The following is a 72,089-nucleotide window of genomic DNA, read 5'->3' on the forward strand; positions in this document are numbered from 1 at the left end:
GCTCGATTACCTAAGCAATTAAAGTGCGATGATCAGCCATCGGGGTGGAAAGCCAGGGTACAGTCCCCAGAGGGCCAAGTTTCCAGGGGAAGAATCTGAACCCAAACACAGAGCCAAGATATTGTCCATAATGAAAGATAAAGGTGGTAGAACTGAGAAGAGGTGCATAAAATGGAATCTGATTTCTAGCAGAGATTACTGAGTAGATCATGTGCCTTCCACAGCTTGCTCTTTTTAAAGACTTATTCTTAGCCTCTTCCCTATCGGAGCTAATAAGAAAAAAATATCAAATTATTTGCTCATCTCCTGAAGAGTAAATAAGAACGCTGTTGTACATTTAGTATGTGAAGGATATATTTTATTCTGCAACTATAATAGTAAAAAATTACAGATTTCGAGCCAGACCACTGGGGTTCAAATTCTACTCCTACTCCTTGTTGGCTCTGTGAACATGGTCAAAGTTAATCAACCTCTCTGTGCTTCATTTTCCCACCTGGAAACTAGACATAATAATGGTAACTATATCTCTGGATTGTTGTGAGAATAAAATGAGTAAATGTATTTAAGTACTTAGAATAGTCCCGTGCAAAGGATAAATGCTATAAGCCTTTGCTTTCATCATTATTATTACTATTATCATTATATTTCAACACGTTTCTTTTCTCAAAGGAATTGTCCTGCTGATGACAGCAGAAAACAATTTAAATATCAATGATGGAGTCAAAAGCAATCCCCTGCCTGTTGGGATTCTTTATCAGAGGGGGAAGCTTGCTCTTTTCAGCTATATGTATATCAGCTGTACGTACGCGTTTGTGTACAGAAGATGAAGCTGATGGGCAGCCAAATTTAGGCCATAAAAGGTGACATTCATAACCAAAGTCCACTGCATCTATCTTCGCTCTAAATTAACTTATTAAGCATGTGCTATAAAGCATTTTAAACCACATTGACTAATAGTGTGCACCTGAGTCACGACACTCTTCTCACTACTGACGCATAGGCAGAAATCCCGTCGCAAAGAGTAGGCTGGAATAACCTAAGAGCTCACCATTGTTCCAACAATGCAAAAGTACAAAAATTTCACCGGCTTCGTGTTTTATCATCCTTTCCTTTGTATGTATACTGCACGAACTGTTCTACAGACAATGCCACACGATACCAAAGGAGGTTGTTAATCAGGCCTTAAACAGAACTCTTAATGGTATTCTTAGCTTGGAACATGGCACAGAGAGGGTATATATGCATCTGTATCTATCGTTACTCTTTGACAGAAAATAAATTTATTTTTTGTTTGTTGGTCAATAAACTTTTTTTTTTAATTGAAGGTATAACACGGATACAACGACCAGGGCTACTTTCGCTACATCCTCAGTGCCTACCCCAATGCATGATGGGTAGAAGCGCAATAAATATTCGTTGAACAAATAAACGAATGTAGAAATATTCCTCACGTGGGGAGGGGCGTCATAAAATTCATTTCAGGGAGGCAAAGTGTGGACTTTGGGGTCCACATCCCCAAAACAGCCCAACATATTGGGCTACTACGTATTGGGCAGACTTAGGTGCTAGATCTTATGCCACGTCCTTTACGCGAATTACTGGCTCACTAACTCTTCACCGAAACCGAAAAGGTAGATTAATTTTCCTGCCAGGTGAGAAAACGGAGGCGCAGTTAGAAATTGGGATTCCCGAGGTCGGACAGCGAGACCAGCGTCGCCGCCACTCCGGAGCCCAGACGGCGCTGGATCCTCGAGGCTCGGGGGAACCGGGAAGGAGCTTACAGAGGCGCCAGGCCTGCAGGGATGGAGACCCGCCCGGGCCGCCCCGGGAGGAGGGGGCTCGGCGGGGGGCGCGGGGGCGGTTGGGGGAGCAGGACGCTGAGGCCCCGCAGCCGTCATGGGCTCCTCGCCTTACTTCCTACCTCATTTGGTGGTGCCTGGCGACGCGCTCCCGGTGCTGAGAGTCGTGCCATCTGTGAGGCCGCTCGCGGGCCTGCGCGAGACGCCCGCCATTGTTGCCGCCGAGAGCCCCAAGGACCCCTCAGAGCGACCGGCTGCCACGCCTCCCACGCCCTCCGCGCGGAGCCGTCCGCCCGTCAGCCCGCGCAATTCCCGCCGCCTCTGCTCCGCCCCGCCCACCCAGCAGCCCGCGATCCTGAGAGGACGACTTCCGGCCTCTTTCAGAACCGGAATTCGAATGAGCAGGTAGCCATGTTTGAACATTTTCAGGGGTGCTTATTAAGTGTCATAAGGAAAACAGTGCAGGGAATTCCCTGGCGGTCCAGTGGTTAGGACTCTGCGTTGTCACTGCGGAGGGCCGGGGTTCAGTCTCTAGTCGGGGAACCAAGATCCCGCAAGCCCTGGAGCGGGGCCAAAGAAAAAAAGAAAAAGAATGCAGGCCCTTTTAATTTATTTTCCAAAAGCTAGAAGGACTTTTTATTCGCTTTTAATTCCCGCGGACGGTGATTTAAGAGTCCGTACCATACGCCCCAAGAAACACAAGTCTGAGAAGATGCATGGAGATAAGGAAGCCACTCCTGCCTTCGGTTAACAATGTCGTACCGAACACTAAATATCTGTTCAGACAGTAGATCTCATGTGTTCTTAGCACAATAAAATAAATAGGGAAAGAAAAAAAAGTTTTTACAAGGGATCTTTTTATAAGATAATGCATGGTAACTTTTAATTTAACCACTTAGAAAATATAAAGCATGGTTTTACTACAAAGAAAAAAAGAGGGAAATATAAAAAAGAAGAAAGAGAGACAGAGAAAGAAAGGAGGGAATGAAGGAAAGCAGGCAAGAAGGAAGACAGGAAGGAGGGAGGCAGGCCTTTGTCTCCAGGGCATTCCCTAAAACACAGAGGACCTACCTGTTGTCTCCATGGCATTCCCTAAAACACAGAGGACCTGACAAACTCCCACTCAGCATCTGCTCGTGCTCCTGGGAACCCAGCCTGCAATAAGAGGCAGCCACTTTATCGAAAGTTTTTATTGAAGTACAATTTACATACAGAAATTGAATATATAAATTTCCAGCTCGATGTATTTTCACAAACGGAATACGAGGTGTAATCAGATAAGCACAGAACATTTCCAGCACCACCAAAGAGACAATACTTCTAAAACTTCTAGACAATACTTCTAATAAATACTTTTTTAAATGTCTAATAAAATGTTCACTGAGTGTAACACTCCTTTAGATGTATGCCAAGGGAAGAAAGAAAGGAGCAATCTGACATTATTTCCTAAGATGGTGTGCAGAGATCAAACAAACAACAAAAGATTTAGACTTTAAATACAAAATCTAGAATATTGTATAGCATGGTTTTCAATATGTATATTGCTTAAAACTGATTTTGAAAGATGCTCATTAACACAAAAAGACTAGTTGTAAAATAACTACAATGTATATAAAAGTGGCATGACTCCTTCCAGATTAGCCTTGAGAGGGTCTCCCGGATTCTTCTGTAGGAAAATGATGTGTGTTGGGACAGTATCACTGCACATCAGTCTGGTCCTGCTTTGTGTGTTTTCCAAGCTCTTCTCGCATCCTTTACCTCAGGGCCATTTCCCTCCCTGGCAGAAACAGAGTCCAATAGACCCCCGGTGAGATTCTCTTCTCAAAGCAGGTTTACAGAGCCTGCTTTTCATTTCTGAGAAACTAGATAATTGGAAGACAAGGAGAATTGAGAGAAGGTAGAGCTACTTGAAAGGGGGGGCACAATGTGAAGGGTCAAGAAGAGACTCTGAAGACAAACTAAGCTCCTTCCAGGGCTCTTCCTACACCACACCCTCCTCACCACACATCACGCACATACACACACATTCCACCACACATACCACGTGCCACACACACATCACACAAAACACATACTACGTATCACATATCACACACACTACCACAACACACCGCATACACACACACACCCCACACACATTCATACTCCTCACCTAGTGGATAATGTGCCTTGGCCCGACACCCTGGACATTTGTTTCCCATCTGGATGGAGGGCAGGAGACTCAGATGCTGTGTGAAGAGAGGCTGTCTCCCACCAAAATGAAATCTGATTAAATTGGTGGAGGAAAAATTTCCTTTTGAACCAAGAAGTTGTGGATCCACCATCACTGTTAAAAACACAGCCCAGAAAAAAAATACCAGTTTTGAATGTTGCTACTTATAATTTATGAGTTTACTATTTGAATCATGAACTGGAAGAAAAAGAATCAAGGAGGCTAATAAAAGGCAATATGTAAAATACTCAAGACTTAAAAAAAAAAATCTTCCTAACAGATGAAGAATGAGGATTAGAATTAGGAACTCAAAAGGATGAACATTAATGCTTTGAGGCCATCACAGAACTAGACATAGAGGTTCCATCAAGGATGGAAACCAGGACCGTGAAGGCAGGAATGAGAGTAGGAGAAGGCATATTCTGAATTCAGATATAAGTTCATGGTCAGAACTGTGAGAAACAGAACCACAGATCTCAGTATTCAAACATGCAAAGAGTCCGGCTAACACAGATGCCAAAGCTTAGTAAGGAACTGTTGGTAATTCACATGGATTGAGTAGTTATACCTTAAAGTAGGTAGTGTTCTAAGTAGGTAGTAAGGCACTAGGATATTGATTATCTTGCCATGAGCAGTGCAGTTAGTAAGTAGTAGAGCCAGGATTTGAACCCAGGAGATCTGGCTTTACTGCCTTTGCACTTCATCTTGCATCTGGCTAACCCAGAGGCAGATATACTATGAAACTAGTCAAACTTAAGTTTCAAGATCCTTATTTGTTTGAGACCCTCTAAGATCCTGGACCTAATGTTTTACTTTGTAATTTTTTATTCTTTTTCTTGACGAGGACTCTCCTCATTTGTATAAGCTTCAGGCCTCACAAAACCTGGTTCCTTCCTACTGGCTATCAATAAGAAAGCTATCACAGGATATCCCGGATAAGTAATATGTCTCCTTATATGTCTGATCTCCTATGGTGGGGTGAGGGGGGCAGTGCTTTCCTACCTTTCTCACGCCGGGATGCACATCTAACATGTTTTTATAAGGCAGTAGAAGGAGGAAGAGGTTAACGAAAATTTCAGAAGTGGAGACCAATTAAAATAAAGAGGTTTATTTGGGGTATGTTCAAGAAGCACCTGAATTGTGTTTCATCTGACTATGAAATGGGGGGAGCTTATAAAGGCAAAAAACTGCAAGGTTACATATTGTTTGTCAAGAATTAAGATTGGGGACTTCCCTGGTGGTGCAGTGGTTGAGAATCCACCTGCCAATGCAGGGGACATGGGTTCGAGCCCTGGTCCAGGAAGATCCCACATGCCACGGAGCAACTAAGCCCGTGAGCCACAACTACTGAGCCTGTACTTTAGAGCCCGCGAGCCACAACTACTGAGCCCACGCGCCTGGAGCCTGTGCTCTGCAACAAGGGAAGCCACTGCAATGAGAAGCCCGCGCACCGCAACGAAGAGCAGCCCCCGCTCACCACAACTAGAGAAAAGCCCGTGCGCAACAACGAAGACCCAAAGCAGCCAAAAATAAATAAATAAATTTATTTTTTTAAAAAAAAGAATTAAGATTGGAGCTGGCAAGAAGTAAGGGTGCTTGTTTAGCAGGATTGGTTGAGGTTCCAAATGATTAGCTGGGAGCGAGGGACTTTGAAACTACCAGGTTGCAGCTGGCAGCTGCTAGCAGATTTTGTTTTAAAAATGGCTGGTGGTGTTCTTTGATACAGTTGAGAAAATTCAAGTTCTCAGCAATGCAGGAAAGTGTGTGAACCATATCCACGTGGCCACCTGGCTCCATTTTGGATGCCTAAACCAAGGTTGCTACAATTTGATTTTTAAATGATCTTAAATATGTCATCAGGTTCACAGCTGGTGGTGACCACCCTAAGTCCCAGCCAGAGGCTAATAGGACCAAGATTTCAGGGGACCTCTAAGCCCTTGAGTACCACTGAATGAGGTGCCGTGGTTGAATAAGCGCCTGGTTGCTCACGCCTCTAGGTTCAGTACTTCAAGTGCTAGCAGAGCTAATGATAGGAATGTTCATACCATGTCCTGGGAGCCCAGAGCAAAGGTGTGAGATTGTCAGGTCTGGAGGCATGAGAATGAGATTACCACTTTATAATATTTTTTATTTTTATTTATCTCCTATTTATTATAGTAATTTTTAATTGGGTAATGAGATGCTCACAAGTGTGAAGAGCAAAAGGACTTCCATGAATGATAACAAAATGATCCACAGGGTTTTGTTTTGTTTTTTTTCTCCAACTGAATTTTATGTTAATACTTTTCCCCCTTAAATAGTAACACCTACCTTGGAAGTATCTCAGAGATTTTGGTGCCAGTGTTATCCATATTCCACACAAGCATGCTATGGCTTTTCTGTCCCCTTTCTGACAAATTGCAAAATGGAGTCTCTAAAGGGACAGGGGTGAGGCTGACAAAAATTCATCATGCACCATGGATTATTTGTTTCTCGCTGTTCTCACCTAATTATCACAATGAGTGGTATTTCCCAAATTTTTGAGAAGAGGAAAAGTAAGGCTATGAGAGTTAAAGCAACTTGCAGAAGTTGAAACATTACTTTGTGGTGAAGTTCAGTGCTCCAGCCAAGGGCTGCCTGATTTCAAAGCCCAAGCACTGTTCCCCGATTCCTCCCAGGATTGGGTTTTTTTGGCATACATACAGTGCTTCTGGCAAGACCATAGGGCAGAGGAAAACATGTTCACTTGTCTTAAAGCTGTGTGTCTGCAACTTCAGTGTGGAAATGCCAGTGAGTAAGACATCCTGGACTCCCTGTAGTACACATTAAACTTTTGTAGCAGGATGTATGACCTTCAGACACGTGCCCGCAGGATCCACAGGCAGCTTTCCCACCTGCAGAGAGATACTTGGGGAATAATTAGAAATGTACCCAAAGGTTTATGTACATATACGTTCATCACAGTGTCGTTTATAATAACTACAAATGGAAAACAATCTAAAATGTCCCACAGTAGGGGAATTATTAAGTAAATTAGGGACACTCATATGGTAAAATATTACTCCCATTAGGAATTATATTTTCCAAAACAATTACTTTTAATACACAATCCTATATTATTTCTGGATGCTGGAAGATGGAAAAACAGCTGTAAAGAACATTACAAGACTAATTGGGGAATTCTTTAATTAGATTATTTATTAGATATCATTAAATAATATTTATTGACTATATATATATATATATATATATTTTTTTTTTTTTTTTTTTTTTTTTGCGGTACACGGGCCTGTCACTGTTGTGGCCTCTCCCGTTGCGGAGCACAGGCTCCGGACGCGCAGGCTCAGTGGCCATGGCTCACGGGCCCAGCCGCTCCACGGCATGTGGGATCTTCCAGGACCGGGGCACGAACCCACGTCCCCTGCATCGGCAGGCGGACTCTCAACCACTGCGCCACCAGGGCAAGCCCTGAATGTATATTTTTATATAATAAATGTAATTTAACAAAATGTACTAATTCTTAGAAGATACGTATATATTTAAAGATAAAAAAGCTGTATTTTCAAGAAATATCTAATGATGAGAAGTTCACAATATATATAATTTAAGGTAATTAATTTTCATTTTGCTTAAAATATACATAGAAAAAGAATTAGAAAGATACACACCAAAACATAACATTGGTTATCTGTGTAAGTGAGATTACATCCAACTTTTACTTTATTTTTTGTACATTTCCACATTTTTCTTTTTTCCTACTGTGACCTATTATATTTTGTTCCCACTCCTCCAAGGTATAAGCACAGGGAGAAATCCAAGACTAGGGAGAGGCTGATTGGGCACATCATTGAGTTAAATTAGTGTAGGAGGTCCTTGTAAAGTAGTCCAAAGTAAGATAAGGTACCAATAAGCTCAAAGAATAACAGGTCAAAATTATGTCATGGGAGGGGGAGGGAATAACTAGAGCAGGAGGATCGATAAAGACCTGATTTGAAGAATGGAGTTTCATTGGTAAATCAGATTTCAGGGCAAGATATGTATAATATTTTATTTTTAAGGTACTCTAAGGCAAACAAAGAAAAAATTTTTAAAGGTAATCAAACTGCAGTCCTGCCTGGAATCCTATGTGATATCCTCCAACCTCAAGACCAGACTGTCCCCTGTCCTCCAGCCAGATGTGGAGAGGTTGGGAAGGAAATGGCAATGATTCTGGATTCCATTTGGTAATGTTCACTACAAGAGGCTACCAGTGACTTGCTATCTCCTGGGGAAGTTGTCCATTCAGGAAAGGGTGGAAGAGAGAGACTTGGGAAGGAGAGGGGGAGTTAATGGGGGGATAAAAGGGATAGCTTGAGGGATGGTAGCAGGTTCCTTGTGGGACGCCATTCATGTTGAAGGAAATGTCTTTGTCAAATGTTCTGTCTGAGGCAGTGAGACCCACACCCTTGAACAGTGCAAGGGGATGCATTTGCCAAGCAAGGGAGCACTTCTTTTCATTTTTCATTCTGGCCACTCTTGCTCCCATCCTTACCACCACGTCTGCTTGGCTTGAAATTTGTATCTAGGAACCCTGGGAGAACATCTTCTTGCACCTTTTACATAGTTATTTATGCAAACCCAGAAGAGTAAGAATAATATAGATTTAATCTTCCCCCCACACTCAATCAGTGGCAGTCCCAGTGTAGATAATCATGCAGCCAAGATCCACTCAGGATGACTTTCCCAGAGGGGAAAAAATATGCTGGTTTCCTTGGCAATACCAACCCCTCTGGGACAAAGAGAATTAATAAATAAATAAATAAATAAATAAAAGGGCTATCACCAGGATTATACTACAATTAAATGTACTCTAAATTAAAATGTATTACTTTTTATATTCATTTATCAAAATTTTTAAAAATTCAATTTTTTTATAATTGACAATATATTCAAATATGCTTGGTGTTTGCTATTTATAATTTACTTCTTAGCTTTTTGAGATGATAAATCAAGAAATAAAATTTAGTAAAATGAAAAATGGGAAGCAGCCACAAATTATCTGAAAAGGATGTGATTGGCTCACCTCCTCCACAATTCTCTGAGTATATGTGATGTCAGGGTGAAAATGCAAGTAGGGAACTCAAAGAACAGAAGATGGCATTATCTGGGATTTAAAGTCTAGTTTATGTCTGCTCCCCACCTTTGAGGGCACAAGATTAAAAGGTATAAGATTGAAAGACAAAGCAGATCTAGATTAATGAGAACGGTGAACAGAGACGCTAAAGTAAACCCAGTTACTGACCTCCTTCTATGATTTTCTATGCTGATTAAGAGGTTCAGTTATCAACTTTTCCTCACTTATTCTCTAATGTACAAAGTAGAACCTGTGATCAATTTTTTCTTAATAATTTTGCAGTCACGCATGGGTTAAATCCATCAGTTTTCTTGTCAGAGACTGAAAATACACTAACTTATCTGAGTAGGAAAAGGAGGGGAAGAGGTGCCCTCTGTGACTGGTGACATCCTGCAAATGAGAGCAAGAAGGAAGAAATTAAAGGAAAAAAAAAAAAAAAAAAAAAAGAAGCCTGTAAGGACAGAACACTAAGAACGGGGAGCCTGAGTAAGACCAGCCAAAAGAAGCATCTTCGCTCAGTCACTACCCCCTTCCTAAACCCTGGCATGTTAGGATAAAGAGTAGGCTTGATTTGGTCTTGCAGAGATAAAAAGCCTTCTGCTCATAGCAAATAGCAAAAGCTCAGAAAATAACCTTATATAAAACTCAAAAAGCCACTCGGCATCCACAGCCTTGATAACATTTATTGGCTAGGGACTTTGCTCTGTCATCTTTGAACATATTAACAAACAACAAAAGGTGCCATCCTCTTGTGAATACGGTAACACGAATGCCTCGATGATATTCACACATATCTTCGTAGTGTCTGAACACATAAGTCTTCCTGAGTACAAATACTCCAGGCCCCACAGGATGGGAAGAAAATCGACTTTTCAGAGGAGGCTGAGTCATGAGTGAAAAGGAGAACACATACCTCCAGCCCCCTGGAGGAGTTGGGATTGCCCCGGCACACAGAGCTTTGCACGTAGGACAAAGATACATGGAAATAGTAAAGTTTTTAGAGTCAAATAAATAAATACACTTGAAAAAAAATACATATATTTATAAAACTGGCCTATGACAATGGGATTCTGGTCAATAGGAACTAGTTCGATCTCTCCATTTTCAGTGATCAGCACATACAGGGGGTAGTCTAGATAATGAATTTGGTTAAAGACACAGGATATGATCAGCTTTCTCCTATTGGTATTAGAAGTTGATTGTCCAATTTGGCTGTTCATTGGGGGCTCAAGTTAATGGAAATTCTTGGGGGTTGGGGGTAATCTTTCCTTTCAGATCACCTGATGTTAATACTGTCAATGCATTAATCATCCTAATTAATAGTCACCTGTTGGTCTTAGACCTCATTCTCAGAAAAGGCTGAGGGAGCCTCCCTCAGACATGGTTATTCAGTGAGCAGATGGTAAGAGGGCCTGTGTTTGTCCCTTCATTTGGGAGACAAGGGGAGAAGATGGGCCTGAGAGCCTCTTGGAAAAAGGCTGGAGGGAAACTGTAGATAAGGGACTCATCTGTCACACTGTAGAATGCTATGTGTCCGGACTCATAGTCTAAGAAAACACCAACCTTATGCACTGGCTCTCTAACAGGTAGGCCTTTCAAAGGTGATGAGACCCAAAGACTATAATCATCTCCAATTTTTAAGCCTATAAGTGAGAAGAGGTCCCCTGGAGGCTTGGGGAGATTCCCCTTTCTGCTCACTGAGTCCTTGCAGATGCCCACCTCCCACTCAGTCTTGTTGCCCACTTCCACCTCCCAGTAGTGTCTCCCGCAGGTGAAGATCTGAGCGCCCAGCACCGTTGCACACTGGTCAAATCTTTCGGGGTTGTCAGGCAACTGCTGTCGGAATCCTCCACATTTCACACTTTTCAGATCCTCAGACAAGACAAGATAGGCGTTGGCCGTGGCTGGATCTAGGGTTATATCCGCTGCAAGAAGGAAAAAGAATGAATCCTCATTTGCATTGTAGAAAATCCTCTTATGTATGTGGAATTGAAATTAAGGTCTTAGTATCTAGTCCTATTTTTTAAAACTTAATTTAGGTGAATGTGGTGGGCAGTGTCTCTGAGCCCCTTCTTTTAGTGTTTTACAAAACACAAGAGAGTGTATCTCTAAAAGGAAACCAAAGAGAGTCATGTCAAGAGTGATATTGGATCTCTGATAATGGAATGGAGGTAGTTCTGTTTATAAGACAGTTTTAGAACTAGGAGCTATTTATCCACACAGGTCATATCTTTTGTCATTTGTATTTGCTTTAGCCAAGGTTGGTTATGGTTCTTCAGTTGGGGTGGGAGAGAAATATAGTTATCACTTACTGAACTTCTACTTAGGTGCCAGGCATTTTCTGTACATTATCCCATTTAATTATGGCAAGTATTGTTATCTTTTTTCCATTTTCATAAAAGAAAAAACTGAGGCTCATAAAGGTTAGGAAACGGGGCCAAGATTACAAAGTTACTGAGTGTTTGAATAGCAGCTCCTAATCAGCATTTTTCATTACGTCATGCTTAAGTGCAACTTCTTATGAGTTAGTGCAACCACCAGTGACCATTTGATGAAACGCATTTTGAACCACTGAGAGAGCTCCTCTCCCAGACTCCTGGGAGGAACTTTCATTGATTATCCAGATAAGATTAGGCACCCCATCATACCATTTCATACTTTTATTTATAGATCAAATCCCAATCACTAATTCTCTGTTTAATATCATTCTCCTCAATCTCCCTAAGTTCTACAGAAGCAAAGGCAAGTCTGTCTTATTCATCATTGTAAGTACACTCAGAGACTGAAAACACAGTACCTACTAAAGCACATAGTAGGCACTTCTCAAATATCTGTTGAGTCCAAAGTCCATTAGGCCTTCTTCTGAAGGTCAGATGGTCCACAAGATAAAAGGTGAAAACTAATGCTGACCTCTGTAGACGTTAGCCAGCCTAAATATTTAGAGCATTTTAAAAGGACATTCCTTGAATGTTCCCTCACTGAGATTTAAGAGTTTAAATCAGCTTTTATCCTGACAAGAACAAAGGTAGAAATGCAGAAACCCCTGAGGAGGTATGTGTATGTGTGCATGTGCAAGGCAATGGGATGAACAAAACAACAATGAAAACAAAGGAAGGAGCAGAACTCAGAAAACAAAGCCAGATCAAACATCAGTCAAGTCCCAGTGCTTCTGTCTGTTCCAGCAGGGATGGCCTATGGCCCCCATTAACTCTGAAAACCCCTGGAGGTTCAAAAAATCAGGCTGACTTACTGCTAAACTTTCTTAGCATCTCCCTCATTCCAGTGATGTGGCACAGAGTCAATTCCGTGGTGATGGCCTCTGGACACTGAAGCAAGAGTGGTTTACTCCTACAGGAGGGCAGAGACAGTCACTCAGTCTCCTCCGCGCAGACTGCGTGACCTGCTCCAACTTGAGAATCCAGCTCATTTTGCCCCAGCAGCATGGACTCTCTCTCATCCCCACTCTGATAACCTATTGCATCAACACCACACCCCAATGACTGAACACAGAATTGAAACCTACCTTTCCAGTATTCCTCTCACATCCTAAGGGTATAAAAGAAAGAAGGTTAGTATTTGTGCACTTTGATCACTAGCAAAGACTGAATCCCTTTTGGATACAGTCCTTTGGAAATTTCACAGAATCCCCTTCTCGTGGCTCTAGAACACCTTGAGTGGGAGAGCATATGGTAGAAAAAAACCCAAACTTCTTCTAGGGGTGAGTTCTTTTGAACATGAGATGGTTCTCCCAATGACTAGAGATCTCTTTTTCTCATATTGTCACTTTGTTGAGAGAATCTATTGCTGAGAAAGGAGCCAAACTATTAGCCTCCTTATCCAATGCCTCCAGGAGGTAGAGCTAAGAAAGGAAAGTAACCCAGTGAGAGCTGAGACTACACCTGTGTGCAGTTGGACTGGGTTGTTGGGAAGGCACCAAATTAAATAGCATTCTGTGGAGCCAGTCTAGGAAAGAGACATGAAGCTGGAGACTGGAAGCTGGAACATAGCTTAGTTTAAGAAGGTCCCAGGGCTTCCCTGGTGGCACAGTGGTTGAGAGTCCGCCTGCCGATGCAGGGGACATGGGTTCGTGCCCCGGTCTGGGAGGATCCCACATGCCGTGGAGCGGCTGGGCCCATGAGCCATGGACGCTGAGCCTGCGCGTCCGGAGCCTGTGCTCCGCAGCGGGAGAGGCCACAACAGTGAGAGGCCCGCGTACAGAAAAAAAAAAAAAAAAAAGAAGGTCCCAAAGAATGCAGTAGTAGCCTAGGAAGGCAGTAGAGCAAAGATGGTGAGGATTTGGGGCTCAGTACACAGAATACCTGGGTTCTGTCACCTACTAGCTATTTGACAGGCAAACTATCTAACTGCCATAGGTCTGAATTATTAATCAATTGCTACTATTAACCCATTTTGTAGATAACAATCACTTGTTGTAAATATCATAATAGTATTTAACTTTATCAGGTCTTTTTGAGGATGTAATTTAATGTGCCCAACACCTAGTAAATGTTCATTAAACTTAAATTTTTTATTTGGCAAAGCTGAGGTTGCAGCGAGGCAGGCACACAAAAAAAATTGAAGTCATCATTTGACTTGGTTCGGATGTATATTCCTCTGTGTTTTTCTTCCTCTTCAAGACTTTATTTATACTATATAGAACCACTCATTCTTTAGGAAAACTTTTTTGGGGGCCAGAACTTAATTTTTCAGGTAAATAAGGAAAAGTTTATTTTGTATGACTTGAAATATGATAGGGGACTACGTGTGTTTTTTTCCATGAATTTCTCCAATATTCTTACCTCAAATGACTCTATGGTCGAGTTCTGACACATAGACTCTATCTGTCCAATCATTTTTCTCAGGCTTCGAATTTGCTGGGTCAGCTTGATCTCACTGTACCTCAGTCTCTTCAGGTTCTCTCTTTCCTCCATTTCCAGTAACTGGAGCTGCAGCTGCTCCTCCTCCTTCAGGAACTGGCGCATTTTTGCATATTCTGACACAACAACCTGTTTACAGGTCTTTGTCTCTTCCTGCCATCATGCGTGTGTGTACACACACACACACACACACACACACGAACAATATAATAAAGTTAGTAACAGAAACACTTATGTAGATTTTTAATCCTTACAAAGTTCAAGAGTTCCATTGTGACAGTTCTTGAAACCTGACACATAAGACATACAGTCTATTGACTAGCTGGGTGGATAGTTTGATATTTTAGAAGATGTTGTACTGTAGCTATAGTAGCAAAGAAAACCAAAATTTCTACTCCTAGGAGGCTGTCATTCTATTGGGAACAATGAAAAGTAAACAGTCAAGTAAAAATATAATAGATGGTGATCAGTACCATTATTTTTTAAAAAGTAAAGCAAAATAAAGTAAGAAAAAAATTAGGGGAGGGACTTCCCTGGTGGCGTAGCACTTAAGACTTTGCGCTCCCAATGCAGGGGGCCCAGGTTTGATCCCTCATCAGGGAACTAGATCCCACATGCATGCCGCAGCTAAGAGTTTGCATGCCACAACTAAGGAGACTGAGAGCTGCAACTAAGGAGCCCGCTGGCTGCAACTAAGGAGCACACGTGCCTCAATTAAGACCCAGTGCAACCAAAGAAATAAAACTTTTTAAAATAAATAAATAAATAATAAATAAATAGATAAATAAATAAACAGGGTAACTGCTTAGTTCTTTAAAAAAAATAGGGGAAAAAGCATGCATTCATTTATTCAACAAATATTTATTCAATGAAGTAGGCAATGGATCACATACTAGGACTAGAAATGATCATCACAAATACTCCCATGTAAGAACTCAAAGATTATTGGAATAATCAGATACACGCTTATTTTTTTAATATTTTATAAAATATTTAATTCTGTGCTTTGCTAGACAGCTCAAATTCTGATCTGTGACTAACCTCAAGCTTTTGTTCAGGTGTTCTAATCCACACTACTATTTTGCTTTAATTTCCCTTTCTGTTTATTTCTTTTTTATCTGCCCCTTTTCCCCCAAAGGATTTGAGATGTACCTTTTTCTGTCAACTTCCATTCTATGTTATATGTCTATAACTTGTATATTTAATAATTATAATCAGAGCAGAAATAAAGGTAGCCACCATGTGGTATAGGTACACCAAGAAGGGAGAAATAAGCCAGCCTGGGGATGGGAGAATTTGAGATGAGTCTTGAGATTCCCAGATGGACAAGCAGAGGTGGGCAGCCCAAAGCAAGGATACTGCATGTTATAGGACTGGGACTGGAAAATGTTGTCATTTTCCCCTTGGTATTTCATGACATGTCCCTTTAGTCCTCATAGAATCACATACAAGATGCAAAAGTGAACAAGATACTGACCTTACACAATATCACTCTCTCCTTCTCATGGGTTACTATAACCTGAGTTTCATTTTTCTTTTTACGCAAAATATTTAGGGTTTCCTGGAGTTTCTCCTGCAATAGAAACAAACTCTGTGGCAAATGAGCAGAGCACCGGGTCATGAAGGCGTCTTGAGGACCAGTAACCAGATGACTGAGACTCTAGACCAAAGGGTGAGGCAGGACCCACACCAAATTTGTGGTCTGGTGCCTGGAGATTAGCACCAGGAATGTCACCCATAGAAAATATTATGGGAATTAAGCGATGGAGCCTGATTTGTGTTCTGAAATTTATATCAAGCAGCCAATCTTACTTTGTGATGCTTCTCAGCCTCATTCAAGAGATTCCTTCTGTTTATTCCATGACCTTGGGTTGAGAAATCGTTTACACCCTGCTCATCATCAGACAACATCTTAGTGGCAGCTAGCCTTCTCTCATAGCTGCCTTGGTTGCCCTCACTCTGCAGCATCTGGGATCTGAGCTGCTTGCCGATGCCAGCCACCCTCCCCAGACGCTCATTGAGCTGGAAATATGGGATCTCCAAGGTCCTCCAGCACTCAGGACAAGATAAAGGAGTGGTATGTTCCTCCCAGCTTCTCAGGAGACACACCAGACAAAAGCTGTGCCCACACTCAGTGGTCACTGGGCTGGTGAAATAGTCCAAGCAGATCAAACAGGTCAGTTCCTCCCTGAGATTCTCCATCAAATATGCTGTAGACATTTTCTCAAAGGACATCAGAGCAAGGTCACGCCTTTATTCTGGGATTAGAAAATCCTCCCTGAGAGTCTACTGTTTTGAGTAACTAGTGGGTAATCAGTTGCTATGGTGTTATTACATGAAATTCTTATTCTCCTCTGTGACTGATTTCACAAAGCCAATTATGACTTAATGTGGAACCTCTGTATACTGGGTTCATCATCAACCCCAAACTTTTAAGGAATCTCATCGTACAAGCAAGCCACACGCTGGATACTGAGGATACTTGCTCCCAACAGTTGTCATTTCAAGAGTCGCTTACTGTATATGAATAACACCTTGAAACCGTTGAAACACTTTGGTTTTACGCTGGAGGTGTGGGTAATTTGGTGTAAGCCAGTACAGAGATTTAAATTATGATGATCTCTGATAATATCTGAATTGGAATCTCCTCCAAATCTTTTAGAAAACTCCACTAATGGAATCTAGTTGAGAAACTGAAGGAAGAAAACTATAATATATATTTCTTCACTCATTAGGCCCTTTTCTTTCTTTGACCAAAGCCTACAAACTTTTTGCTCCTTTATCAGGTACTGTGTCCTTTGATTTAATTTTATTCATCCCCCAAAATGAGAATAATTCCAATGAAGTATTCCCTGACTTTCAATGTACAATGGATTACTAGAGTTATATTTATTGCTCTGCCCTGCAGACCATGATACTCACCTCTCTGCTACCATAGAAAGCATCAAAAACATCATTGTTGTTGGAAGTTGCCTCAAGGAGCCATTACACTATGGAGTGGATGGAAAGACATATTTGGGGATAAATATAATTTTGCTCACTTATTTTCATTCTTTGAAAATGTTTAAACTAGGCCTTCTTAAACCTCTTATCACTGCTTACTGGACAGAAATTAAATGTGTAGACATTATTTTTAGACTGACGAAAAAATAAATATATAGTATGCAAACCATGTGCAATGACCTCTGAGATTAGTGCCAAATCCTATAAATTTGCTGTCTTATGCTCAGGAGTCCTTTCTTGCCATGGCCCGTTCTCCACTCACTACATGCCAGGAAGTGGAATCTTAAAAGCTTCCTCAGAGTCTAACCAGTTCTGTCCTCCCATTAAGTTCATACCTTATTTCTATCTTTCTCCTGTCACTCTCCAGCTTGGCAACCTTCTATGGGTCTCCATTACCTGTGTTATTCCATTAATTCCTTTCTGACTTTCATGGTTCCAACTGATGCTTCTTTCCCACTCATCTCCAGCAGGATGTTGAGTGTTTCCTTACCTTGAACTTTTGTTCAAAAAGGAGTTTTCTAGCCCGAAATAGTTCTTCCTCCACCTTCCTTCCTCCTAGTCAAAACTCATTTTTCTGAAGTCATTAATGTTTTAATCATACATCCTTTGTGAATGAGTGGGATGAGGTTTTTTGCTAGCAAAAGGAAAAACTAGAGCAAAGAGTTATACTAGCTTAAATAGGAAGAGTGGTAGCATCAGTTTGGGGTCATGAAATCTCTACTGTTCAGATTGCTTCTACGCTAGTAACTGGGGGCTTCAAAATATTGTTAGGAGTTAGTCTCAAGTAAGGGTCTTGCAAAACACACACACACACACAAAACCAAAAAACGACACTAACATGAATTGCCATCTCTGGAAAAGGATTTATGAATTACCACCTACATTCAGTGTGTTATTCACACACAAACTCAGGAATCTTTAACGTTGACCAGAATCATTAGAATAAGCCCTACCATAGAGTTATGGTACATCACAGAGCCTGTATTCCAATTTGGAATGGGGAGACTGGCATGTTCTAAGTTCAAGTCACACTGATCTGTTCCATCCCACTTCCCTCTTCCAAATAAACTTTCATAAACTCAACACAATAACCATATCTTATTCATTGCTGACTAGAAGAATTCTTTTGCATGTAGCAAAGGCTCAATTTGTCTGTAAATAAGTTTTAAATGAACAACTAGGGGAACCATATTGTTGTAGAATCACAGTCTTTTATCTAACTGGAAGCCAAGAGATCATATAATCCAACTATCTTCTAAAGATGATGAAGAAACTAAGACAAATAAATTGAGTTGGTTCCCTGAATACTTACTCTGAGTCAGGCCAGGGCTAGGAAGCTGGGTCTCCTACCTCCTGTCATTCTCTTCTGTCAAGAGTACACTGCATCTCACTTGTTGTCTTGTGAGTGGGTGAAAATTTCCAGTTATGTCAATGAAATGAATATGGCTCAAGTGCTTTCAGAAGGAAATTAGAGAGCTATCATTATGGAGTGATCATGTGACAAGCATCTGAAATCACTGGCTACACTCACTATTGGGAATGCAGACTTTTTCTTTACCTTCTCTCTGAACACAGTGATTAGGCTTAATTCACAGATGACGACGTTTATAGAGTGGGCCAGACTTCCCAGAATACATTACACCAACCCTCGGGTACTGTACTGCCAGACGTGATTTCTGAGATCAGCAACTCAAATAGCTTTTTCTCTGGCCTGTCTCCTCCTACGGAGGTGACAGTAAGGATACCCCAAGAGGTCCACAGTCACAACTGTCACCAACATGTAATTAGGGTTGGAACACACAGAAAAGAGGAACCTTAAGGATACAGTGAGGGCTGGGAGTTCCCTGGCAGTCCAATGGTTAGGACTCAGTGCTTTCATTCCAGTAGCCCAGGTTAATCCCTGATCGGGGAAGATCCCACAAGTCATGCAGTGCAGGCAAAAAAAAAAAAAAAATATATATATATATATATATATATATATATATATATATATAAATATATATAGTGAGTGCTTATTCATTGATATACATATACATATGTATATTTATACAGTGAGAGCTTATTCATTGGTGAAGGCAGTGGATTAGATAGGGACATAATTTGAAAAATATCTTGCTTGAAAGCCTGGTTTTAAAAAATATGTCTGTCATTTCATATCAGTGTGGAAAAGATAGATTATCCAACAAACGGTTTAGGACAGGTAGGGGTAGCCATCTGGGGGAAAAAAAAAAAAAGTTGGATCTCTACCTAACAGTTTACACCAATGTGTATTCCAGATGTGTGTGTGTGTGTGTGTGTGTGTGTATTTTCCTCATTCTAGTCATGAATTTCTACTCATATTACTTCCCTTTGTATTGCTTTTTTCACCTTATTATTTTAGTTTTGTATGTGTTTTTGTTCTAGATTACCCCACATCTATTTAACAAGTGAAAAGCATATTTGTTAAACATATGGCCAATTATTGCATCCAAAGGATGAAGCACATTGTAGAAGGAGATAATTGGTAACTTAGTAGAAATTTAAAACGGAAGACTTAAAGAAGGCTTTTTAAAGTGTGCTTTGGAGTTAGCCACCACTAAGGAAAAAATGAAGCTAAAATAACTAAAAATTAAATATTTCTATACAGCAAAGTAATAAAATAACGAAATAAATGTTTGAAAATTACAATCTAGGAAAGAGACTTTGGAACACGTGTGTCAAATACCTTACCTTAAATTATGAAGAGGTCATCAAAAAAGTATACTTAAAAATAATAGCTCTTCTTATTACTATATAGCCATTTAAAAATAACAGATCTGGGGGCTTCCCTTCCCTTCCCTGGTGGCGCAGTGGTTGAGAGTCCGCCTGCCGATGCAGGGGACACGGGTTCGTGCCCCGGTCCGGGAAGATCCCACATGCCGCGGAGCGGCTAGGCCTGTAAGCCATGGCCGCTGAGCCTGCGCGTCTGGACCCTGTGCTCCGCAACGGGAGAGGCCGCAACAGTGAGAGGCCCGTGTACGGCCAAAAAATAATAATAATAATTAAAAAATAACAGATCTATTTATATACACTGACATGACATGACATCCATTAAATGATATTAAGGGGGGAATACATTTTTACTCCCCCAAATAGTTTAAGTATAAACAATAAAAATTAGGTTATATATGTATTTTTTCCTACAAAAATGAGGCCATGCTATAGAGGTTGATAGTGTATCTGTATACACAAAGGCATAGAAAAAATATGGAATTTCATGGATATGACACCAAAAGCACAGACAACAAAAGCAAAAATAGACAAGTGGGACTACATTAAACTAAGAAGCTTCTATACCACAAAGGGAACAATTAACAGAGTAAAAAGGCAATCAACAGGAGAAAATATTTGCAAACCATGTATCAGATAAGAGGTTAATTTCCAAAATATATAAGGAAATCTTACAACTCAACAGCAGAAAAACAACAACAAAATAACACAAAACTAATAACCCAATTAAAATATGGGCTAAAGGGACTTCCCTGGTGGCACAGTGGTTGAGAGTCCACTGAGTGGTAGAATTTTTTAAAAAAGAGTGGTAGAATTTAAATTCATTGGCTGCTTTGGCATTTTCATAGAGGAAATGTTTCATTCTGGCTGGAAAATCAGGGAAAAATTCATTTGATCTGTACCTTTAAACTAAAGGCTAAGTACATTTCAAACAAAGGAATAAGCTACTATTTAGAAGTGAGAAAACTCTGAGGATATTTGAAGAATAAAATACAGGATCTGACAGTGGGTCAAAATATTACAATAACAAAAAATCTAGATTGTAACATTCTGTTTATCCAAGAAATATTAAAAGACCCAATTCAGCTTAGAATAACCTTTGTTATTCTTTCTAGGTAGCACGGACAACACCTGGAGGGCAGATCAGAGGGGAGGGTCCTGGTGTTATAAATTCATACTCAGTTAAAAGTTGTAACCCAGCGACTCCTGCTGAGTTGCCAAGGTCGGTGGTTGAGAGTTGCCTTCCAGAGCTTTGACAATTTACACATCTTATATGAGAATTTAAGGTGAGGTGTTTTTGTTTGTTTTTCTGGAGAATAAACCCTTTATTTGTTCATCCCTTTGCATTAAGGAAAGTTAATTGTTGAAAATGTATTTGTTCCATGCTTCATGCTGGATGCTTTATGTACTTTATCTTCTAAAGAGATAAAAAGGGAAGCCGAGGAAAAGAAAAAAAATGTATGAGTTGGGAAGCCTGACCAGGAAAATTTTTAAAGCAGTTCAAACAAATAGTGAAATATAAGAATAAAAAGACATGGTCTAAATTTAGGATGGACTATTAAGAAAAAGGAGTTATAGTGTAACTTTCCCCTTTTTAATAGGGAGTATGGGACTTGAGATTATTACAAATAATTTTGAGTTACTACCCGTGTAAACAGTATTTAATATCAGTAAAGGATAATGCTAGATTAAAAAAAAAAACAAACCTCGAGTGCAAGGGTCACTTGTGTCTTGCTTCTATCATATGACACCCTTTATGAGATGCCTATCACTTAATTCCGCAGGAATTATTAAATATCTTCACGTTCCAGGTGGTGTACCATACCCAGTAAATTAGAAAAATAATTATCCCACAGTACACAAATATTTTATAGGTAAAGAAACAGATGCTTATGTGTATACATGGTGCTTCCTCATCTTTAATGGGAAAGTCTGCTTTTTGCTTTTCTCAAGGAAATCTTTTTTTTTTTTTTTAATATTTATTTATTTATTTATTTATAGCTGTGTTGGGTCTTCGTTTCTGCGTGAGGGCTTTCTCCAGTTGCAGCAAGTGAGGGCCACTCTTCATCGCGGTGCGTGGGGCCTCTCACTATCGCGGCCTCTCTTGTTGTGGAGCACAGGCTCCAGACACGCAGGCTCAGTAATTGTGGCTCACGGGCCTACCTGCTCTGCGGCATGCGGGGTCCTCCCAGACCAGGGCTCGAACCCGTGTTCCCTGCATTGGCAGGCAGATTCTCAACCACTGCGCCACCCGAAGGGAAGCCCTCTCAAGGAAATCTTAACATTTATTCCTAAGATTCTCTCACCATAAAACAGTATCTTTAGAGGAACAAAAGCATGAGACTAGCTAGTACAAAAAGAGAACTCTGGCACTGTACCAAGCACCATTCTCAACACTTCTATATATTTACTTACTTAATCCTCTCAACGGCCCTAGAAGATAGATATGAGTTCTATCCTCACAGGTGAGAAAACAAGCCCTAGTTATGAACCTTGCCCTAGATCCACAGAGGTGGCCTAACTTCAGTGTCCATGCTATTACCCACAGAGCTATACTGCCATTTCCACAGGACTGAATGAGTCACAAACATTAAACTCAAGGGGTTTACAATTGTGACCAAAAACAGGTTTGCTGGTTATGCAAGGATCCAGTCAAATCAAGCCCTGAAGGTCGATGGTAAGTGTCTCCCCCTCCAACTATCCAGTGGTAATTGGTGCCAGATACTGCAGGTGGCGCTCCTCCCGTGTTTATGTATTGTTTGCAGCCAAAGATGTCAAGGTCTTAAGAGAGCACTTCTAGGTAAGTTTGTGACACAGCTTCTTAAGAGAGCCCATGGAATCTCTTGAGAAAAAACAAATTGTCACTTTCTTCACCACCCTTGCCCTTTCTTGGACATTGAGGTACAAAAGGTCTAAGAAAATACCTGTTGGGCTAGGGTGCCAATTATAGTTGGAGAGAACCCTAGAGAAGAACGGGGGTCTTAGGCATAGCTGGGAATTCATGAATTGTAGCAATTCATGCCAGTAATCAGGTACTGTATGAGTGTGCTTGGGGAAAGTTGCTGCAAGTATAAGAACTAAATGCTAAGTGCCTTTAAGGAGCTGTGACACGAGGGACCAGGCAATATTGTTCTGATTACGATTGAAACTAAGGGAAGTTTAAACAAACAAGCAAACAAAAAAGACTTTTAGGAATACTCAGGGAAGAGCACCCCCAAAAGGTTGAACTCTGTTGGCAGAGCAACTGGGGATGCAAAGCACGTTTTATGGTCACAAGGTAGGCTAGGACATTGAGGTTTCGTCTATGCCACCTTCTAGGTGCCCCAAAATGCCTCTTTTTTAAACCCTTTCAGTCTTTTAGAGTTGTAGTTCTCAAACTTAGTTGTATGTGTTCACCTGATAAGTTAACTTATACCTGAAGTTAATAAGTTAAATAATACCTGAAGCCTATGGCCTACCTCCAGAGGTTCTGATTAGATTGGTTTAGTGCCCTAATTGGAAGAGTATGTCTCAGCATCACCTGGAACTTTTTGGAAGTGTAAACTTTTGAGCCCCGCCCCAGACCTACTGAATCAAAACCTCTGGGGTGGGGCCCAGCAATCTGTGCTTTAACCAGATCTCCTGGTGACTCTGATGTACTCTAAAGCTTGGAGGCCACTGATTTAGGCATCGCGATTGTTAGAGCTCTTCAGAAAACTCTAATATGCAATGAAATTTGAGGGCCAGGAATTCAATGAACAAAACTACTTTGTAAGACTAGGTTCCGCCGCAGTGCAGGCTGGTCCCTTGGTCATGTTTTCATCCTGTCTTTACCAAAGCCATCTGTCTCCCTCCTCCTCTTAGAAACAAGAGTTTGCAGCAGGAATGTGGATGGAGAATAACATTCTGAGAGAGGTCTAAGGTAGAGGAATTAAAGTCCCACACAGGGGGCCTCCCTGGTGGCGCAGTGGTTGAGAGTCCGCCTGCCGATGCAGGGGATACGGGTTCGTGCCCCGGTCTGGGAGGATCCCATATGCCGCGGAGCGGCTGGGCCCGTGAGCCATGGCCGCTGAGCCTGTGCGTCCGGAGCCTGTGCTCCGCAACGGGAGAGGCCACAACAGTGAGAGGCCCGCGTACAGCAAAAAAAAAAAAAAACAAAAAAAAAACAAACAAAAAACAAACAAAAAAAAAAAATAAAGTCCCACACAACTTCTCAATGGGGTAAGAATGGCAATTAAAGCCAATATTTTATAATAACTATAAATGGAGTATAACCTTTAAAAATTGTGAATCATTATATTGTACACCTATAACTTACATAATATTGTACCTCAACTATACTTCAATTTTTAAAAGTGAAAAAAAGTGGGGGAAAAAGATAGCATTACGTGACTGAGAAGATGAAGAATGTGATTGTGAGCTGATTCTGAAGACAAATCTCTGATCTTGCAAAAGACCAGGTTAAAATGAAATTCTTTTTCTTCTTGATCCTTCTCTGCCTCTCTGAAAAGGACAATGGCTGCCTCAGATGTACCAGATCTCATGGAAGAGCTTACTTGTTCTATCTGTTTATACTTTTTTTTTTTTTTTTTTTGCGGTACGCGGGCCTCTCACTGTTGTGGCCTCTCCCGTTGCGGAGCACAGGCTCCAGACGTGCAGGCTCAGCGGCCATGGCTCACGGGCCCAGCCGCTCCGCGGCATGTGGGATCCTCCCAGACCGGGGCACGAACCCACGTGCCCTGCATCGGCAGGCAGACTCCCAACCACTGCGCCACCAGGTAAGCCTGTTTGTACTCTTTGAACAAACCACTTGCAGTTGAACATGGACACGAGTCTTGCTGTGATTGCCTCTTAAGAAATTGGAAGGGAAGCCCTGGTAACAGCACCTGCCTTAAGTGTAAAGAAATTTACAAGGTGAGAGATCCAGGGTGTAACCTGGATGATGGCTGAGGTAGCAAAGTCTTCACATGATGGACTTAAAGACTAGCATATGTGAGATATACCAAGAAAAACTGAAGAGGTTCTGTGAGATAGATCAGATGCCCTTTTGTGAGACTGTAATAAGGAAGAACCTTTGTATTCTATTAGAAGTTAATCACTAAAGGGATGTTGCCTATAAGCTTAAATTATACATAATGGCCCATCTCTGGGAACCCTGCTTCCCAGGTAATAATGAGTATTAAGCTAAGACACCTTTGTTTAGCTCACAGGAAACATCCTGAGCAGGCCCACCTGTGAATGACTTCAGGGAGGAAGAAATTAACACATCCCCTCTGAAGGCTGATGGGAACCAGAAGTGTTTGACGTTACTCCCTCCCCTTTTAGTATAACAGGAACCTGAATTCTAATTCAGGCAGGATGGTTCTCTGGGGCATGAGCCCACCATTTTCTCGGTCTGCTGGCTTTCCAAATAAGGTTGTTATTCCTTACCCCAACAACTCATCTCTCAATTATTGGCCTGTCGTGCAGCGAGCAGTACACGAGCTTAGGCTCGGTAACAAGATCTGTTTTCTTTCTTGAGAAAACAAGCCTCACAATGTTTACCATTAAGAAGGCAAAAATCGGGCTTCCCTGGTGGCGCAGTGGTTGAGAGTCCGCCTGCCGATGCAGGGGACGCGGGTTCGTGCCCCGGTCTGGGAAGATCCCACATGCCGCGGAGCGGCTGGGCCCGTGAGCCATGGCCGCTGAGCCTGCGCGTCCGGAGCCTGTGCTCCGCAACGGGAGAGGCCACAACGGTGAGAGGCCCGCGTACTGCAAAAAAAAAAAAAAAAAAAAAAGAAGGCAAAAATTTTCAAGGCAAAATTGTCTTCCAGACTTTAGGGATTCATTCTCAATCATTCTTTCCTCTTTAAATACCTTGGGTCTTCAAAGTGATACATATTTAAATCATTTTTTCATCCCTGACCTGTCAATTCTGGAGATTTGGGAGCCCCAAAGACCCCATTTTGAATGGGAATAATTAATTTTCACTTTATAACTCAGGCCTAGGTTTGTGTTATAACTTCTATCTTATAGATCTAGCATAACAACCTCCAAGAGGAGTTAATAGTGATCTTTCCTTTTCAGAATGAGGTCCAAGAAATCCTGGATTTTCTACGCAAGGCGTTAGAGTCTCATGAGAGGGACCTTCCTTAGAAGAGAAAAATGAATACGTACGTGTACCTGGCAGTCTGCTGAATAAGGGTGACCACGAGATCAGAGTCTTTGGTGAGTCCAGGCTCGTAGGTTTTAGCTCCACGTTTTACCCCAGCATACAAACACCAGTTTGTTCAAATGTGAGGACCTAGAGTGTACCACAAGGCTGAAAAATAAGTTATCCCCGCAAAGAAGCTAGCACATGAAGAAACCAGAAAAGTATCAATAATTGGACAGTCATGATCTAGAACCTATTGTGCAGTGGCTGTAGTGGTTGTATAAAGAAAACAAACTCGGACACAGTTTCTAGGAAATATATAAGGATTGTGCCCAAAGACCCCTTCTTCAACTCTAATAGGGCGTGGGGAGCACAGGGAGGTCTAGAAGACACAATTATTACGTACAAAGACCTGGAAATAGGAACAAGTCAAACTCATCAGTAAACTAAAGTTACTTGGGAGAAGATAGGCAGGGTCTTATAAATCTAAAGAAATCTTAGTTGACTCCAAAGAAGTAAATTCATATCAACTAAAGTGTTAAGAGACTGGCATAGTCAGATTTTTTTTTTCTATGACTGGCTGTAAACTGGGTTCAAAATAGCCAAAAGTGTCACAGATCTTGATAGTTGGTTGCAGTGCTAAGCTGAACCAGGGGAATGGCAATGGGGATGGAGAGAAGTCAACTTACTAATGATGTGTAAAGGAGACTAGTGTCTTAGTCTTTTTGGGCTCCTATAACAAAATACCACAGATTGGGTGGCTTATAAACATTTACCGCCCACAGTTCTGGAGGTTGGAAGTCCAAGATCAAGGTGCCAGCCTGGTCACAGTCTAATAAGGACCTTCTTCTGGTTCTCACTGTGTCTTCACACAGAAGGGATTAGGGAGCTCCGTGGGATCTCTTTTAGCACTAATCCCATTCATCAGGGCTTCACCCTCATGACCTCATCACCTCCCAAAGGCCCCCACCTCCTAATACCATCACATTGGGGGGTTAGGATTTTAACATAAATTTGGGGAGGATACAAATATTTAGACCATAGCAATAGCTGAGACTTAACTATAGAAGTATGGAGAATACAGACACTGATAATACAGATATCTTTGAACAACTGAGTGGATATTGTTGCCTTTTTCATAGGAAGAGAATGGGGCTAGAAGGGTATGTGCGTATTCTGGATTTGTTGACTCTGAGGTACCTGAGTGATCTCTGAATAGAGATTTCCAACAATCAACGTACTCAAACCTATGAGTCTGAAGATCAGCAGAAAGATCTAAACTAGAGATGAGTATTTAGCATACAGATGGTAACTGAAGACTAAGGAACAGATAACTGCCCAGGAAGAATATGTAAAATGAGTCATATAGGTTGGAATGATCCTAGAAAATAGGGGACGTTCAAGGTTTTATTAGATATCAGACATCCTTGGGAATTATCTTATTAGGACTAGAAATTGACTGTAGGACTAGAAATAGCATGTTCTATGATACAAAAAAAAGGAGTTGTGACAAGAAAATCACATTGATTCAAACGTGACTTTTTCCCATCATGTTGAAGTTTTGCGCCAGGTAAGAACAGCTGAAGGTGAAGTACACTAATATAGCCAAATGCAGCAAGCCATCAGTGTGGTAACCTCTCCACTACCATGATGGCCATTCACCCTAGAGGCTTCTTGGCTCAGTTTAACCAGATACCGTCTTTGAGATGCTTATTTTGTTGTTCCTCTGTGCATTTTGCCCTTGCTGCCTTAACTCCACACCCTCAATCCTTGGCTAAACTTCTACCAGATAACTTTGACTCTTTAAAAAAGCTGGTTCAACAGGTAACTGTTTTTGTGTTGTTGTCTTTGACTGTACTACATTTTTTTAAAAAATGGCTGTTAATATTGTAATAAACATCTGGTTCAAGCTGTGTACTGATTGGGGACTTCCCTGGCAGTCCTGTGGTTAAGACTTCATGCTTCCATTGCAGGGGGCACGGGTTCAGCCCCCTGGTCGGGGAACTAAGATCCTGCATGCCGCTTGGCCAAAAAAAAAAAATTGTGATTGAGCATTTTGCTCCAACACTTATACAAACACTATTAGTGCATGATTTGGCAGAATGTAAGGTGTCTTGAAGTTTTAAGAAAACGTACAACATAGCAGAAATGCCTAATTAAAAAATGCAGCATTCCATCAAGGTCAAGCTAGATTTAAATGAAAGACAGATAACTCTATTGAATCGAGGAAAAAACTCATGCAAAAACCTATCAAATAATGTGTATATGTTGTTGAGAAGGGAGGCATGTTTTCAGTTTCAGGAACAGAAAGCTATGGGGCCGCTAACACAGTGAATAACGTTCAGAGTCCCACCAGTGTCTCTGACAAGATCCTAGTGAGCACCCTGGCAGACCTATCTGGTCACTCTACCACACTATGCAGGGTGAAAAGGAACTGCAAAATTATCACGTAGGAAGGTATTTATCAGAATCAAGATAAGATGTCAGTTTGCTTGATGGGTATCCTGGATACCTGCAGCCTCAGTGCTCATGCCCAATGGAAGTTTCCAGCCAAATGTAACCTCACTTAACCTAGAAGCTAATTATTTCCTAGTAGGTTAGTACAGTACCTTTTAACCAATCACAACCAGACTCTTAATATTTTGGTATTGAACATGTAAAAATCTACTTAGTGTCATTCCTAATGTTTAGGAGTACATAGCTTATGGTAATAGGCATGTAACTCCAATCTGAAATATACAACTGAGTCACTGATTTAAGATTTGTGATTTTAAGTGGGGACCCAAATATACACAAAGCACTGTAATATTTTAAAACTCCAGGTTTACTATTTTTAGAAGCTTAATTTATCACAAGAATTTAATGCTTAGGGGAGATTTTTTTAAATTAATTAATTAATTTATTTATTTTTGGCTGTGTTGGGTCTTCGTTTCTGTACGAGGGCTTTCTCTAGTTGCGGCAAGCGGGGGCCACTCTTCATCGTGGTGCGCGGGCCTCTCACTAACGCGGCCTCTCTTCTTGCGGAGCACGGGCTCCAGACACGCAGGCTCAGTAGTTGTGGCTCACGGGCCCAGTTGCTCCGTGGCATGTGGGATCTTCCCTGATCAGGGCTCGAACCCGTGTCCCCTGCATTGGCAGGCAGATTCTCAACCACTGCGCCACCAGGGAAGCCTCAGGGGAGGTTTTTAAGTCAAACAATTGATACTCAAAGATATTGACTATACACTGGAGGCCTATGAAAGTATCTTGTGGTAAACTGTAATTTAAATATGAGGCATTTTCTTTCATAAATCGGCAAAATTTTTAGTTAACATTTAATAGAGGTAAGGAAGTATTATGAAATTTGGCTGTACTGAGTGCTCTGGATCAACTACTTAACCTCAAAATCATGGGCTTTATCAGCAGTAAAATGTATTAGTATCACATACCTCACAGGATTGTGGGAAATATAGAGATATAAAAAGAGCCTAGCACACTGTGTCACATAGTGCTATTTATAGAATTATCTTAGTTAAAACATAGTCTACAGTCTTCCAGAATAATTTACTATTTACTTAGAGTCTAAGATGGACCTTACAAGACTCCAAGATATGAGAATTTTGCTTGATGTTTAACCCTTTGATTCAAAGGTTACAATGTTTTCCTACCAGAATGAAATCATATAAATTATGAAAGCTCAGGATGATAAGAATAAACGACCAGGTAATTGATAAAATCTTCACAGAAGTTGGCTACATCCAAGCTTAAAAGAGAAAAGGTAGGGGCTTCCCTGGTGGCGCAGTGGTTGAGAATCCGCCTGCTGATGCAGGGGATACGGGTTTGTGCCCCGGTCTGGGAAGATCCCACATCCCACATGCCGCAGAGCGGCTGGGCCCGTGAGCCATGGCCGCTGAGCCTGCGCGTCCGGAGCCTGTGCTCTGCAACGGGAGAGGCCACAACAGTGAGAGGCCCTCGTACCGAAAAAGAAAAAAAAAAAAAGAGAAAAGGTAGACTGAGTAGAAAGAGTAGAGAAGAAGGCTGAGGAGGGAGGGACACACAGAAAAGAATGTGATTTACTTGAAGGAGAAGAGGGTGTGTGTGGGGAGTGTTGTTTGAGATAAAGGGAAAGGAGGTACTTAAGATTCCACAGGGTGGAACCAGGTTTTGGAAGGTCAGATAGCAAGCAGAAGAATTTTTTCATCATCCCGTCAGCAGTTTGAAAGCCACAACAACAAAAAACCAGGCACTGATGTTTGATCAGCAGGGAATTGACTGAGGCAAAAAAAAATAAAAAATAAAACCTACCAGAGACAGAATTATAAAACTTGGGAAGCTGTGCAGATTTTCCTTCCACTGGGGTCAACAGTGAACTATCTGAGATTGTCCCCTGACCTCCCATCTGTGACACATTCCTCCATCCGTCAGTTATTTCTACTCTTTTCTATCTACAAATAATGCAGTGATCACTTCTTTCAGCAAACATTCTGGAAACAAGGAAATCACGTATCATCTTCTAATGAAACTATTGTATTTAGCAGCTTAAGATAAAATGGTATGGCTAAGGAAGGAACACTATGAGATTCTAGGGTAATGGCTTAGAGAAGAATTTCTTCCTGTGAAATTGTTACTGTATCCATGGTGTTCATGAAAAACGAAAAACAAACAAACACTTCTATAGTGAGTGCCTACCAGATAGTAGCCCCTTCAAAAGACCTTGGAGATAAAGCAAAGAACAAAATATTCACCCATCCACAGAGACTGAAACTCCTGAACAAAGTCCCTGGCTATCCAGTATTTTCTAGGAACGCATTAAAATGTAAATTAAGACTCCACCTCAGATCTGTCCTAAAAGAGACTCTCAGGGTGGGGCGCAGAACTCTGTTTGAATAAAGCTGAGATGATTCTACTGCTCCCTGAAGTTTGACGACCACTGTCCTAGATTTATTATATGGATAGGATTTGAAACTTCACAGGTTTTCTACCTGATAGGGAGAGGGAGGGATTGAGGGAGTAGCTGAACAGACGAAAGCTCTTCAGTCTCCATTTTTCTAGCTGTTTTCCCTGAAGGAAATACCTAGGATTACAAAGAAAGGTAAGCTTTTCTCTGAAGATCATTTCCTTAATCATGGTTTTCTTTAAATACCTAAACTTGATTTTAATATTTATGGAAGCTTTAAAAATATATATGCCATGCAATAGTATAAAAGGGTAAATGAGAAAGCCAGGGCAAAAAATAAATAAAACTGGGAAAAACAAGGATAGGTATGAATTTGGCACATAGATAAAATTATACTCATGAGACAAATTATTCTCCTACTTTGCTTTCTCTTGGTTTCTGTAAAAATATGTAATCTGTGTTCTCTGCTACTGATTTCCCTTTGTGCTGGTTTGATTTAAAATGTCTAAAAATATTATTAGGTAAAATAGATACAAAGAAAATGATTATGAATGGTAGGAAGGTATTTCAAGTTGGGCAGTTACAGAAAGGCCTCTCTGAGGAAGTGATGTTTGAGCTGAGAACTGTAGGGAGGAAAGAAGGAGCTGGAGTGGCAGAATCTTGAGAGAAAAGCATGGCCAGCTGAGGAAGCGGAAAGAGCACAGATAAATTTGTCGTAGTTGGAATGGACAATGGTTGGAGGAAAGCTATAGGTGAGATTAAATGTGGGCAGGAGGCCAGACCATCTAGGATTGTTAGCCATTTGGATTGTATCCTAAATGCCATGGAAAGTTGTTAGAAATGATTACAAACCTGGTTTAGGTTTTAAATTAATATTCTGGTTGTTAAGCTGAGGAGTTGGAGACAGGAGTGGGACAGGGTTGAATATGAACTAGTTGAGATGATGAAATGATGGTGGCTTAAACTTAATGATGAAATTTCAAAGTGAGTTGGGGGAAGGGAAGGTTTCCGAATATTGAAATCCGAATACTGTTATAGATATGTTGAGGTGGGATGCTTATTAGACATTTAACTGCAAGTGAGTTGGGAGTTCTGGGTCTGGGTAGAAGCTTAAATTGGAGAGTAGTACTTAAACTTTTGGAAGTAAATGTGATTACCTGGGAGACATTGGAACTAGAATAAGGTAAGGGACCAGAACTGACCCTGGAAGCCCACCCAAACTTAGAGGTTCAAGAGGATTCCAAGCCAAAAAAGAATGCTGGGAAACAGATGAGTAACATAGGAGGGATGTCATCTACATGATCTTGATTGCAAAGAGAAGAAACCATTCCAAGAGGAGGGTCCTGGCCAACTATGTTGACTGCTGAGAGCTCAAGTAAGATAAAGCCAGGAGTGACTACTGACTTTCTAAACTTCTTCATTTTTGTAACTGATCAGTTTTTTTTTTTCCAGTCTAGGACATGTTCAGGGAGGCAAGACAAGAGAAGCCACAAGGGTTTGAAGGACCCAGCAAGAAAAAATTGAAGTAAATTCAAATCCAAATGATACGTAGAGAGAAAATATTTGCAATTTGTATAATAAGGGGATAATCTTTTCAGTGTATATCTTAAAATTAAGAAAAAAGACCAAAAACCTGGTAGGAAAAAACAGCTGAAAGGCTTAAACATGGTTCATAGAAAAAGAAATGAAAATGGCTCTTAAGCATATGAAAATAATAGCTTTATTAATAATAAAATAAATGCAAGCTAAAAATAAGGATACAATTTCTCACTGACCAAGTGAAGTTTGACACCTTCTCATGTTTGAAATGCAAACATGTTGTTTGAAATGCAAAATTACATGATCTTTGCAGTTGGGAATCTGGCAAAATGTACCAAAATTACAGGTGCCTTTATATTAATAGCTACTGTATTCATAATTAGAACTTTTAAGAAATATTAAAAATAAATATAACATTTTTATGAGAACCTTTTCTGAATAATTCTCGAGAAAAGTGGCATGGTTTTACAATTTTGCAAATCTCTTTAATTTCTGGTTTATATCTACTCCAGCATTCCATCTATTGCTGTGGGGGTTTTTTTGTTTTGGTTTTTAAAAATATTTATTTATTTATTTTTGGCTGTGTTGGGTCTTCGTTTCTGTGCGAGGGTTTTCTCTAGTTGCAGCAAGCGGGGGCCGCTCTTCATCACGGTGCTCGGGCCTCTCACTGTCGTGGCCTGTCGTCGCGGAGCACAGGCTCCAGACGCGCAGGCTCAGTCGTTGTGACTCACGGGCCCAGTTGCTCCGCGGCATGTGGGATCTTCCCAGACCAGGGATCGAACCCGTGTCCCCTGCATTGGCAGGCAGATTCTCAACCACTGTGCCACCAGGGAAGCCCAGCAGTGTTTTCTTTTTTAATAAATATTTTTTATTTTATTTATTTTAAAATTTATTTTATTATTTTATTTTTGGCTGCGTTGGGTCTTTGTTGCTGTGCACGGGCTTTTCTCTAGTGGAGGCGAGCAGGGGCTACTCTTTTTTGCGGTGCGCACGCTTCTCATTGCAGTGGCTTCTCTTGTTGCAAAGCACAGGCTCTAGGCATACGGGCTTCAGTAGTTGCAGCACGCGGGCTCAGTAGTTGTGGCTTGCAAGCTCTAGAGCGCAGGCTCAGCAGGCTCAGTAGTTGTGGTGCATGGGCTTAGTTGCTCCGCGGCATGTGGGATCTTCCTGGACCAGGGCTCTAACCCCCTGCATTGGCAGGCGGATTCTTAACCACCACGTCACCAGGAAAGCCCTATTGCAATGTTATTTTAATTGACGTATATGAAGAAAATCTGTCCTCACACTAATACATAGTTGGAAAAGGGGAGATCATTCTAATACCTTTTTCAGTTAATTGTTTTTTTCTGTTTTTTGAAGTCATATTAATGAACATTTTGTCCTCTGTAACATTAAAATCCATTGATTTGTCTTATACTTTGAGTTCACTTTACCCTTGCATAATCTTATAACATCATGCATTGGTCATTTGGAAAATAATTGGTTCACCAAATTTGCAGATTTTCCAATGTTGACACATTTCATTATGCAATAGCAAAAAGGAAAACAGTTGTTAATATTCCTACAAATTTCATCAGAAAAGACCAAGTATTGGGAAACTGTCTAGCTTAGAATAGTAGGTACAAGTTTTCCAAAACTCTCATTTTTGCTTAAAAGCTCCAATTTTATCATTGGGAACTAATACACTCACTTGGTTTCCTTGAAATGACAGGGTCATTCTGTCAGTGTTTGAGAAAATGTCTTTTCCAAATCACTACATCTGAATGACCACAGTTTGTCTCATTTGTTCTTTCTACTAAAAATGACCTATGAAAAAACGCCGCTAGTATGGCTTGCAACTCAAACAATCATAGAAAATGCTTTTTTGTGAGACAACCATTGTTTTTCCATATGCAGCATAAATGCTTTACACATATTTTCCATCTTGTCACCCAGAATGCTAAATCCTGTACTCAGGGTTGAGATTTAATACTTTACTATTGCATCAAGAAATAAGAATGTTCTTAAGTAAAATGGGCTTTTTTTTTTCTTTTAAACTGGGAGCATGGAAATAGGTCGAGATTTAAAAAATACAATAAATGACTGTGGTACTGTTTGGTGCTACTTCCTTGATTAATGGTAAGACACCAGCAGTTTTATCTACTATCAGTGCAAATGTCAACACAGTGAAAGGGCAAATCAAGTCTGCTGGTTTAATATGTACCCTAAAAAAATAAGGGTCATCACGTATATAAGAGTAACAACTTCAGACTTTGTTTTTGAAGTTTTGCATATCTTAAAAATTAAAAGAGAGTGAAGAGATTGGTTGGTTGATGGTCAAGTTTGGGTGGAATTGAGAGTGTGAGAGGCAGAAGAAGCTAATAAGTCCAGAAATGGAAGTTTGGGAGTTCTGCGCTCTGGCAGGTCAATTCCTTTTAAGGGCTATTGTCAAAAGAACTGGCTGGGCCTCCCTGGTGGCGCAGTGGTTGAGAGTCCGCCTGCCAATGCAGGGGATACGGGTTCGTGCCTCGGTCTGGGAGGATCCCATATGCCGCGGAGCGGCTGGGCCCGTGAGCCATGGCCGCTGAGCCTGCGCATCCGGAACCTGTGCTCCGCAACGGGAGAGGCCACAACAGTGAGAGGCCCGCGTACGGAAAAAAAAAAAAAAAAGAACTGGCTAATGAGATGGAATGGGCAGGTGTAAATTAGAGAATTTTGATAAATTAATACTCGGTGTTATGGTATCACCCAACAACGGCTAGAGATGGGATTAAACAAGGAAACTAAGGCAATTCTTTATTGGGAAAGAGTTTCCCAAATTCAGTAGGTAATACATTTTAAGAATATAATTAAAATGTTTCTAGTGAAAAAGTAGAATTGTTGCTCAAAGGTAATCAGAATTATCTGGAATTGTCTGGATGTAGGAGATTACAGATCCCTTGTTCTGTTTCCTTAAAATCTGTATGTACATATGTATATCTGTGCATATGTACATACATGTATATATGAAAAAATATATGTATATGTACATATAAATGTGTGCAATTTCCCTTTACTATTTTTGAAAAGGTTTTATTTATTTGGGGGGGTTGTTTTATTTATTTTAAAATTTATTTTACTTATTTATTTATTTGTTTTTGGCTGCGCTGGGTCTTCTTTGCTGCGTGCATGCTTTTTCTAGTTGCAGTGAGCCGGGGGCTACTCTCTGGTGCAGTGCGTGGGCTTCTCATTGCGTTGGCTTCTCCTGTTGAGGAGCACGGGCTCTAGGCACGCGGGCTTCCGTAGTTGTGGCTCGCGGGCTCTAGAGCACAGGCTCAGTCAGTAGTTGTGGCGCACGGGCTTCGTTGCTCCGTGCCACGTGGGAACTTCCCGGACCAAGGGTTGAACCCTTGTCCCCTGCATTGGCAGGCGGATTCTTAACCACTGTGCCACTAGGGAAGCCCTACTTATTTTTTTAACGAACACCTTTTAGTGGCCAAGTCTCTAGTGAGACATGCCTTGGGCTTCGGGCGCAAAACTTGCCTTACCTCACTCAGGCGCATGCGCACTTAGGGAGTCCAAAAGGGAGCGCTTCTCATGTATGCGCACATTGAAAACTGAAAGTAAGCCCTTCCTTAAAGTTGGTAACCCGGCGCCTCACCTTTCTATGGTTTAAGGAGGCATACAAGGAGGCCCTTGCTTTTTGGCTCCTGCAAGCACTGGGTGAGTGATTCCTTTAATTTGCGACCTGAGTGCCTGAGGCTAGGCTCTGCTTTGGCCTCCCCTTAGTCCCGGAAGCTCCTAAGTTCCTCTCATGCTCTTTGCAGCAGTGTGCCTTCTTTGAGCACTATTTTTTTCTTTTTTTTCTTTTTTTTTAGGCCATGCCGCATGGCAGGTGGGATCTTAGATCCCTGATCCGTGCCCCCTGCAGTGTAAGCGCTTAGTCTTAACCACTGGACCACCAGGGAAGTCCCTCTTTTTTTTTTTTTTTTTTTAATGACTTTCAGGGAGGTGGTTTGCTGTGTTGTCACTTGTAAATAATTTTCAACCAATTGCTTGAAATTCTTAGGAAACTTGATCGTTCGTGTATCTCCTTCTGTCTCCTTTCCCAAGCACGTGGCTGCCAAAGATTTGCTGGATTTGAGGAGTCCAGGATGCACTGACCTGCTGACGCTTGACTGCGGACTGAGGTTAATAAGTGTGTCTGCACCAGAACACTGCCACTCTTTTCCTTTTCAGAGTACGGGGAGGTGTATTCCACATCAGAAACAGGCCAATTTTCAACTAGGGCCACCTGCCGGCATGTCCAAAAGGCTCCGCTCCCAGTTAGAGCAAGAAATCCCAGAAGATGCCCGCTGTGAGATACATCTGGAGCCACCACAGCGGTTTTGCCATGATGACCAAATCACGCTTTGTGACAAGTACATGTCCCAGGAGCACAGGAATCACGTGATATATGGAGTACAAGAGGCTGCTGAGAATTATAGGGTAAGCTTCATGCAGATCCCAGACCACTGTCATTCTGGCTGCCTCCTCTTATTTATTCCCTTATTTATTTGGGGGACAGATATTCTGATCCTCCTAGACCATTCCCTTAGTTGATGTTTATCAAAGAATACTAGATAAGTACCATATTTAGACCTTCAACTTCAAGGCTAGGAAAACATTGTAGTCAGGGCTATTGGCCTTTCAGTTATCTAAGGGTAGGAATCTATCTGTTGTAAAGCAATTACTTCACCTGGAATTCTGTGATATATTTCTCTGCAGAAGTTATTCCAGGAGATATTGAACACATTGAAGGAGAAACTTGAAGTAGCTAAAAGCATATTGGCTGATGAGCGAGAAAGAATGGTGATGATGCAGGTCAGTGCTTATCTTGATTCTTAGGGGGAAATTACCCATGATGTTGGATGCGAATAACATAAACACAATCAAAAGACAAATGACAAAGCAGGAAAAACTACTTGAAATCCATAGGTAGGAAAAGTGTTAATTTCTTCACGTGTAAAAAGCTCTTAAAAGTCAATAAGCAGGGGACTTGCCTGGTGGTCCAGTGGTTAACGCTCCAGGCTCCCACTGCAGGGGGTATGGGTTCTATCCCTGATTGGGGAACTAAGATCCCACATGCTGCACAGCCAAAAAAAAAAAAGTCAATAAGCAAAAGACTAGAAACTCCACAGAAAAATGATCAAAGACATGAGAGTTCACAGAAAAGAAAATGCAGATATCTTTTGAACATACTGAATTGGTCCATAAGCTCATGGTAAGAGAAATACAAATTAACTATATTAAATTTGTTAGTGAGATGGCATTTGTACCCCTTATTGGCAAAGATTGATAGCACAGTTTATAACAATGCCATAGGAGAATGAACATCTTATGTACGTTTTTTGGTGGCCATGTAAATCCTGAAGCCATTTAAAGGGCAATTTAAGAATTACTATTCTGGGGTGGGGGGGTATAAATTAGAAGTTTGGGATTAACATATACAGTACTATATATAAAATAGATATATATATTTATAGATCTAAATATATATATCTATTTTATATATAGGGAAAAGAATCTGAGAAATATATATGTGTAACTGAGTCACTTTGATGTACACCTGAAACTAACACAACATTGTGTCAACTATACTTCAATAAAAAATAAAGAAAGAAAGAATTACTATTCAAATTGAGGAATCACCATCCATTATGCACATTTCACTTCTAATTTCAGACCCTCCCTTCATATGTAACTGTTCTGCTAGTTATACTAGATTCTCATCCAGTTGCGGATGGTAGGCATTTTTTTCAGCTCCAAGCACCATATATTAACAAATATTGGGGTCCCAGTGTTTGCCAGGAGCTATGCTAGGTGCTGGGGATTCAGTAGTGAAAAGAAAACAAAACAAACAATCCTGGCCTTGTGCAACTGACATTCTAGTGGAGGTAAACAAGTAAAATGTATAGTATGTTACATTGTAAGTGCTGTACATTTTATTAAAAAAACAGGAAAGAGTGATGGGATGTACTTTTAAACAAAGTGATCAGGACCTTGTCATTCCAAAATTGGTTTTGAGAAGACTCGAGGAGGTGAGGAAGTGAGCTGTGCAGTCGTGGGAAGAATATTCTAGGCAGAGGGAAGTGCAAGTACAAAGATCTCAAGACTGGTGTGTCCTTGGTTGGGGTTATGAAGGAAGTGGAGGCTAATAGGTGATGAGATCAGAAGGCCACATCTTATAGGGAGGTTGATTTTCTTTTTCTCTTTTTAAAAATTTATTATTTTTTAATGAAAAAAGGAAGCCAGTGGAAACTGTTTTTTTTTTTTTTTTTTTTTTTTGCGATATGTGGGCCTCTGACTGTTGTGGCCTCTCCCATTGCGGAGCACAGGCTCCGGACGCGCAGGCCCAACGGCCATGGCTCACAGGCCCAGCCGCTCCGCAGCATGTGGGATCTTCCCGGACAGGGGCACGAACCCGTGTCCCCTGCATCGGCAGGCGGACTCTCAACCACTGCGCCACCAGGGAAGCCCGCCAGTGAAAACTTTTGAACAGAGCAGTAATGTGATCTAACTTCCATTCTCGTAGGAATAGTCTAGCAGCTGAATGAGAATAAGACTGTAGGAGGGTGAGAGCACAGGTGGGGGGAATTGAAGGGGACTGTTTGCAATAGTCAGGAACAGATTATGGTGAACTGTGGGGGAGGGGTGGTAGAAGTGGTGAGAATGGTCAGGTTCTTGATAAATCTTGACTCCATAGAGTCTCAGGAGGTTAAATATGGTCATTAAGCTGACTACTCCCAATGGATGTCTTTAGCTCAGACTTCCCAGTGGTGGGTTTTCATGTCCGACTTCCTGCCTAGCATCTCTCCTTGGGTGGCTAACTGACTAATCAAAATCGACATATCCCACACTGAGCTGCTGATACCCTCCCCACTTCTGGAATCTATCCCTTCCATACTTTTCCTTTCTATGTTTTGGCAATTCTATTCTTTGTCTAAAAACCTTAGAGTCACCCTTTGATTCCTCTTTTCTCACACCCCCTATCCAAACCATCAGCAAAAGCCACTGGTGCTGCCTTCCAGTTTTCCTGGTCTCCTTTTTGGTCACTGAGGTTGTATAGATTCCTCAGTTTTCGAAGTCAATTAACATTTCTTCATCTGCATTTCATGTTCTAAGATTGTATTGATGTCTTGGCTGATGTTGACTCTGAATTTCTCTCTGTCCTTTGTATTATATATCTGTTACTTCTTCCCCTGTACTTTTATATTTCCTTGTCTTTATATTAAAATTATAGATGGAAAGTAACCGTAGGTATTTATCTGTGGTGTTTAACCTGAATTCTGTCATCTATGGTGAAGGAAGAAGAGCAGAATTTTAAAGCGATGATTGAGTCTGAATATAGGATAAGGTTCTGGTTGATGATTGAAGAAAACAAAGTGAACTTCCAGAGCCCGCAAGGGTGCAGATTCAACTTGAACTTGAGAGAAGCCAGTCAGAACCAACTGATGGAGTTTGCCACAAAGCTAAAGGAGAAGTTCCAGAAAATACTACAGGTGAGATGTGAAACATGGCATCCTAACAATATTTGGGAAATGGAGAAAGAAGAGCTGAACACTATGTCAATTCCAGAATAAGACATCCACTGACAGCCATGGATCTATTAAAAGAAGGGATATAGTCATCCAGCAATTCTATTTCTGATGATAATTTATCTCGCAAATATACTTACATGCATATAAAAAGACACGTGGGTAAGGAAGTGCGGTAAAATTATTTCAGTATAGAGCTGTGGCTTTGAGGTAGTCTTTGAAGCCAGATTGATGAGATTCGTATCTGGGTTCTGCAATTTACTAGCTTCTAGGTGACCTGAGATGTGTTGCTTAACCTCTGACTTGGTTTCCTTAGCTGTAAAATGAGGATGATGGTCCTTAGTTCATAATATTGTTGTGAGGCTTGAGTGTGGTAATCGACATAAAGCTCTTTAAATAGTGTTTGTATGTGTGTACATTATTGTGTAATGTAAGTATTAGGTGTTACTATTACTAATATTTGTTGATAGGAAGAGAGTAGATACAACCTGTATCCATCAATGTTGGACTCATGAACTACCTTGTACAGGACATGCAATGGAATGCTCGTCAGCATTTAGAAAAGATAACATGGCTCTATATGTATAGATAAGCAATGCTCTCCAAGAGCATATTATTTATTAAGAAAAAAGCAAGCTGTCAGATCAGCAGTGGAGTATAATATGATATCACTTGAGTTAAGAAAAAAATAACATGGAACATTCGTGTATTTAACTAGGTGGAGCTTCTTTGCAAGGATAGAAAGGAAACTGGTATCCTTTCTGGTTTGATTATCTATTTTATTCTCATCCATGAATTTAATTTTTAATTAAATTATAATAAGTCATAGTTTTAATTTAATGAACGAAATAGGAAACTTCCTGAACAAAACTGCACAGCAAAAAAAAGTGATCTGTTTTAGGTCCAGGTTGTGAACTGATGAAGTAGACTATGTGGATACTGTCCACATCAACATAAATATATTGTGTCAAAGAATCAAGTTTCTATTGAGGTGTCTTGCTTGACACAGAGGAATATCCTGGCCTTATCTAATTATGTCTGTTTCTGGGGTGGCAGGCAGTAAAGCAGGTTTTTAAAGAGATGGTTGAATTAGCGAATAAGAGAAATTGTCAGCTGTTGAATAGTAATAAGGATGCTTCTGCAGAGACTGAACTGTTTGGGGAGAGAGAACATGAGTAAACTGAGGGAGAGTGAAGTCAGGCTCTCTGAACAGATCTGCAGCCTCCAGAAGGTCACCACAGAGCTGGAGGAGAAGTGTGGGCAATCTGCCTCAGCGTTGCTCCAGGTAAGATTCTGGGAATAACCTTCACTACAGTATTTGAGAAATGAGAAGTGGACAGTACTCATTAGGGGCCAGTTCTAGAACACAGTACCCAGTGATCTTCAGTCATACATGAAGGCTACCAAAAGCATTATGACTCATTATAAATTAACAGTATGTATAGAGCTGCTTCACTGATCAGTAGTAAATATGAATTGAGATGTCCTTTAATAAGGTAAATAATTGGTTAGTCAAATGATGATGTATCCATACAATAGAATATTCTGCAACCATAAAAAAACGAGTAAAGCAGTTCTAAACGCACTAAAAGATTATCTTCAAGATATCTCATTAAGTGAAAAAAACATGCAGAAAACTTTTTGTTATTTAGAGAATATGTGTAGACGTATATGCTCATTAACATTCAGACAACCTCTGGCAAAATAAACACAAACATTGTAATCAGCAGTAACCTTGGGAAACAAGGGTGAGACTTTCTTGTATAGTATTGTTTGTTTTTTAAACTGTTTTGATTCTTTGTAGTTTTTATTTTTTATTTTTGGCCAGGCTGCGCAGCTTGTGGGATCTTAGTTCCCCAACCAGGGACTGAACCCCGGCCCTTGGCAGTGAGAGTGCAGAGTCCTAACCACTGGACCGCCAGGGAATTCCCAGTATTGTGTATTTTAAATTTTGTTGAGTAACGTGCATTACTATTTTCAAAAAGTAAATTTTTATCTTTTGAAGACTGTTTAAATCCTTCTGCCAAGTCCACATTTGCAATATGAGTACTCAGAGAAGCCCCTGCACATAAACCCGTAGGTTCTGTTCTAGAGCCATGCGCAGTTCCAGACAGTGCAGATAGGTGTGACCCAGTTATATTCAGTTCCTGACCTGGTTCCAGCCACCATCCCCAGCTTAGCAGGCTCAATTCTTTTCTTTTTTGTTTGTTTGTTTGTTTTTTAATAACTAATGAGTTTATTATTGTTTTAAATGAATGACTAAAGAGCAATTTCTAAATCTCTTCAACTTTAAATTCCAAGAAGATAAACAGCAAGATAGAGCCCCATCGCAGAAATGCCCCGGGGGCCTCAATCAATCACAAGGCCCTGGAGTCCGGGAACCTCTGTTTCAGGGGCTGAAGAACAGGGCAGCCGGCACACCCCAGGGTCTGGGTGCCCCACCATGCCCGTGGCTCCCACCCTCTGAAGGATGTCCCCTCCCCACCCCTGCCACCTGCCAGGCCCTCCCAGCCCCTCCCCACAGGGGGCTTCCTTCTGGGCGCACTGGGCCCGCCACCCCCAGGTCCTGAACCCGCTGCCTCTCAGGAGTCTCCGAGGGTGCCCTGCCCCTCCACCGGCCGCCCCTGGGTTCCCACCCGCCCAGGAACACCCACGCCCCAACACCCACAGGGGACAGAAGCACTTGCGGCCACACAAAGGCCCATTCCCACACCCAGCGCGGGTCAGTGGCCCCGTCCCGTGCGCCCCCAGGTCCCCCACGCCCCCAGGTCCCCCACTTCCTGCATCTGCCCAAGGCCTGAGTGGGTCACCACAGGGCTGGCTGGGGCCCAGGGTGTCCCAGATGTACCCCCGCCCTGCCACCCAGGGCTCAGCAGGCCCCTCTTCGGGGAACAAAGCCCACCCTTCCCACAGGTGGACCCTCCCGGGGCAGGGACCCCCCAGAGCCCGCCCCCCCCACGAGGCTACGCCTGTCTCCGTGGCTGCAGGAAGCCCGGGCGGAGGGCGCGGGGCAGGAGGCTCAATTCCTGCCCGCCCCAGGATAGAAAGCAAACAGACGGGCAGAATTTGAATGCGCAGCATTGTGAATTTGAGGTATAGAAGATTATTTCCCTTGGGAATATAACAGTGATTTCAAGCATTTTTCTGACTTTTCCTATTCAGTGTCGAAATTTGGTATCTGAGAATTAGCACGAGGCTGAAGAAATTACATGGAAATCGAATTTCATTATAAGAGAAAATACTTTCATGAGCACAATTCACAAAAGGCTTGGCTCAAATACCCACTAGTAATTTTGTCTCTTTTCACCCCATAGAATGCAAGACATTCTTTGGAAAGGTAAGTTATTCATTTTGGAAACACTTAGGTCAGATTCACAATCTGATTTGTGAGCACACAGGCGTTAGAGATGTTGGGGTGCGGATAGCAAGGCCACGTAATGAGATCCATCCTCTGGATGGAGGGGCCTGCGGTCTGCACAGGTAACTGAGATTGTCCTTTCTTTAACAGGAGTGAGTCACTACTGCTTCAGTGTCTAGAGCCCGCCCGAATCACAGACCTGAGTTTATGCCAAATAACAGGAATGAGCAAAATGCTAGAAGTGCTGCAAAGTGAGTTGACACACATCCATGATCACAGGACACTTTATATTTGTATTTGAGGATAAAACGAACATCCTACCATAAGTGAAATTCCAGATAGCTTAAGGATTTAAAACGACTCTATTTGCAAATATTTCTCTCCTGTGGTTTATATTTTCATTTGCCTAATAGTGTCTTTTGAAGAGCAGAAGTTTTAGATTTTGAAGTTACCTTTTTCTTTTTTTTTTTTTTTTTTTCTTTTTGCGGTATGCGGGCCTCTCACTGTTGTGGCCTCTCCCGTTGCGGAGCACAGGCTCCGGACGCGCAGGCCCAGCGGCCATGGCTCACGGGCCCAGCCGCTCCGCGGCATATGGGATCCTCCCAGACCGGGGCACGAACCCGTATCCCCTGCATCGGCAGGCGGACTCTCAACCACTGCGCCACCAGGGAGGCCCACCTTTTTCTTTTTTAAATGGTGTATGCTTTTTGTGTCCTAAGAAATCTTTTTGTACCCCAACAAAGATTTCCTTCTAGAATTTTTACAGTTTTAGTTTTTGCATTTAGGTCTATTGTTCATTTAAAGTTGTGTGTGTTTGTTTTTTGGCTGCACTGTGTGGCATGCGGAATCTTAGTTCCCTGACCAGGGATCGAACCAGTGGAAGCGCAGGGTCTTAACCACTGGACTGCCAGTGGGACCCCTAAAGTTATATTTATGTACGATTCGAGATATGGTACAACTCCCCTCCTCTTTTAGTACATGTGTGTATCCAATTGTTCCAACATCATTTGTTGAAAATCCGTGGGCACATACGAGCAGATCTATGTCAAGTCTAATAGGTCCATTGATCATTGTATCTATCCTTTTGCTAATACCACGTTGGCTTGATTGATTACTCTACAAAAAGTCTTAAAATTGGGCACTGTGAGTTCTCCAGATTTGTTCCTTCAAAAATAACTTTGGCTACTCTAAATCCTTCTCCACATAAATTTTAAAATGAGTTTGTTGGCATCTACAGAAAACCTGCTGGGGTTTTGATTGGTATTACACTGAATCTATAGAACAATTTAGGGATATGGTGGTATATCTCCATTTATTTAGGTTGTCTTTGATTTCTCTCAACAGTGTTTTGTAGTTTTCAGCTAATATTGTACATATTTAGTTAGATACCTAAGTATTTTTTAGTTCTACTCATGGAATTAAATATCAACTTCTAATTGAAATTTTATTTCTAGTTTATCAATGGTATATAGAAATATTCATTTGTGTATATTGATTGACATTGTATCTTACAACTGTGCTAAACTGATTTATTAGATCTAGTGACTTTTATAGATTTTGAGGGGATTCTCTACAAAGATATTCAAGTAATCTATAAATATAGACAATTTTTTTCTTCCTTTCTGTAAGCCTTTTCTGTATTATTCTTACCTTTTGCACTTACTAGCGCCTTCAGTATGATGGTGAATAGGAGTGGTGAGAATCATCTACCTTCTTCCTGATCTCAGGAAGAAAGAAAGCATTGTTTTTCACCTTTAAGTTTAATGTTAGCTGTAGGTTTTTCATAGTTGCCTTTTGTCAAGTTGAGGAAGTTCCCTGTCTACTCCTGATTCACTAAAACTTTGTATCATGAACAGATGTTGAATTTATTAGATGCTTTTTTCTATATCTACCAAAATATTTATTTTTTTCCTTCATATATTGATATGGTGAATTATATTTGCTTCATATGTTGAACCACCCTTGCATTCCCAAGATAAACTCTTGGTAATAATGTTTTAGCCATTTTACATATTGCCAGATTCAATGTAGTAATGGTTTTTAAAGAATTTTTGCATTTATGCTAATGAGACATTTTTCTGTAGCTTTCTTGTAATCATCCATTGGCACTTTATTTAATACATCTTATTTCTATTTCTAGATAATCTATTTAGTTCTTTGTCAAATCCACTTAGTCTTGCTTTCTTTAGTTTCCTATATTCTGTAGATACTTTTTTCTTTCTTTTTTTTAAACATAGTAAGCAAAAATTACTGTAGAGTTTGTGCCTGGCAATTCCAGTATGTAAAATTCTTCAGATTTTTAAAAATAAATTTATTTATTTATTTATTTATTATTTTTGGCTGCATTGGGTCTTCGTTGCTGCAAGCGGGGGCTACTCTGTTGTAGTGCACTGGCTTCTCATTGCAGTGGCTTCTTTTGTTGCAGAGCACAGGCTCTAGGCATGCAGGCTTCAGTAGTTGTGGCATGTGGGCTCAGTAGTTGTGGCTCACAGCCTCTAGAGCGCAGGCTCAGTCGCTGTGGCACACGGGCTTAGTTGCTCCATGGCGTGTGGGATCTTCCCAACCTAGGGATCAAACCCATGTCCCCTGCATTGGCAGGCGGATTCTTTTTTTTTTTTTTTTTTTTTTTTTTTTTTGCTGTACGCGGGCCTCTCACTGCTGTGGCCTCTCCCGTTGCGGAGCACAGGCTCCGGACACACAGGCTCCGCGGCCATGGCTCGCGGGCCCAGCCGCTCTGCGGCATGTGGGATCTTCCGGGATCGGGGCACGAACCCGTGTCCCCTGCATCGGCAGGCGGACTCTCAACCACTGCGCCACCAGGGAAGCCCTGGCAGGCGGATTCTTAACCACTGCGCCACCAGGGAAGTCCTTCAGATTTATTTCTGCTAGTCTCACTCAGTAGTACTTTTTTACTTTGAGTGTGTGGTTAATGATTTTTTTAATAGTAAGCTTTCCTTTTTTCCTTAAATATTATTTTTAGAAGTTCTTTGAGGACAGGAATGAAGGTGTACATACTTCTAGAGAAAATTTGCATTTATTTCTGCCAGTCTTCTGGAAATACTAGGAGCCTGGGACAAGTTGAAATTTAAAATTCAAGGCTTGTGGCTTTTAAGACCACTTTAATAATGATATGAATTAAGTGCAGAGATTTAAGTTCATTTGCCCATAAAACTTGCTGCTGGATTAGATGTTAAAGAAAGAAATCAAGGACTACTACAGGTTTATGGCTTGACCAACTATAAAGCAATAAGTGTTCTACTGAAAAGTAGAAACTGGGAAGGGATAAGTTTGGAGTTCCATTTTGGATGGGGTATGTTTGAAATTTCTGCGTTTTGTTCAACTGGTATTTGTCAACTTTTTTATGGAGTAAGTCATGAACATATAGAAGATATTTAAAACTGAGGCTATATAAAGGCACTTACAGGAAAAGAATACAAGTAGTGAAAAGTAAGACCCAGGACCAATCCCTGAGAAATTAGAATATTTAAAAGTTGAAGAGAAAGAAATGAGAAGGAACAGTTAGCAATATGAAGGCACGTACCACTTTCATTCACATATAAGAAATCACAGTGAGCGTTCTTGATCTCAGCTTGATTTTTCTGGAGGATTCTCACAGGATTTCTGGCCTCTAATATATTATCTTTTGATTTACTCAATATTAAGGGCCTGCTGGCAGCAGTTTCTAAGTATCTGTCACATCTTGGTGATATTTAAGATGAAGAAAGCAGTTCAGTCACAGGACAGAGCCATGAATCAACTGCTCTATTAGGAGACTTAATGTTTCTGGCTGCTCCAGGCTTGGAGAAGATCTTTGGGGACTGGAGTTGGGTCTCAGGTGATACTGGGCTAGGACTGAGTATCAGGTCATTTTTACAGCCCGGCAGAGTTCCTTTCTGTTTTGAGAGGTATTTCTAAACCTCTCCGTAGTTCATTATTCATTGTTTTGTTCTTCTACCTCAGATAGATTTCATTTTCATCTCCTTCCATTATCTTATTGACTTTGTTCCTCTGTGATGTCCATTTCTTTTTTTTTTGGCTGCGCAGCACGGCATGTGGGATCTTAGTTCCCTGCCCAGGGATCGAACCCAGGTCCCCTGCATTGGAAGCACGGGAGTCATAACCACTACGCCACCAGGAAATTCCCCCATTTCTTGAAACAGAGCTTAGGGGTCCCTTTATCTGTACTCTCCTAGATTGCATCTCCCATATCTGTGCCTGAGACTCGTGCCCACTCATGAGGAAGCCCCTGCATGTTAGAAATCATCAGTCTCTGGCACTGACAAACCCCTAGGTTAACTAAATTTCTTTCTCCCTGCAGGACCTATAACTTTGGACCCTAAAACAGCTCATCCCTGTCTGGTCTTATCTGAGGATCTGAGAAGTGTGAGACTCAGAAATGTGCAGCAGGATGTACCCAGTCACCCAGAGAGATTTGACTTCAGCGCCACTGTGTTGGGTGTGGAGAGCTTCACCTCAGGGCGGCACTACTGGGAGGTGGATGTGGAAAAGGCAACACAGTGGCAGCTGGGGGTACACGGAAGCTCTGCCAGCAGAAGTGCTTCCGGAGATAAGGTCTTATTCACAGGATCCATTATGGGGACTGATTATACTTTCTGGGCCTTTCCCCCTTTAAAAAGGGTTTCCTGGAGAGAGCAAATGCACAGAGTTGGAGTTTTCCTGGACTATGAGTATGGCCAGATATCCTTCTACGATGTGACAAAGAGATCCCTCATCTATAATTTCTCTTATCTCGCCTTCCAAGGAGCTCTCAGGCCTGTATTTTCTCTTTGTATTTCAAATGGAGGCATGAATTCAGACTCTCTGAGCATCTGCCTCCCTCATGTTTCTTCTTGTAATGGTACTTTTAGCCCTCAATCTTCTTTGGTGTGAAATCTAAGACCACAGGAGGCCTGAATGTTACAAGCATGACTTTATATAAATTATTTTACAAAGTAATCCAATAAAAGGTTTTTAGCACTTGAGTTGGAACCCAGGTTAACACCCCAGAGCCTTTGCATTCATGTGGCTTTCAACACCCATTTCATGGAAGAGGTAACATTTAACCTGAATCATGGATGATAATAACTGAAGGGCTGCACGTTAATTAGAACAGCAAATGCCTATGCAGCATAAGATTGGGAAATTAGAGACGGAAATAGTCTGGGATCGTTAAGACTAGGTTAAGGACTCTAGAGATTTCTGAAAACAGAATTGGGTATAATCAAGACTTTAGATTTGAGGCTATCAGTCAGAGTGACATGTAGAATGGAGACATCCTATTCCTGACATTGTCAAGACTTCTAACATCACTCAAAATAGAGGACAACTTAATTTCCCTGGATACCTTATCTCAGTGGGGAGGAGGTGTTGCAGAAAATGTATTTAAAAAATATTTCAAGTATCCAACTTCTCTCTTACAAGGAAAATTAGATTTCTTAAAAGAAGTCTGATAGTTCACTGCTTTGAAAAACTATTACATTAAATAATGTAGTGGTGTCTTGTATTTGCCTTCATCTTTCTCTATTTGATAATCCACTGAAAATTTTTGGCTAGAGCCTTGTTCAGGGGTGGTCGTACAATGCTGAAAAGACAACAAAAATATTTATTAGAGGGACTTTTAATGAAAGGTTTATCATAGTGTATCTCCCTTTATGTTTTTAACAACCTGTAAGTGTGTATTGATCTTTGTTATTCAAATGTAGAAGCTGAGGCTCAGAGGTGATTTAATTTTCCTTAAGTCGCATAGCTGTTAAGTATCTAGTAAGTTACAAGGGTAAGGAATTAAACCTGGATCATCATTTTAAAAGCAAACTCTGTCTCAAATTTGTAAAAAATGTAAGCCCGGAAAAAGTCATTGCATAGCTTCACATCAAATCACAAGACTTAAGGGGAAAGTAGCCCTGATCTGAGAAGGGGGTTTAGCTCAGGTGAGTGAGCTAGAAGTTAGATGATCATTTGAAACACTGAGATTTAGAACTCAGAGCAATGGTTCTCAAACCCCGTCCCAATTTCCTGTGGGAAAGATGACGATTTACTATATAGGGAAATGTGAGAATTTAATAATAATTGTATATATGAGTCTCAATCTTCACCTTCATCTTACCTCAAATTTCTACTGCCTCCACAACTTGACTCTTAAGAACTATTTTCCCAAACTTAGAAACCAAAAGAGAATGCAGCATGTCCTACCAATGTCAGTCTGAGACATTGTCTAACCAACACAAAAAGATTATTTAAATTATTTAGGAAAATGCATCTGCGATTGACTTTGGTAGCTACCAGCTGATGAGAACCTAGACACTGAAGTTACATGTTAACTCGAAGAATTATCTGGTAGAAAAGAAATCCTTAAAGGTTTTGGTTTTATTACCATGTAGAGTATTAACCAGTTTTGGATCTACCCTAAGCAATTTTATTTAAACTGCTTCTCATTTCTCTTGCAACAAACTTTACTCTCTAACTGGTTCCCTAACTAATTACTGAGTTGAGCAAAATCTTTGACATATCACTGTCAATATTTGTATGAGGACCATGAATTTTAGCCTATGAAAATAATACTTTAGCACAGCCTACTGACCCTCTGAATAAATGGATGCCTAGTGTATCCTTCTACGAGTCACAGAGACTTTGCACATACACTTCCCTGACTTCAGTCACCACTCTCCCCTTTTTCGCTAATTCAGCTGAAGTGTTGCTCCACAAAGCAGCCTTCCTTGACAAACTTAACAAGGGAGAATCCTGGGACATCATTGCACCAGGTACAGCTTCTTTTATGCAAAGCACAGTTGCAATTTTATATTTATTTGGACGATTCTTTGATTGCCTTTCCCACTAGACTAAATTCCATGAGAGTAAGGACTGTGCTTGTTTCTGTTCATTATCTTATCTTGCGTTAAACAGTCCTTAGCACATAAATTCTCAAATACATATTGAAAGTGAGGAAAAAGCAACAAGTAGTGTTGTATATTATGGAGCTGGGTAGGTGATGGTTATTGGTTAAAGTCTTGGAAGGGAGGTGCACCCACGTCAAAATGAAAAGGTCAGTAAATAAATTCAGGTGAACTGGTGGTTTAGTTTGTTAGGGCAGCCATAACGAAGTACCACAACTGGGTGGCTTAAGCAACAGAAATGCCTTTTTTCATAGCTCTGAAGGGTAGAAATGAAGGTGTTCGCAGGGCCGTTTCCTTCTGAAGACGGTTGCATGCCTCTCTCCTAGCTTCTGGTGGTTTGCTGGACATCTTTGTTCTTTGTCTGAACGATATATCACTCCCTTCTCTCCTTCTGTCTTCACTTGGTGTCCTCCCTGTATCTCTGTCTCTACACATGGCCTTTTTAAAAATAAATAAGGACATCAGTCACATTGGGTTCGGGGCCCACCCTACAGTATGGGTTCATTTTAACTTAATAGTGACCCTATTTCCAGATAAGGTTACATCTGAGGTACGGGGAGATAGGACTCTTGTGGGGGCATGGGGGGTGGTGGGGGATGACACAATTTAACCCATAGCAGGTGGGTTAGTATGAAAAGAGTTTTTCACATGCAGCAGCAGGTCTGCAGATTCTGTGTATCCTGTAAGCACCTGAGGATTTTTTTTTTTTTTTGTGGTACGCGGGCCTCTCACTGTTGTGGCCTCTCCCGTTGCGGAGCACAGGCTCCGGACGCGCAGGCTCAGCGGCCATGGCTCACTGGCCCAGCTGCTCCGTGGCATGTGGGATCTTCCCGGACCAGGGCACGAACCCGTGTCCCCTGCATCGGCAGGCAGACTCTCAACCACTGTGCCACCAGGGAAGCCCGAGGATTTTTTAAAATCATCACCCCTTACCCCCATCACCCTTTACCCCCCCACACACACACACTAATTACACCAAGATCTCTGGTACTGGAATCCAGGAATCACTTTTACAGAAGTCTGTGGGTGATTTACAACATGGAGCCAAGATTAAGAAGAAAGTTAGTAAACGCAAACAGAACAACTGGTTTGGTCAGTGACTCCAGCCTTTTGTGTGGCTTGTAATTTTAAGTCTTAAAAGGTTAAGATGTGTGGTGATAGTGCTGGGGAGGTGGGCTCTTAGGTCAAAGATTAAGGTGAGCCTTGGATGCCTTCTTTAGTAATGAGTAAACATGTGTGTTTCATATGACTGGGGCTGCCAGTCAGCCTGCTGTCTTAGAAGATTGTTGATTGGGTAAGGTATAATTGGAAGTCACTTTAAGAAACTGTATGTCTTGTATAACTGGGCTAAGTAAGACCTAGGAACTCTTCGGCCACTGGAGGAGCCTCCAGTGTTTTAGAACATATAGGATTATCCCACCACACTGGGGACACATCTCTACCCTTAGAACACTTTGCGTATGATAAATGTACCTTGGGCAAAACACTTAAGTAAAAAATCCAGTTCCATTCTGTAGTTGTAACTCGAAATGACTTCTTTACACCTTTGTAGAATACTTCAGTTGTGAGATTCTTTATAGCTGAACTGCTAACACATTTCTGGGTTAAGAATTAAGCCCATACCAGTCTAGACCTGCGACCTTCCCCTGAGAGTCAGGACAGTCTGCCTGAAATAATCTGGGGGCTAAAAGAAGAAAAGGTAAGTGGCCTCACTGCCATTAATTTTTTTGATTTTGGATAAAGAAAAGGAATTCGGATAGAGGAGATAATGAATTCACGGAGAATGGGCAAGTGATTTGAAACTTTGATTTCTTGGAGTCCCTGATTAGAATGTGATAAATGCCATCAGTGGTAAACTGAAGTTAAAAAGCACATGGATGGGGAATGGAAAAAATTGGAGAAGCTTGCATTTTAGCTGTCCTGACAAATTGGAAAGTATACAACAGAATGGGACATTTGCCTTGAAGAGAGCGAAGTGTGAGATTAGAAACTTACCCCCAAGTGAGAGGAATTATCTGCAGCAGTAAATGAATGTGGTAGGGTGACAAAAGCGTTGTTGAATTTAAATATTACATATTAAAATTTAAGTTTGTACATATACTATCTTCAGGATAAACTTCCAAATGCTTTATATGCATTACCTCATTTGATTCTTCTAAGAGATAGATGTTTTTTATTTTACTGAATCAAAAATAAGCTAAAAAACCACCAAATAGTGATACAAACTCTTGAAAAATGAAGCTATTCATTTCTTTCCACCCAGACTGTATATCCCTAAAGTTATTCAGTGAGATCTGAGGTTGACTGGAAGGGAAGGTGAGGGAAGTTGAGGCCTAGTAAAGATGAAAGTGAAATTCACATTTCTCAAAAGAAGCAGTCAGTGGAGACGATGTAAAATTATTTTCATGAAATGTATTTATGTATTTGTATACTACTTTGAAACCTTATGTGAGTAAGCTTTTTTTTCCCTAAATGAGTACTTTTAATGAGCTTTGTGTTCATCCTAATGAAATCAGCTAAAGATTACCCTGTATTTGTGTTTCTTATTTCAGATAGGAGAACTATACGGTGATTCCAGATGCTGGTGGGTTTTCTATTTGAAAAAGGGAGGTGTCTAAGGGTACTGGCTGCAGTCTCCCTAACTCTTTGTGTGGCCTGTGACATTTCTAAAGCTAAAAGCTGTTCCTATGTTTGATGTTGAGATTCAGAACTTCAAACATCAGTGAATCTTAGCCCAGGGACTATAAATGTGAATTTCCTCTGAGAATATACTATCCTTATCTTCATCATAGAGTTACATGGCTTGTTATGGAGGGAAAGGCAGGGATACTAGTTTCCTGGGTCTAGAGTGATTTGGGGAACTGGAGGAGGTGTGTGACATACCAGCCTCTTTTCAAAAACTTATGAAAAATACATGTGAAGATCCATCAAATGTCTTCCCCGGGACTTCCCTGGTGGCACAGTGGTTAAGAATCCGTCTGCCAATGCAGGGAACACGGGTTCGATCCCTGGTCTGGGAAGATCCTACATGCTGTGGAGCAACTAAGCCCGTGCGCCACAACTACTGAGCCTGCGCTCTAGAGCCCGCGAGCCACAACTACTGAGCCCACGTGCCACAGCTACTGAAGCCCACGTGCCTAGAGCCCATGCTCCACAGAGAAGCCACCGCAACAAGAATCCTGCGCACCGCAACGAAGAGTAGCCCCCACTATCCCCAACTAGAGAAAGCCTGTGCGCAGCAGTGAAGACCCAACGCAGCCAAAGCTAAATAAATAAAATAAATTTATTTTTTAAAAAAGTCTTCCCCACCCCCAGTCAGAGCCAACTACATTCCCAAATGTGCCAACCTCTGTGGCATCCCATGTTTTATGTGAGCTTCACAGTTTCACTTTGTCTCAATTTACTTTGGAAACCATTGGCATCTTTATTTTGCTCCCATTCTATGTTCAGCCTATCAGCAAGTACTGTTAACTCTACCTTCCATATATATCCCAACTCAAACTTTTTTTTTTTTTTTTTTTTTTTTTTTTGCGGTATGCGGGCCTCTCCCTGTTGTGGCCTCTCCCGTTGCGGAGCACAGGCTCCGGACGTGCAGGCTCAGCGGCCATGGCACATGGGCCCAGGTGCTCCGCGGCATGTGGGATCTTCCCGGACCGGGGCACGAACCCGTGTCCCCTGCATCGGCAGGCGGACTCTCAACCACTGCGCCACCAGGGAAGCCCCCAACTCAAACTTTTTACTATCTTCCCTCTTACCATACTAGTCTAAACTCTTCCAAGTGTAGCTTTCATTCTTGCCTTCCTCTGCCTACCCTCCACAAAGAAGAACCTTCCCTGAACATTATCTAATCCTCTTTCATTCTCTTACCTCTTACTCTACAGTATTTCCTTTATAGCATTGATCATTACCTGAATTAATATTATTTAACTTATCTGTCTTCCCTCTCTGGAAGTGTAAACTACGTCATGGCGAGGGCTTTGAATGAATGGTGAAAAAGACAACCAACAAATATTTATTAAGTGATCCCTGTACACTAGGTATTTGACATGAGAAAACAAAACACAGATCCCTGACATCAATGAGTGGATGACAGTCTGACTTTAGAGCTTTGGAGTACAATTTTGTCTAAAGGAACTCTTAAGAATTATTTTCTGTTCGTTTGCTTGCTTTTATTTTTTGTAAAGATGACAGCTCCTAATGAAATAGACTTCTCTAGTGTCATTTCATCATGATCCAGTGACCAAGTTTTACCAAGTATGTCTCTGAATACATTATTTTAAAAATCAGAACTCAGTGTATTCTGATCCAAGAGCAGACTAGTTTTCTAGCTCAGGTATAAAGCTTGAGATGTATCCAGAAGAGATGAAGGCATGGCCTGACTCACTTGCTTCAAATAGAAGAGAATCCACTGAGGAGGAGTTAAGCCTTTTCAATCATCAAGAACAGATGATCTTTGTTTACACGTGTACAGCATTTTATCCTTGCATGGATGGACTACAGTAATTCTGGCCTTAGGGGCAGAGGTCACATAAAGTGTCTGCTAAACAGAGGCTATAACTACTCAGGTAAAAATAGACCATTACAGGGGCTTCCCTAGTGGCACAGTGGTTAAGAATCCACCTGCCAACGCAGGGGACACAGGTTCGAGTCCTGGCTCAGGAAGAGCCCACATGCCACGAAGCAACTAAGCCCGTGCGCCACAACTACTGAGCCTGCGCTCTAGAGCCTGTGAGCCACAACTACTGAAGCCCGCACGCCTACAGCCCGTGCTCCGCAACAAGAGAAGCCACCGCGATGAGAAGCCCAGGCACTGCAACGAAGATTAGCCCCCGCTCGCCGGAACTAGAGAAAACCCGCACACAGCAACGATAGAACCAATGCAGCCAAAGAAAAATTTAAAAATTAATTAATTAATTAATTTTTAAAAATAGACCATTACAGGTTAAGGTTGTGTACTAATTAAAAATCCCAAGAGCCATTTCCCCATAAGCCTATGAAGGTTACTCTGGGAAATTCCCCCTGGCTTTCCCATGAAAAAAGGCCATTTGGGCTTCCCTGGTGGCACAGTGGTTGAGAGTCCGCCTGCCGATGCAGGGGACGTGGGTTCGTGCCCCGGTCCGGGAGGATCCCACATGCCATGGAGCGGCTGGGTCCGTGAGCCATGGCCGCTGAGCCTGCGCGTCCGGAGCCTGCGCTCCGCAACGGGAGAGGCCACAACAGTGAGAGGCTCGCATACCGCAAAAAAAAAAAAAACCAACCAAACAAACAAAAAACAACAACAAAAAAAACAGTTAAAAAGCTGGAAGAAGAAAAAATCCCAGAGAGGAGAGCAAGATGAAAAATAGCTGAAAAAGCAAAGGTAAATCAACCTATTTATATCTATCTAATCCAGGAACTTTGCCATCTAACCAATGGGATTTCCAAAGAGAGAACAGAAAGTGACAGGGGAGGGGAGGAAAATTTCAAACAAATTTTAAATTGAGGGATTTTGCATTAAAAGGGTCCCTTATATGCCAGAGTGGTGAATGAAAACATCCACACCAATACAGAATATCAGGGATAAAGAGAAGATGCTAACAACTTCCAAAAGGAGAAAAAATAGGGCACAGATGTATAATCCATTATCAGAATGGCTTTGCACTCATCAATATTGATATTAGAAAATGGAATTCAAGAGGCTCTAAGTAGGGTCTCAAATAGGGAAGCTAGTGAAGAATATTGCATGGTTTTAGGACCTGAGTCATGTAATTTCCAAGGTGTGTTTTGCAAGGCAGAGAACTGACAGAGGTTGAGCCATGGTTATGACATCATAGCATGTGCTGGCCATCCCAGCAGGTGAGGTACCTAACAAGTATTGGTGGGCATGCTGCAGTTCTTGCTAATCAAGCTGTGTTAGGTGGTTCATAGGCTTATCTTTCAGACATAAATTGCCTAAAACCAGTTGCTAAATTATCTTTGTTTGGTCTTAGTAGGCCACTATGTTGGTTTCAGTTCTCACTTCTCATTTCTTAGACAAGAAAATTTTTCCTAGTAGTTTCCAAGAGACTTCCCCTTACCTTAACTGGTACATTTCTGTACATTTCATGTCCAGAAATAAAGCAACTTAGTGTGAGTATTTCTCTGTATCTGTGGGTGGGTAGAGAGATACAGTGTCATAAAAAAAATGGGATCACTTTAGAGATGCTACTTTTTTTTCCTGTGTCACTCAGATAGTTAAATTTGTCTGAAAGCCATTATCCAGTCTCCTGTTTCTCACGACTTCAAGTCAGTGGGCGTCTCCTTTAATCTGAACCTCTGATCAGGACTCTTGTGTTAGTTCCCCCAACTCACTGATCTGCTAGAGCCTGTGAGCTAATTATTAAATTTTCAGGAATTATGACAGCCAGTTGACATCACATCCATACCTTGAGATCAGTCACGATGGATGTATTTACACCACAGAAATCAGTGTGTGCTCAGATTAGGGCTCCACACTTCCAGCTGGCTGCTAAACACTGACCAGCACACCACTGCCTATGCGTGCTACTCTTAAGAAAGTATTTCATTTTATAATTAAATTTTCAGGAAAAAAAGTCAAAGAATTGTTGAACTTAGATATTCATTTGCTATAAGGAATCCCATTTCCTATAAGCCCTCTAAGGTTATGAGAAAAAAAAAGTTGTGAGAAACATAAAGGCTTTTAAGTTTCCATGTGTTTGGAAACTGTACTCAATTAGGTTTTGGTATTCTTTAACTCTTATACTCTGACCCATCTGCCCTCTACTTGTTCCTCTTTTTCCTTAGCTATATTATTGTCTTCAGAATTTCTTGAGCCCTTGCAAACTGGCTGGCTGGTGGAAAAAGCTGATGAACTCCCACGGATGGATCATATTGCTCATCTGATTATTAAAACCTTCATTTGTAGTCAAATCATTTAAATGAGAATTCAGGTGATAAGATTCTCATCCTCTCAGCTCCTTCATTGTTGTATATCTGCTTATGCTTTTCCCAAACCACCTTTCCCCTCATCTTCCAGTTTAACTTTCAAAACATCTGACAGGACTTCCCTGGTGGAGAATCTTACCTGGTTAATAATCCACCTGCCAATGCAGGGGACACGGGTTCGATCCCTGGTCTGGGAAGATCCCACATGCCGTGGAGCAACTAAGCCTGTGCATCACAACTACTGAGCCCATGTGCTGCAACTACAGAAGCCCACGTGCCTAAAGCCCATGCTCCACAACAAGAGAAGCCACTGCAATGAGAAGCTCACGCACCACAATGAAGAGTAGCCCCCGCTCGCCGCAACTAGAGAAAGCCCTCACGCAGCAACAAAGACCCAAAGCAGCCAAAAAAATAAATAAAATAAAAATAAATAAATAAATAAAAACTCGGGGGGTAAAAAACAACATCTGACAAATACCTGAAAAAATGCTGGTAGCTAGTAGGTGCTCAGTATTGGCAACTGTTGTTAGCAATTAGACAACAGCCAAATTATATATTAGGCACTTTCTTAGTTTCCTAGGACCACCTGCTATGATAGATTATTGCAAACTGACTGACTTAAAACAACAAAGTTCTTCACTCACAGTTCTGGAGGCCAGAAGTCTGAAATTCACATTTTGGTAGGGATGTATTCCCTCTGAAGGCTCTAGGGAAAAATCTGTCCCTGCCTCTTCCAGCTTCTGATAGGTCCAGGTGTTCCTTGCCTGATGGCTGCATCACTCCAGTCCCTGCCTCCATCTTCAAATGGCCTTTTTCTCCTTCTCCTTCTCTGTGTGTCCCAGATAAGGACACTTGCCATCGGATTTACTGCCCACAGAATTGCCTAGATTGATCTCACCCCAAGATTCTTAAGCTAATTACATCTGCAAGGACTCTTTTACCAAATGGTCCCAGTCACAGGTTCTGGGAATTAAAGCATCAGCATACCTTTTTGAGGGCCACCATTCAACCCAGTTGTAGGCCTTAGTGCTAGAAAAATGAATAAAACACTCACTGAGCTCACAAGAAGTTCACAGTCTAGACAGCCACATAACTAGAAAACTAAAATCTTGAAGAGTCATAAACCAAGCATTAGCAGAACACAGAGGAGGAATGCTTTACCTCATTATAGTTGGAGTGAGGTGCGTTGCTGGAAAATCTTAGAGGGGGCCAATTGGCCTCTAAGCAGAAATTTAAAAGATGAGTTATCTAGGGCATGTGGGCGACTTAGAGAAGGTCATCTAGGCAAAAAGAATAGCACCATAAAATCAAGGAGAAGAAAAGTAGCTGTTTTGAGTAGGAAAATTACAAGGAGTTCAGTATTGCTGGAATGTAAAATGCTCATTAGTAGGTGGTGAGTAAAGGTAAGACAGGAAGTGATTAGGGCCTCTCGAATGTTAATGCGCTATGAAATCATCTAGGGCTCTTGTTAAAATGCAGACTCCGATTAAGCAGAGAGGAATATGGACTTGAAATTCTGCAAGTCTGAATGCAGATGCTGATGGTGTATATCTACAGATCTTACAGAGTAGCACAGATTTAGACCAGTGGATTGAAATCCTGCAGGTGTAAGAAGGAAATTAATGAAGCAGGGCAGAGCTAACGAGGCTGACCTGGAGAGCCTTTCCACTCCAAGAAAATGTTGCTAGATGGAAAATCTGTTTCTGCCAGATCTTCCCACTATTTTCCAAGAGAAATAGGAATCAGTATATGAAATCATTCAAAAAAATTCTAACAACCGAGAAAAAAAAAAAGTTGGTCTGCTAGTTCTGCTAGCTTTTGACCCCTATGAGGAGCTTTGAGATTCTTTTAGGAAGAGTGTCCTAGTGGCAAAGTGCAACCAAAGAATAGTCTTGAGAAATAACCTTACTGCAGGAAGCTGAGATCAGGAGGCACTGAGACCTTCCATTTACTCTTGGAACACCTGAGGTTATCCCACCAAAAAGGCAGAAATAGCAAGTGTCGTGAAGCAAATTCCAAATGGTGGAAATGATGACTTCATTCTGAGGAGCTGGGATGACCCTACGGACATTACCTAGTATCAGAAAAAAGAAAAGAACCCTCCTGATTTTCTCACGTGACTGTAGAAAAATGAAACTGTGGGGTTTTAGTATGGCCAGTGTTTGGTAAAAGGCGGTTTTCTCAAGGCTTCCCCAAGGCATAATTTGTCTTTGGGAGGTTCTTGACCCTTGTTTTCCTTCTGGATGATAAGCAGTAGGGAAATCACCAGGGAAGGGCTTGAGTGTAAATCTTTTAAAATCAGGCTCTGATTTTGATTTGGCAAAATCAAGTAACTCTGTGTCATCCTTGAAGGGCCACATTAATGGTATTCTCAGAAGGCGGGGATACAAACTAGTCTAGGTCCCAGTGTCAACTAAAAGAACAGTTCTAACACCTTCTCCGTCCAAGGAAGAAAGCAATTCACTGGAGAAGTTTGCATCTATTCTGTTCTCCCAAAGAGGGTTTGGGACAGAATTGTATGGTTCCAGTAAGCTGATTTGTTGATACACTAATATGCTATGAACTAGGACTCTGGTCTTCGTTGAATGGCCTGAGACAGTAACTGAATGTTTTCCTTACACAGAAGGAAGGAACTAATATACTATCTTCCTTCAAATTTTGTCAGGAGCAACTCCTTATGACAGCTCATGGAAAACACTGAAAGTTTGTGTTGTTAAGTGTCTGAGCTGTCATGAAAATGGAGAAATATGAATGACCCCCTCCAGCTCCATCACACAAAGAGAACTGTAATTAATTTAATATAGAGTATTTCTTGCAATTCCCCTTCCTCTATTAAGGTTTTAATTTGTGTAACTGGAATCATACTATGTATAATTATAAGTGCACTTTATTTGCTTTGATAACTAAATTATACGGCAACTTGTTTTTAAAATTTATTTTTTGAGTAGATAATACATTTCCCTACATCTACTCATCATCCAACCAAGTATCCCTCTCCGGAGAGTCTGTAAATATACAAACAAGTATATATTTCTTTTTAACAAACTAATTACAGTATTTTTCCACATGTTTTTTCACAAAATAATACATCATGGAATTCTCTTTATCTGTTTGCAAAATTTTACTGTAACACATGTTACAACAAATAGCCTTGTATAATGTCATTTCATATAATACATGTTCAATTATATGTTAGAGGGAAATTCATAGTAGAATCAAGAATATGTGTCTTATAATTTTTATATATGTCATAATTCTCCACAGGAATACCAACATACATTTTCACTGACAATTGTCTCTTTCCCTTTGACTCAGTATAATCAAACCTTCTTAATGCATTTATTTTTTTAGAAATATACACATGTAATGTATGTGTATATAGATATGCATAAGTGTGTTATGTGTATATATATATTTTTTATAAATTGATAAACCTTTATTACAAATAGATTCTACAACCATGTGTCCTTTTAAACATGTAAATGATGACTGAGTTTTCTGATGTACTCCACAAACGGGTGTACCTGACTGCTGGGCTCAGGAACTGAAGGACCCACAGAAGAGGCTGGGGGTCTGCTGGCCTCCTAAGGAACACTGGAGGCCAGGGATGCGTGTGTGTGTGTTGGGTGGATGCCATCACTAGCAGAGGACATCCTCACAGTTGCCAACAGGATCTTTGTGGGTCTTGCGTCATACACACATATACACACAAATATACATATATGTATGTATATACACACACATATATCTACACAGAGAGAGTGACTAAAGAATAATAAAACACCCGTGAACCCATCATCTAGTTTAAAGCAAGAATATATATATATATTACATTATATATTATTACAAAGTATCTTAGAAGCTTTCTAGTATCTTAGAAGCTACTTCTCCCTAATTGTTTCTCTCTTCCTCCCTCTCCGAAATAACGAATATTTTTAATTTTGCATTTATAGCTTGTGTATATTTTTGTTGTCTGTTTTTTGGTTTTTGGTTTTTTTTCTTTGGCCACGCAGCCTGCGAGATCTTAGTTCCCTGACCAGGGATTGAACCTAGGCCCTCAGCATTGAAAGTGTAGAGCTCTAACCACTGGACCGCCAGGGAATTCCCCCTTTTTTTTTTTTTTTTTTTTTTTTTTTTGCGGTACGCGTGGCTCTCACCGTTGCGGCCTCTCCCGTTGCGGAGCACAAGCTCCGGACGCACGGGCTCCAGACGCAAGGCTCAGCAGCCATGGCTCACGTGCCCAGCCGCTGCGCGGTATGTGGGATCCTCCGAGACCAGGGCACGAACCTGCGTCCCCTGCATCGGCAGGCGGACTCCCAATCACTGCGCCACCAGGGAAGCCCCTAGGGTTTTATTGATTTATACAAGTTACCTATGTATTAAGGAAGTTACTCTTTTGTGGTATTAGTTGCAGACGTCTCCCAGTTTTGTTTTTATGTTGCTTTTTGTAGTTTTTGCCATGTAGCTGAATCTTCTATATTTTCTCTGTTTTGTGCTATGTTTAGGACAACCCTCCCCACTGTGAACATTATTTTTTTTAATTCCCTTTTTATGATTAGTTTTCTTTTCCTCTTTTCAACCAGTATCTTTGCATAGACCCTTTTCTGAATTTTAGAATTGGTAATCATTCCTTAGAATACCATTCCCAACATAGATTTACACTTGATATTGTTTAGGGCCATATTTGAAATCTTACATTTTCCCTTTTGCAGAAAATGGATATCAGTAGAGGCCTTTGTTGAATAATTAAAAATCTAACCTTGGGATTTTCAGTTTACCTGATGCTGTAGCTATGGATTTTGCAGAAAACAGTTATGCAGAATATCTAGAAGAATCCTGCTGGATTTGCATGTGCTGTTTTCATTTTTAAAGAGTGTTAACGCCAGTTAATATAGACAATTTGGACTGACTACATCAAATTCTACCACTTGGAGATAAACCAATGTTGTTAACATTTTAATGTATTTCCTTTCAGTTTATTCCTTTATGAATGTATACATATTTTTATCTTAAAAATAAATTAGGGTTAGGATATTTAATATTTTATCCCTGGCTGATTTCATGTCATAATGTCTAAATATCTTTCTGTGTCAATATAAATCTAAATGACTTTAATAGCTGTATAGCTCCATTCTATCAGTTTACCATAAATGAATTACCCAAGTTTTGATTGGATGTTAAGTTGTTTATAATTTTTCTTATCTGTACATATGATAGGCAATACAACCTGGTTTCAGTCACACATAGTTCTGTTATTTGGGATGAAGACTCTGCCAAAGTGCTTTTCAAGTGGAAGTGATGAGAGATTGGAAACTTTTCAAATACCTGCAGAACAGAGTCAGACCACTTAAAAATAATCTAGCATTTATGGTCACTGATGAGAAAAGTTCTTGCATTTAAAAAGTATTTCTAGTCAAGTACTTGGTTCATGTTAAAAGAACAAATCCAGCTAGGAAAAGTCAATTTTGCAAAACAACTTGTTTAGGTTTGATGAGGAGGAACCACTCAACGAATATGGGTTCAGGACCTGCCCAGGCCCCCAGTCAGTGATGTGTAAAGTCTAGACCCATCTGTAGAGAGACACAGCTTAGAGCTGTGCTTCTAGAACTACACTGTTCAACACACTAGCCATAGCCATATGTGGCTATATAAATTTAGATTAATTAAAATGAAATGAAACTATTTTTCAGCCAAACTGGCCACATTTCAAGTACCTAATGCTTGCGGCCAGTGGTCCCCTCATTGGACAGTTGTGCAGCTACAGAATATTTCCATCATCACAGAAAGCACTGTTTTAAAAAATTAAACTGAGAGTATTTCGCAAAATACCAATACACTGGGGCCAGAGGATGGGTGGGAAGAATCCTATCTGAAGGCTATTTTTGTAGTCCATTTGAAGATGGCATTAGTAAGCAGGGAAAAGGAGATTGATGTGAGATGATGTTGTTATTATAGGGTGTAAAACATCATGCTCTAAGTTTTAACTTGTGGGATTGGGAGATAGAAATGTCATGAAGAGAAATACAAGACACATAAGGAACAGCAGGTGTAGGAGGCAAGATCCTCTGGGAATATGCTGCCTTGGATACTGGGGGCTATCCAGATAAAGCAGATCAAAGCATGGACTCCTAGAATGAGTCTTATAGTCAAGAGTTGATTTTTGAGACAGCTCAGACAATTACTTTCTCTTTTTTTGTCTGTTTTTGTTTATTCGGTTATTTATTTGGGGGATTTGTTTGTTTTCATTTTGACTTTTTTTTACTTTTATTTTAATGACTGGATATGCACAAGCCAATTAGGATGCTATTTTCTTCTTTAATTAGTTAAAATTTATGTTGAGTAACCCAAACTTAAGTGTAACGCTCCATTAACTTTTACACATTTATGTACCAGTGATACTACCACTTAAGGTTCAGATTCAGGTTTCTGACATACCCCAAGATCAGCTAGTGCAGCTTCCTAGACAATACCTAACCTTCCCAAAAGTAACGACTCTGCTAACTTCTATTACACGATTAGTTCTGCCTGTTCCTGAATGTAGTATGAATGAAATGATAAAATACTGGTCATGAGATTTTCCATGCTGTTTCTTGTATTGGTAGTTGTTTTATTATTGTTGGCACTTCTCTGTAGCACCCCATGGTAAAAACAAATCACATTTTTTATCTATTCTCCCGTTGGTGGACATACGGATTATTTCCAGTTTTTAGCTATTGTGAACAAAACTGCTACAAATGTTCTTGCGCACATTTTTTTGTAGACACATGCATTGATTTCACTTGGGTTTATGTTTAGAAGTGCAGTTGCTGGGCCATAGAGTTCTGAAATAAATAAATAAATAATGCATCCAAAATTTTATGTACATCTCACATCTTTGAGTTTTATTATTTGTTGCATGCTGTGTGTGTGTACACATGCATGCATACAAAGATCCATAGCATTTTGTAGATGTAACATTAGCAATAACTAAGGAAAATAATGGAAAGGAAAAAATAATCTCATTCATTGAGAGAAAAAACCCTCAGAATTATAAGATACCTAGGCATTAACAAGAAATGTGAAAGACTTATTTATGGAAAAGTTAATAATGAAGTTTACTTAAAGAGCTTAAAAGTGGGAAGATACACTATGCTTCTCAATGAAACATTTTGTATCATACAAATGCCAATTCTCACCTAATTTCTAAAGCAATTCCAAATATAGTCCCTTTAGGATTTTCATGGAACACAACAAATGGTTCTAAAGTGTATATGGAATAATAAATGTGTGAAAAGAGCCAATAAAAAGTCTCCAAAAGAAAAAATGAGATGGGGACTCCCAACCAGATATAGACAATAAATTATTCAGTAAACAGTTTGGGACAGTTGGCTCTGCCTTTAGGAATAAAACATATTACTTTACCTCAAACTCATTAATAAATTCCAAATGGATTAAGGGCAAGTGCAAACAAATTAATCCAACACTGTAAAGGAGACTACAGAAAAAAATAGCTTTATAATTTTGGACTAGGAAAGGCTTTCTTAAGCAAGACATAAATCCTAGATACCATAAAATAAAGGTTGAAATATTTAAAACTACATAAAGTTAAAGACAAATGGCGAACTGGGGAAAATGTTCTGCAACATATATGGCAAAGTATTAATAGTCTTAATATAAAGAGCTCCAACAAATCAATAAATAAAAGACAAAGAGTCCAATAGAAAAATAAGAACATGAAAAGGTATTTCACAATGGCAGAGATAAAGTAGACAGTAAATATGCTTTTACCTTCACTAATAATGCATGAAATACAAATTCAGGCATTAAGGAAATACTTTTTTTTTACATGTGCAAATATTTATAGCACCTTTTTGCCAAGGTTATGGGGAAACAGACACTCTCATAATTGCTTGGAGATGGTGTATGTGAGTACAACCTCTTTATGGGGAATCCTGGGAAAAAATCGATTTAAATGCATTGGTTTTGATCCAGCAAGTCCACTTCTAGGACTTAACCCATGGAAATAATTGGACAGGTGTATAAATATGGATTACAAGGCATTCATTTTACCATTGTTATAAGAAGGGAAAATGTCAGTAGGGGAATGCTGAACTAAATTATGAAAATTTATGTGATTGTTAAATAGGAGATGGATGGAAGGATGGAAGGAAAAGATTTCTGAAATATATTTTGAGCAAAGCGATGAAAGCAACTTCCAGAAAAACTTTTAAGTTTATATGTATTGAGAATTCTGGGCTAAACAATTTACATAGAATGGATCCTCTTATTTAATCCTTAGAACACTGATTGTCTAGTATATCAAAACATGTATTACAAATATGTCTTCTTAATAAGAGCCTGCCTTAAATGTACAATAAAGTAACAGCCAAGGCTTTGTGAAATAAATCTATCTTGACATACCACTTCTTACCCATGAGATTGGCAAAAATCCAAAAATTTGACAGCCCACTCTTTCAGGGCTGTGGAAACAGGCACTCTCTTATCATTGTTTGTAAGACTATGAAGTTCTTTATACCCAACCACACTGGCCTTCTTTCATGTCTTTCCTCAGGAACTTCCACTTGAAGTTCACTTTGTGCAGAGCCCAGTAACTCCTATTCATTTGTCAGAGCAAAATTTAACCTCACTTCCTGAAGGAAGTCTTCTCTGATCTTACCTCCCACCCCTAAGTATCCTTCTGCCTCAAGCATTCATAATACCCTTTCATAGCACCTCTCATAAATGGCATTTATTCATCTAATATTTGTTTTCCCCAATTGAATTCAAAATTTGTGAGGTCAGTATTATTTCCTCCAATACCTGGCACCTAGTAGGTACAACTGTATAGCAATTAAAAAGTATACTTTTAGTTGTGGGTGCCACTTAATTAACCTTTCTCAACCTCTATTTCCTCAAGAAAATACACGTCTCTTTGGGATATTTCGACCATTAGGTGGGTACCATAAAGTATATAATGCTTGATACAAAGAAAACCCTCAAAAAAGGGAAGCTATTCTAATATTTAATTACAATTATCACTACCAATACAGTGTGTACCTGGTTGGCACGTGACAGATCAACAACTGCCAAACTTCAGTCATCCTTATCTCCGCTTCACTATTATCGCAATAGCTATGTTCTGTCTAAACTCTTATTTACTTAATATTTTTCTTTACAATGTCTGACTTCTTAAAATTAAGTGTCAACTGTAACCTCATGCTAAATTAATATCCACAAAGTTATTAGTTTTTGTAATGTATTTTCTGCAATAAATCATTATCTAATAAAAAGTGTTGCTGGTGATCAACGACAATCATCATGAGAAGGTGCTACTTGACTCCATCTTTGGAAAATGCTGAGATAATCACTTGATGTTTATCATTTCTCTTATTTGCATGTCTCAATCGCACCTATTAAAGTTATTTATCTCCATGTTTATCTTCATCATTAACTGGGATCTCTAAGGGCAAGGATTGTGACTGTAAATTCTATTGCCAGTGATTACCAAGATACTTTCCCAGAACAGCAGCTCAATAAATGTTTGCTAAATGAATTAAACAGCTTTTGAGTACCTACATTGATTAAGGAATGTGCTTGGCATATTGGCAGAATTCAAAGAATAATCAGACACAGATTCCCAATTAAGAAGATAAACTACAGGAGAAATACTTTTTTAAAAATAAAAATACATACGTTATATACATTTTATACGTATATTATGCATATACAGTTAATTTTCATGAGTGTTAATAATAGTAAAGATAAATTACTTTCAACTCAAAATAACACTCAAGCTATATCTTAAAAGTCAAAGACGTGAATTATTAATACATGTGTATCAATGCTGATTTAAGATTTAAGGAAATACTAAAAAAAAGTCATGTCAGGAACAGAGAATTGCAAATGCAGAGCCACTGAGGTGGGGAAGTGAGGAAAATGTAATGACTGAAATTACAGTAGAGTAGAAAATAGTAAAAATGAGTTGATACTATGTAGAGTTCTTGACAATTCATAGAAATGAAAATACAGATGTCTTTAAAATGTGAGAATGATTAATGAAATGTTTTATTTCATTTATATTTAAAGGAAAGAACATAAACGTTACAATGTGCTATCATTTTTTGTGTTGACTAGCATGAAGGAAAATGGTACTCTTATCCATTGTTGATGGAAGTGTAAATTGGTATAATGTCTTTGGAAGGAAATTTGACAATATTGATTGAAATTTTAAATACATTTACTCTTTGATCCAGCAATTCCACTCCTAGGATTTTATCCTCTATATACTTGCACATATGAGCGATGATGTCCATACAAGAACATTTATTGCAACACTGTTTAAAATCACAAAATCTTGGTATCCTGTATTCCCTAAATACACTGATAACTGATCGAATAAATTGAGGACATTCTCATTCAAGGAATACCTATGCCATCTTTATGAAGAAGAGAGTTTTCCATAAATTAATGTGAAATGACCCACAAAATATAGTATATGCAAAAGATAAGGTACAGGAAATGTGTATAAGTTGTTCCCATTTGAGGGGAGAGAAAAGGATAATTATGGTGTGTGTACACACACACACACACACACACACACACATCTGCTTATCCCATAAATGCACACATGCTTAGGTGGGCTTATAATAGCTAGAAAAATACAAAAGAAATTGGTAAAGTGGTAATTGCCTCTCTGGATAGAAACTGGTTATCTGGAGGGAAAGAAGGGAAAATGACTTGCCCTTTATACCCTTCTGTAGCTGTTGAATTTTATAATCCTTGAGCCAGAAAATATTCTATGAGTACCTACTAAATTCCAGGTACTTTCATAATTGCTGGAGATAAAGCACCTATGTTCATGGAATTTACATTGTACATATACATGTTATAAAAACTTTTTAAAGCTCATAGGACAAATATGCTTAATGTAATATAGCTAAAATAAATAAAAATTTAAAAATTTCACCCCGTATATAAATACTAAAATAATTATTTTAGCCCTTGCTCTCTCTCAAATCTAAAACTCTTTTAGTTTTTACAATAAAACACAGGCATTAAAATGTTATGTTCTTTTTAATTTTAAGTACAAGTAAAACTATATATTTAAACTTATTTTTACTGTAAACATTTAACAATTAGAAAGCCAAATCTTAAAGTTAAAAAGTTAGGGATCAGATAAAGGATGCTAGAGTTTGGATACTAGATTTACAAGTTTAAGAAGATTTACAAGTTTAAGTCTCAAATTAGGCAGATAAGGTCAAAGATTATTACAGTGTTTTTTTTTACCAGGTTTTATGAAGCTGAATGAACAAAAGTGACAGGACAGGTGAAGCAAGAGCAGCAAAGAGAGAGAAAGCCCAAACAGAATGATCCAAGCTTCGGGCTTGGAGGTTTAAAGGGCAAGGTCTCCATCATGATCCTAAAGATTTGAGTCTTCTTTACTTTGAGGTAGGACATTCCAGAATAGCAGGAAGAATAAAATTTTGAACTCAGTTTGGGATATGTTCAGTTCCAGATGCTTTCCAGATTTAGAAATAGCAGAGAATGAGGATCAAGGACTAGAAGGAAGCAGACAGGTTGGGGTTTGAAATTTAGTTTTTAATAGAGTTTTATTCACACATGAGGTAACTATGTGATGACCAAAATCAAGCCTGCGGAAAGAAGAGGCAACTCTCGGGATAAAATCAGTAAGAGGAGCCATGAAGATAGAAAGGGCAATAAATGGATTAAAGGGAGAGAAGGACTTGAGAGACAAAGCAACCAGGGAGAAGAGTTTCATAAGGATAACATACTTAATGAGGGCATTTTGCGGGGTAAAGAGCAGATAAAGGGAAAGTCAGCCACTAGTTGTGACAAGTGAGGTATTCCCTTTAGAAAGGCAATTTTGGAAGTGTCCTGAGGCTAGAGGGTATTTTTTAAGAAGTTAAATAGTAAGCTACAAGAGAAGACAAAATTAAAGTAGAACTATAGATTATTATGAGGTCAAAATAGAAATGACCTAGGATGTTCATTTCACACATTTCTTTCAGATCAGCTAATTAAGGCCATTAAAACACCTTAACGTGAATATGCTTTGTGGTGTATCAAGAGATAGCACTGCACACACTATACACTAGTACTATATTTACCATGATTGTTCTTCTTGTTTGGTTGATTGAATTAAACTCCTTTTTATTTTATTGAGCTGTCTAATTGCTCCATTATAATTTCTATGGATTCCCCCAAAGACTAGTTTCTTTTTTTTTTTTTTTTTTTTTTTTGCTGTACACAGGCCTCTCGCTGCTGTGGCCTCTCCCGTTGCGGAGCACAGGCTCCAGACGCGCAGGCTCAGCGGCCATGGCTCACAGGCCCAGCCGCTCCGCGGCATGTGGGATCCTCCCGGACCAGGGCACGAACCCACGTCCCCTGCATCAGCAGGCAGACTCTCAACCACTGCGCCACCAGGGAAGCCCAAGACTAGTTTCTTTATGATAGAATACAGTTAAGTAGCCCACAGAGATAAGCAAAGTATAGGTGTATTATCCTCCTTATAGCTGAAGTAGAAATATATTTATTTTTGTTATAATTTAGATTGGATACGGAGGTGACTTCTATTAAACTAAACCACAGAGCAGGTACATGAATATGGATGGAGGGAATGTTAGGAGACTTTCCAATTGTATGCTGAAGTCTGAGAGGAGAGAGGCATAGCAAAACTGGGGAAGTGCCGTGAAGTGACCAGAATCATTAGTGTCCTTAAACATTACAGTCCTTGGAAAGCTTGGGGGCATTGGGTTGCCTATGCAGTTGAGCTAATATAACATAAAAGGAGCGTACACTTTTGTCTATTGCTAACTCTAAGAATTGTATTCTTGACTGAAAAAAAATGTACAGCCTAAAAGTTGAGAATTATATTTTATTTGGTGGACTTACTGAGGATGTAAGCCTGGGATACAGACTCTCAGAAAGCTCTGAGGAACTGTCCAAAGAGGTAAGGGAGGAGCCAAGATATATAGGAGATTTTGCAAAAAAACAAACAAAAAACCCCCCAAAGCCCAGGTAGTTGAATATCAAAAGATTACTGCTAATTAAAGAAAAGTCAGACATCTCAAGTTAATAAATTTAGAGCTTTTCTATGTAAGGGAAGATACAAGAGTCTGTGCTTATTGAAATTATTCCTTTGATATGCACCCTAACTACCTAGGGGCAGTATCCAGTTTTTCTCCATCCTGAATCCCCTAGGGGTGCACTGCTGGGGAGCAGCTGTAGTGGCCGATGGCCTGATGGCCACAACATTCTTTGTTTACCGAAATGGCAGGTGACTTTCCACAATATCTATGAACAAGGAAGATGGCTGTGCTCATCGTATCTGAAGATGGCCAGAGATGACTTAATTGATCAGTTTTTTAAAACCACAGAAACAAAACAACAGTCTTTTAATGCGAGTGGTTTTGCAGGTTTTGCCACTTATCTTAAGAATATCTGCAAACATAAAGAGCCTACTCCCACGTTCCTAACTCGAATGTTAACTTTCTGTTTGTGAGATAGAGCCTTAACTTAATTTGAAGAAGATGACGAAAATCAAAAGCAAACAAACAATATCTCATTTTCTTTAATTAAAGGTGAAGTGAATTCAAGCATGAAAACCAAAAGCCATCAGGAGCAGTGGAAACTACCTGTGGGCAGGACCAGAGGCCCTTGTGTGTTCTCTTTTCACTTCCAGCAGAGCATGGCTTAGTAAGTGCTTCCCAAAGAGAAGTGGACAAACCACTGCTGGGAAATGTAAGGACCTAGTCTTTCTTGCAGGCAAGCACAGCATGTCCTATGAGAATATACAAATCTGAAAGAGTGTTCTCCTGAAATTGAATAGTTGTTAGTCAGTCAGTATATATATCATATATAGCTGATCTTAAATTAGGGAATCTCCAAAATAGAATAAACCAGTAAAAAAAAAAAATTATGCAATGTAGATCATGTTTTTTGGGAAATCATTTAACCAGAGCTATGCTACTAATTTAATAAATTGTTGTTGTTTCTGATGGTAGCTATTCAGTAAAAACTATTCCTCTAAAGAAGTGCAATTTGTTCTGTTGAAGTGGTCAGCTTGTTTATTCTCCCTCTATTTATAATGTTCCCAGTATTGGTTTGGTTGTTACTGTTGTGCTGTTTATCTTTGTGGAGTCCAAGTGTTTTGATATAAGATTTCTGATTTCTGGGCTTCAGTTTTTCTGTAACAAATTCAGGTACCCTAGGTCAATCTTCAGTTTTGAAGTCATGTTTGTGGTTAGATAGATTAGCCAGGGGACTACATTAAGGTTGGCCCACTCAGATGTAAACTTAGGCCATTTTGTTTGCCTTTCTTATAGTAAATAAATAATACTGAACTCTGCAAAAGACAGTCCCTTATCCTTAAAAATTTGAGGAGTGCTAGACATAGAGACTTTATGCCATGTATTCTTAAAAAGTAATCTAGATAAATGTAGTCAGAAGTAGGTCTTAACCTGAATAAATCCATACTCACAACGGTTACTTTTAAAAGAAAGAAATCCTTGTCTAACTTTGTCAAAGGTGTTCTCTAACATTTTCTTGTAAAAGTTTCTTGCGTATGTTTCCAGATATTCTCTAATCATTTGGTCAGTTATTATTTTCTTTTTAAACATAATTGGAATTGCACTATATATAGGGTTCTGAAACTTGCCTTCTTCACTAAATAAATCTTGCCCAATATTCTGCATGCATACACAGAGATCTTCTTAATTGTCTTTAATGGCTGCATAGTACTTATATTATGAATGTTCCACATTAAATTCAGCAAGTTGCCTCCTGATGAATCCTTGGCCATTCCTACATTTTTGTGACTATAAATATTTCTGCCTTGAATATCCTTCTAGATTACATTTATGAACTTGACAATTGTCTGTAGAATATTTCTAGGCGTAGAACTGGTGAGGCAAAAGGAAGATGCCAAAGTTTTAGAATCTGATTTAAAAATGTGTTGGTACTTCATTCTTACTTGCAATTTTCTGGTGTTTAAGGATGCATTCTCAAGAAACTATTAAATATATTTACTGAAATCAGTAAAATCTCATTTACAATCATTTTCTAATAATAACTCATTTGAATAAAAAATAAACATGAGTTTTATGAATGGTAAGAACATTTAATT

General features: G+C 40.2%; 2 protein-coding genes across 4 annotated transcripts; one reads left to right on the forward strand and one right to left on the reverse strand.

Annotated features, from left to right (window-relative positions):
• Positions 1 to 10,477: 10,477 nt before the first annotated feature.
• On the reverse strand, positions 10,478 to 16,200 carry TRIML1 (tripartite motif family like 1; the record flags this gene model as incomplete). Its single annotated transcript, XM_082608571.1, has 6 exons — positions 10,478 to 11,028; positions 12,354 to 12,451; positions 12,627 to 12,649; positions 13,903 to 14,133; positions 15,458 to 15,553; positions 15,793 to 16,200. 6 exons carry the CDS (start codon positions 16,198 to 16,200, stop codon positions 10,478 to 10,480), a joined length of 1,407 nt encoding a protein of 468 aa, XP_082464697.1.
• A 14,626-nt stretch (positions 16,201 to 30,826) lies between these two features.
• TRIML2 (tripartite motif family like 2) lies at positions 30,827 to 48,133 on the forward strand. 3 transcript variants are annotated; one of them, XM_082608363.1, is made up of 8 exons: positions 30,827 to 30,914; positions 36,456 to 36,704; positions 36,984 to 37,079; positions 39,563 to 39,757; positions 40,938 to 41,078; positions 43,108 to 43,130; positions 43,302 to 43,402; positions 47,470 to 48,133. In XM_082608363.1, the coding sequence occupies exons 2-8, from the start codon at positions 36,519 to 36,521 to the stop codon at positions 48,039 to 48,041; spliced, it is 1,314 nt and encodes a 437-aa protein (XP_082464489.1). In that variant the 5' UTR covers positions 30,827 to 30,914; positions 36,456 to 36,518; the 3' UTR covers positions 48,042 to 48,133. The 3 variants fall into 3 exon arrangements, with proteins under 3 accessions (XP_082464489.1, XP_082464488.1, XP_082464490.1); XM_082608362.1 differs by having other exon boundaries at positions 30,840 to 30,914; positions 36,330 to 36,704; XM_082608364.1 differs by lacking the exon at positions 30,827 to 30,914 and adding an exon at positions 31,224 to 31,471.
• The last annotated feature ends 23,956 nt before the right edge of the window (positions 48,134 to 72,089 follow it).

This window comes from Mesoplodon mirus, assembly GCF_964341445.2.
Source record: "Mesoplodon mirus genome assembly, chromosome: 20".
Classification (NCBI taxonomy): Eukaryota; Metazoa; Chordata; class Mammalia; order Artiodactyla; family Ziphiidae; genus Mesoplodon; species Mesoplodon mirus.

Excerpts from the sequence above, each read along its gene's own strand:
- TRIML2 (XM_082608363.1), top strand. The coding sequence starts at position 36,519 with ATGTCCAAAAGGCTCCGCTCCCAGTTAGAGCAAGAAATCCCAGAAGAT. Across the intron at positions 41,079-43,107 it reads CTGCCTCAGCGTTGCTCCAG|AATGCAAGACATTCTTTGGA; the intron begins GTAAGATTCTGG and ends TTCACCCCATAG. Across the intron at positions 43,131-43,301 it reads GCAAGACATTCTTTGGAAAG|GAGTGAGTCACTACTGCTTC; the intron begins GTAAGTTATTCA and ends TTTCTTTAACAG.